The sequence below is a fragment of the Desmodus rotundus genome, chromosome 1 (genome assembly GCF_022682495.2).
Source record: "Desmodus rotundus isolate HL8 chromosome 1, HLdesRot8A.1, whole genome shotgun sequence".
Classification (NCBI taxonomy): domain Eukaryota; kingdom Metazoa; phylum Chordata; class Mammalia; order Chiroptera; family Phyllostomidae; genus Desmodus; species Desmodus rotundus.
The window spans coordinates 124,711,284-124,783,372 of NC_071387.1; the positions used below are offsets into that span (position 1 = coordinate 124,711,284).

The window sequence follows — 72,089 nt, forward strand, 5'->3', positions numbered from 1 at the left end:
AATGGGAAAGGACCATCAGATATCTGCACCATCAGGCAATGCCATTTGATGAAGAAATATTGATACATGTAAGAGCAATGCTGATAAAAAATAGCTAGGGAACAGAAAACTGCCATGAGCTGCAGTAGCTTTCAACATAAAATGTATCATTTGTGAAGAAATGTAATGGAAACTTTGAGGCAAAAGACTTAATTATTGGATCTATGATGTCTGGTGTTCAAATTTTCCATCATCAATGCAACAGTAAAATACCAAGTCAAGGAAATTTGTCAGATATGATGATACTACAATTATAGTGTTAAAGAAAAGACCTTGTCTTTTAAAGATATGCTGAAACATCTCAAAATGAAATAACTGTATTTATGAAGTCCAGGCTTTGCTTCATAACAGCTGGGTAGAGGTGGGATGCAGTGAGTAACTATTACACATAAACCGTGATTGTCCAATTATGATCATTGCAGAGTCTAGGTGATATGTACATCAGACTTATTATACCATGCTATTTCTGTGAATATTTGAATATTTCCATAATGAATAGTAAAATATACAACAGATTAAAAAGACAAACCAAGGCCTCTGAATTAACAGCTTGCAATGCCAAGCCCTATTGTAATGGGGTCCAGAACTTGGGGTATCCAGGAATATAGGATAACCCCACCCCCACAAGTCTGGCCGGGGGATGGGACACGTGGAGCAGGGCCATTGAGAGTTATTTTGCACAGCAGAAACAGCAGACTAGTCTTCATATCTATATGCAAAAATTTTGCATATCAACAAGCAAGCTAGGGAGATGGGAGTGACTCTGACCTGAGATGTAATTGGGAGGCAGCTCCCTGTGGTTACAGCACCTGCATGAGAGCTTGGGCATGGTTCACTCCAGGCCACGGAGCCACACCTGCCCGGACTAACCATGGCAGCCAAGAAAGGCTGAAAAATGTGGGAGTACTGGCAGGTGTAGCCGATTATGGGAGGAGTCAGAAATGGGGTCATGGAGGAAGTTCCAGGCTGGGATTTAAACAAAAAGGCAGGCCACCATGAGGCAATGGGGACAGTGCAGAACTATGTGGAACAGCAGACAATGCGGGGACAATGTGAGACCATGAAGAAAGAAAATGGGTGAAAGGATGCTCGCTGTTGGGCCATGAAGAGGGGCGGTGTGGTTTTGGATTTAGAACTGGAGATCCCGGGGGCGACACAGCTGATGGTGCTGGGAACTGGGGGAGACCTGCCTGAGCACGGATTACTGGGAGGAACCAGGAGTCTAGGTGAGCTACAACGTCTATTTCTTTTTCCTGAGATATAGTACCCCTGACGTGGCCTGGCTGGGCAAAGCTGGGGAAGGCAAGGCTCTGTGTGTGTGTGTGTGTGTGTGTGTGTGTTTTAAGGGACTTTGATATTTTTAATGGTGACATTCCACCATTACTCTAAACCTGTATAACTTTTGAATAAATAGTTCCTTTCCTTGTTACCAAACTCTGGCATTGCAAGCCACAATTCCTAAGGGCAGCAGGCAAAGAACCATAGCACAGAAAGACCCTGGGGGAGGAGGCTTGTTTCAGTAACATTATCTGGGCTCCCCCACAGGTTCATTCAGTGCCACTGTGACTTGCAAATCACAGTGAATCAGCAAAGGTAAGTGTGCACAGGCAAGTCCAGCCAGCCCTGTACACAGAGTTGTTTCTGATTAAACTTAATCAACTATAGTAATTTACATTTGATAGTTGGACATTTCTGGAACATTTCAAAGGAAAGTTTTTCTAATGGCATTTATAGCTTATTGCTCTGAGGTGCCATATGCCCTTCTCCTGTGCCCCAAGAGCAAAACTGGTTCTCAATTTGGGCATGTCTTTTATTTGTTTTATTTTTTTAATTTCAAATGGTCATATTCCTATTTTAAATTTAATTGGCTTGCATAACAAGTCTAATTTTCTAAACTTTCATGTACTTATCTAAATTTTCAAAGTAAATTAGATATAATTCATATTTCATCTTAATCATGTTTCTCTTTGAAAAATAAAATTTCATGGCTCTGTGGAACAATTTTTTTCTCAGGAATTTACAAAATAGCTAATGGGGAAGTGTTTTTTAAAACTTCATAAATTTGCAATAACCAGAATATTCCAAAATACTTTACAGATTAGGATTTGACCAATTTCGATCTCAGAAGTCTGAGGCAAGGCATAATTACAAGATGGTGCTTTGCCTTGTTCTAGTCATCATATGTTCTAAAAAAGAATAGACTGAAAAATAAGTTGAACATAAAAATCATTAATAATTAATGTGTTTAGTTAAGAGAAGTAAGTTAATGGTAGGAATTATTTAACTACAGCCAATCAAGCTGGCGTCTTCCATCAGGCAAACATACAGTTAAGTACCTTTTTAAAAAATTAGCTGATTTACTCATGTATATAAAAAGTGTCATCAAGGAAGAAATTTCCTCATATACCAAGGACGCCTTTAACAATTTCTATCATCTAAAGATCATCTGCATGCAAGTACAAATTGGTATAACCACTTCTCTACTAAAGCTGGAAACATAGATATCTTATTACCAATTAATTCTACTCCTAAGTATATACCCAACAGAAATGAATACATTTATGCACCAAAACACATGTACTAATGTTGACAGTAGCACTAAGCTGGAAAATACCCAGGTGGCCATTATCTGTAGGCTAGATGAATAAATTACGAAAAGTTCTCACAGCCTCAAGAACAGAACCCTCTGGTATAAATCATTAACCTCACTATTACTAATCTCACTGTTTTCAGTAAACAATCCTGTCAAAGTGGTACAGACTCTGCAAATTCTGACCCATGATACAAAGCAACACCCATAATGTTTCATGCTTTTGCCATGAAGTCAGTGCTGTTGATATACATTTCTTAACTTGTTAGGAGAGAGTCCAATTCTAGGCCTGCTGGAATTAACCCACGGAGTACACCAGTTTAGCTCATTTTAAGTCTATCCCATATTGCCTCCTGAAATGAATACTGTTGAGGAAATCTTAGGGTTGCCATATCATGTTCAGGAAATCCCTGGTAACTTATAAGTCTGTAAACCATGCATTGCAATACATTAAATCACTGACAACCTGGATAAATTTAGTACTCTTTGTTTCCAAATGATTGAGCAGAAAAGACCCTGAAGCAATAGGATATGGGGTTAGGTGAGGAAATGGGGAAAGTTCTGGACACAGAGGGAGGCACTGTCCATTGTGACCCTAACCCACAGATGTAGAGTGGACACTCTAGAAGCCTATAGAATGTAGGAGCTGCACATGGAGTCTCTACTACTGGGTTTTGTTTCACTCTCTATAAGCTTGTTCTACATATTGGTTCTTTACCCAAAATAAACTTTCAAAAAATAACACCTATTCTCTTAAATACATGTGTATGCAAATATGTATACATATATTCTTAATTATATGCACATTATACCATCCAGGTCACTCAAAACTATGCCATTCTTTTGATGGACTAATTTAACTTGTCCAAAAGAAATTTGAAGAAGTTTCTAATTTTCACAACTACCTGTTTAGATATTGGAAAGATACACAAAAATATTTGCTTCCTTTTGCTTATTATAACACTTATTTTGTCTTTTGGGGGGTCAAAATGAGTGTGTCTTCAGTATTTTTAGGATTATTAAAGTAATATATGTTAATTATTAAACACAGAGTACAAAAAATTAAAAAGTCATCCTAGTTTAAGAGGGCAAAATTCATTCATTGAAATTTGTTTTCTCCCCAAACCTCACTGAAACCAGAGTAAAGACATTTTTAAAGAACATAACCCACAAAGAAAGGGTGAAGAGGAGAGGAAGCAATACAACATTGAATACTGCAAACGAGATGGGGGTGTAGTAACTAATTTAGTGGATGGAAGAAAGCTAAATCCCCTGCTAATAGAGAAAATTGTGAAATGTCTTTGTGTGTGCCACAGAATCCTTGTACACTCAGGAACTGGCAACATTTGATACCTCTGGAACTGAAGAAGAATTGGGAAGGGGACTGTAACTAAAAAGACTGTGGGAAAACTGAGAAGCAGTAGATCAATAAGTAGATCCTCTAATCACTGTCGCTGGGCAACTTCCCTTCCTTCATCACAGCAAAAATTTGGGGATTTAATTTCTCAGGCTCTCTGGCTGGAGGGAAGTGGTGCACAGTTGACAGCATAGGTATCTATCCTTAATTTTAAACTGTGTTTCTACAGTCATTCCCAATTCTGAAATTAATAATGGCAGCTTTACTTCTACAATTCCATCAACCAGGTTTTTCCCCCAAGCAAAATACTAGAAGGCTCTTCTCTAGACAATCTGTCCAGCCCTAACAGAAAACTGATGAAAATTGTCATTACAAGTTGCCCTCACAATAGCCCACCAAAGTCACACTACAATAAAGCATAATATCAACAAACCTCACAAAGAGGGGACAGGATATCTTAATCATTAGCAGAAAACCAAAGATGACCAGACATCTAAGGAAAAGCTCTAACCTAGCATCTAGAATCCAAACAAACATACAGATAGAATGACTTTGAGACACTATAACAGAAGAAAACCTTTATCATTTTTTAGCATTTTTGAAAAGATGAAAGAAGATACTGCAATACAAACTGGGTTACTTATTTTAAAAATGTAGAATACAAAAAGCTCATGAAAATTAAAAGACATAATGGCAGAAATAAAAACCAAATAGAAGTATTAATAGGTCAAGAAGAAGAAACGTTTTTCAGAAAGTAGAACAAAAAAACAAGAAATGGAAAATATCTATGAAAAGATAAAAGAATTAGAAGAAGTATCAGATGCAGCATCCAAACAATAGGTTTCCCAAAAAAATATTTTAAAAAAAGAGAACAGAGAACGTGAAGGGAAAAAATGACCAATAAAATCATTCAACATGAATTGCCAGATACTGAGCATCCAGCACCAAGGATCAAAATGCTTATGCCAAGGCATAACTTGGTTTTTCAGAACACTAGTGACCTAAAGAAAATTCTACATGTTTCTCGTAGAGAAAGGGGTAATGGGGAAGAATGAATCACCTAGACAGTATGAGGAATCAGTTGGCTTTGGACTCCTCAATAGCAACCCTGAAAGCAAAAAGACCCTGAAGAAATGCCTCAAAACTCTAATGGATAATGATTTCCAAAATAGTATTCTATACCCAGCTAAAGTATCAATTAAGTATGGAGATTAGATAAAGAAATTTTCAGACTTAAAATATCTTTAAAAAATGTATATCCCTCACACCCTTTCACAAAAATATACTAGAGGATGTGTGCTAAAAAAGCAGGAAGAGTAAACAAGCCAGCAAACAAAAAACATTAGCATCAGGAAACAGAGGACTCAACCCAGGAGAGAGGCAAAGAGGCAAGAAAAATCCTCAATATAGCAGGGTCCAGCAGAAATAATGCCCCTTTTTTATTGCTAAATCATAAGCATGTAATTCTGTAACATAACAATATCACACTTAAGCATAGCACACTACATTTTAGGTGAAATATTCAAATTAAAACTATAAGTTATTACACTCATATTATTACCCTACCAACCACACTCAAGCAGGTATTACTTCTGCGGGACCCTGTAGGAAAGAGATCCCAGAGTGGCAGCTGTGCAAAGGGGATATATGCAGCCACCCAGGCTGGAGTAATGTCACCCAAGAGGTAGATGTACAAGGGTTCTATTCATATAATTCTATTTACCTGGTGACAGAGTGCCTGGGTAAGGCTGACACAGATTATCTGCATGTCTTGTCTTATGTGCTGGTGAAGTTCCTGCTCTCCCCTAAATGCCCGGTAGCCTGAAGCAAGCAAGTTCACTATTTTCATCTCCACAGAAATACTCTATCTTCAGATGAACCTAAGACTTAAAAAGTAGTCATGGTGACCTTAAAAGAATAAAACAGAAAACAGTCTACTCTCTCTGACCACATTTCTATTGGGCATTCAGTGCTAGATACCTTGAATAATAGTGTGAGCCCTGTTTGTTCAGGACTCAATTAGAACCTTGTAGACTGACTTTTCTGAGAAAAGACTCCTGGAAAATATAAAGATGCCTGAAGCCAATGAATCTGACTGTTCATTTTATCTTCTCTTGGGAGTCTTCACCTAAAGGTAATAGATTTGTGTGTGCAACTCAGGTTTTCCAGACCGAGCAATAAATTACTCAGATAAAATACACAGAAAGTATATCACCTTTTAAAGCAAAGGAATGAGTCAGGCAAAAGACAAATAGTGACTACCTGGAAAAAGGGAAGTGGGATGAGAGCAGATGCACTTGAGAGGAATATATTGGTAGCCGGGGTGGGCAAAGTCTTTCTGTAAATATATAAGTGTGTGTGTACTGTGTATATATGTATATGGTGTATATGTATATGTACATATGTGTGCATTATACACTTTTATGTTTATATTTTACAATAAAAAGCTAAAACAAGTGACAATAATCCAACCACATGGATATAATTCCTTTCACCATAGTCTTTTTATGTAAGATTCTGTGTGTTCTATATGATATTTAAATTGTTTTCATTTTATTTTTTATTTTTCCATTTTACAACGTATTTCAGACATCTTTCAAGTCAAACTATGTCTACCCCCTTTAATACAGTACATTAATGTTCCATAACTTATTTAAGCATCCTTAGTAAGCAACTTTCCATCTTAAAGTTTTTCTCCTCCTGAAATGGACCAAGTATATCTGTCCCTTTCCATCTGCTAAGAAATCCAGCAACCACCAAAAAGATGAGATTATAAAGCACTGAGAACTGGCTAGAAGGTGAGCGCTCTGGAGATGGCACTTTTTGCTGAGAGAGTTGACTATTAGTGTTTTTTTAATTGTGGTTTTATGTCCACACATTTTAGTATTCCATTTTTTTTATTTTTATTTTTGGTTAAAAGTGTTGAGGTTATATAATCCTAATTGCAAACAGTTACTAACTCTCTTAGAAGAAAATAAAAATCTATTACATTCTCTTTATTTTTAATTAATATTTGTGATATTAAAACCATAAGAAATGTCTAAATAAAACAGGTTAGGATCTCCCTGTCACCATCGCCACTTCTATAACTTTATATTTCTACTACCATCCCACTCACAGGTAATTAGTGACAACAGTTTGCTATACATCCTTCCACATATTTCGCTAAGATATTTTCTCTTAAAAGAAGAGAAGCTATTTGCAGTACAGCTTGTTCCACACAGCCTCTCTGGAGACTTCTCAGCATCAGAGATAATGAGAAGCTTGATGTCAGCTGACACGACTGCAGAAACAAAGGGACTGTGTAATAATCTTGTTCTTGGAAGTGCCAGTGATTCTTTCCACTTCCTTTATATATCCATCTACCCAAATCACTACGCAACTGTGCCGCGTTCTGTTAATAGATCCACGGGGCCCAATTCCATTGACAGAGACCATTTGAATGCATTCAGGAAGTATTTTCCAGGCAACTGAGATTCCAGAATCCTGGGAACCCAATTTCTTCCCAGCCTATTCAGAAGAGGTGGCGACTACCATCGACTCCCATGCCTAGGCTGGCTTCAAATCAAACAGTCTCTTCAGAAACACAGATACCTTTAACTGACCATCAGGGCCTGACACAAAGCACAGCATTCACAGGAAGACATCAATCTGTACTTTTTGCCAAAGCAGCACAATGCCCTTCTTGAGTACTTGTTACAGAGGGACTGAGAAAACACTTGAAGCCCAGAATCATGTGCATAACCCCAGTTCAAACCTCTTCCCACCCCATGCCTTCTCTTGTTACCAAAGCCCACCGCCTCCTCCTCCCTTCCTTCCTGTAGTTTAATAAAAGGGGTTAATGGCTTACAAGAAGTGGAGAATCAAAAACAGACCTAAAAATCCTGCCAAATGACAAAAGAATTAAGCTGGATCTAAGATTCTCAAACATCAATGAGGATCACACAGGCAGTGATTGCAAAAAAATCATACACAATTCTTCTCTTTATAGATCAAGTAGAAAGAAAATACCACAAGCTGATGTGGGTCAGGTCCTGACTTTTTAAGGTTACTTCCTGAATCCTAACTTATTCCATGTTTGGAAACTACATAGTGAGCAGAATTAGTCACAAAGCACTCCTACTGTGGAATTTGTTGAACAAAAACCTAAATGTTTTTAATGAAGTTATAAAATTGTATAAACTTATTTTCTAAAACTAAATGCAATTAACCATTTTAAAGACATTTACCCATTTTTTTAAAAAGACATACAAGAACATATGTCATTTTTTATTCATTTGTCACAGCTTTCATATGGTACCATTTTATTTCTATTACTACTATAATCAGATTGTGTTTTGCTAGTATTTTATCATGATTTCTATGAATGGATTATTAATTATTTCTATTGCTGCCTTAGATTTATTGAATGTCACCACAGTAATATCCTTTGGTGCCATGTGAAATATGAAGCTATTAACAAATAATCAAGTGAGAAATGAGTTAAAAAAAATCTTTTTCTGTAGTCGTTCCTCTATTTCAGGGTGTTATTTTCATTGATCAATAAATAGAACACAGCTTTGCCCTCATGCAATGAAAATGAATGCACTAGATTGTTTATTGGTGGCTGGCTATCCTTTTTCTATCAAATTGGAAAGTTGAAGTTTCCATTTCATTTATTCAGCATTTTTTTTTTCAAAATAGGTCTTCTGTAGAAAAAACACAAGACAGTTCTCGGGACCATAATAATCAGATCTATTTGAATTACATTCCAGTCCTCTGACAGGAGATGAAAGAAGCTTCTCTCTTCTACAACTCCAAGCTCTGTGAGGATAGGGATCATGTTTTAGTCACTACGAATACCTAGAAGAGTTCTTGGCGTATCATAAGCAGCTAATAATTGTGTGAAAAAATAAATAAAACTAAATAAATGAATTAATTAGCATTAAAGATATTACAAACTAACAATATAACCCTTATCAGAAATGGATAGGTTTGTTATAAGATATGGCTATCTGAATCAATGTAATATTGTATGACTCTAATGGATTTATTTATTCATTCCTTTGTTATAAAGAGAATAAATGTTTTTCCCCACAAGACTATAGTTGCCACTGCCTTGTCTATGGCATAGAATCATTTGTACAAGTAGGAAAATAGTCTCTATCTTTTCCTTTGGAAGTAACAGAAATGGTGAATGCAGAAAATGTTGGTAACCTGCCTCCATACTAAAGAGAAGTAGTAAGGGCAAAGGCAGACATTCTACCTGCCAGAATGCCTCAGAAACCAGGAGGAATAGAGAGCTCTTGACATATTTCATGGAAGAAACCAATTTCATTGGAATATCAAAGCCATTTGGACTAATGAGCATGATGTATATTTAGTTAGTCATATTAGTGGTAAGCCAGGCAAGTAAATGAATGATATGATGACATTATGCACAGAGTATCGGAAGGGAGTAGGAGCTCCTAGCCCAGAAATTTTAGGGTTTAGGATTACGGAAGTATCCCCAAAAATGTTGATAACGAGCTGGGCCCAGAAGCCTAAGAGCAAGGTGAAAGTCAGTGGCAGATTTAAGGTGGTAAAGGACACGTTAGAGTCTCTGAGGCCAGAGAAAGCCTTGGACACCTGGGAAAATGTGAGTTTCTCAGTCAACTGGACCAGAGTTTGTAAAACTGATGATGTTATTGATCAGGGTGAGGCATGGATGGCCTTGATCATCACACCAACAAGCATAGATTATCCAAAATGGATAAATGAGGGATTCTAAATTAGAACATGTTATGATCAATTTGCAACAAAGAGAAAAATTATGTTAAGAATATATTGGCAAGGGGCAAAATGTGGGCAGATAAATTAGTTTAGGAAGTTAATACAGTTATATAGATAATAAGTTCCGAGGACCTCAACAGATGTCCATTGCTAACAAAAATCCTTTAAAAACTTATCCTTTTATTTGCAACATTTCTCTCTATTCTTCTCTCCCTTTCTTAGGAGGGGTCAGTCGTATATTTGACCATGTGTTTATATATGTGACCGAATATATGCACCATGGGACTCCCACTTCGGGGGCTATCCACACCCCTCAAACTGCTAGCCAGCCAGTAACTGGAATGCACTGTCTATGCACAAAATCAAATTCTGCATCTAACTAAACCCGCTACAACTTCAAAACTCCATCCCAAACCGTATTGCAGGGCAGACCCAGTACATAATGAGAGAGCACTGTGAACTGTCTGATGTGAAAACATGAAATGGGGAGTCTGTTTAGCTTTTTCCATTAGTAGTAGATACTACTAATTTTATAATTGCTCCAAATTAGCATTTGAAATAAAATAACTCAATTTATTCAGGGTCAGAAAAATAAGAATTTATTTTGTTTAATCATTTAGTTGATCCTTGAACAAGTCTAGATATAAACTATACCAAAATCTATATAATACCATAGTCTATATGATAAGATGACCTGCATATCATTACTGTAGATGTGGCTTCATAGTACAGAAAGATATTTCATAAAATAAAATAAAGTAATAAAAAGCCAAATAGTGAACATTATAAAATACTTGTTTTATTTAGTATATAAATTTGTAGCATGCATAAAATAAAATCCTGTTCTTAAATTAAACAAACAGTAAGACTTAAAACTGGTTTCTGAAATGTTTTTGTTATGCCTTTAATTAAAAAACAAGTTTTTTACACTTAAAAAGTTTCTTCAAATTCTGTCCAGAGGGAGAAAGAGGGCTCCTACATTTTTCCATTTGGTATAATCTCAACGAAAAATGGATGTTTATTCTCAAATAGCATGTAGTTTAGTGGCATTTCCCATGAAGAAATACAAAACATAACTCTTAATAGAATTATTCAACAAGTTAATGGAGGTCAAACTGAACAATGGTCACTATGCCTGGAAGCAGAAATAATAACTGCTGCTGTGAAATAGGTTCTAGCTATTGTTTTTCTTCTCTTAAGGACGGAGGTTTATAATCATGTTTGATATTATTCTGTGTGTAAAATGTGTAACAGAAGGGAGCAATAGAGAATGAGGAAGAGCTAGAAAGTCACTGATTCTCCAGCATGCTACCCAAGTTAAAACACAGATGCTTTAGATTGCCTACATATAAAATAATAGTTATAAAGGGATTATTTTCTCAGATAATCAATGCCAAAAGAGGGAATTAATTTAGTATTTCCCTAAGTACTACATGAAGTTAGGAAAATGGGGGCAGGGGAGCAGGCAATATAAAGAGAAAAATTTTAAGGAGAGGAGAGGATGAAAAGGAGAGTAGGAAAAAAAACAGCATCTTATGCAATGAAAAAAAGGAAGAAAATAACTGAAAGGCAGAAAGTCCAATTTTAAGTACCATTTTCTTCCCAACAAAGCTCTACATGTTCTAAGTAGAAATGTTTGTTATTGCTTGTCTTTTCTAGGAAAATAAGAGTGAGACCATTGAATAAAACAAAACCATTTTGCCTTACCTGTATTCTATAAATTTTGTAAAAATATTTAAAAAGCTATTTAGAAAAATATATAAGCTATTTAAAATACATTAAAATATGCTTCTATACATAAAGTACACATAGCACGTTACACGAGAAAAACATGTCACACTGAAGCACTGTCGTAATTCATCCTTGGTACGTCTCATATTTTCAGGACTCTATAAATTAGGTTATCTTATAGAAACAAATAAAGGAACACTGGAAATTATTTCAAGCATGATTTTTAATGAATCAATTATTTGAGAGGTACTTTAGCAATCAATATAAAATAAATAATAATTCAAAATTATATTGAAGTGTTCTGAACTGGAATACATTCCAACAACTTGGCAACATTCTGCTTTTGCAATCTGCTTTTCATCTCTCTAAAAAATAAATTGCTTTGGCATAAACAATATTTCAGTAACTGACAGAGTTGGCAGCTCGGCTGAAGACAGCAGGGATATTAGCAACCATGACTGATAGCAAAATTGGGGGTTGCAAGAGAGGAAAAAGTATACATTCAAATTTAAGGGATAGCTGTTGTATTTCAGATTCTTTTCAAAAATGAGGGATGACATTTTGAGGCCACCATTGATTAAAAAGATATATCTGCAAGGGAGCCTTTCACCTCTGAAGTCTTCAGAGAAAGGACTTGGAGAAGCAGTGGCCTGACCCTTCCTGCTGGGGGCAATCATCGTGCCTGTGGCCAAATTCCTCTAAACTGGGTTCAGCCACTGGGTGGCATGGCTACTTAGTGAATGAAGCTGAGGACTGAGTCCTATGGCATGAAATGCCAGTATGAAACCTCAAATCCACCAGAGCGGAGCTGGGAGAGCACGTTGATAATAACTGGATGAGTTTTCCTCACCAATTTCCTCTATGCTGTATTTACTGGGATAGCCTATTAAATATTGCCTTCCATTCACTTAATTCTATAACAAAACCTATTCTAAAAATAAAAATTTAAAAAAACCCATATTTCCAAGGCTGCTTTCTGAAAACATTTTTCTCAGGAATTTTTATTATGTGCCATGTCTTGAAAAAGAGGTAATCTACTTATTAAATGGAAGAGTGAAAAGCAATATATTTCCCCATCTCCCAAAGGAAAGTACTCCTTTCTAAAAGTTAGTCATTATCTACGATTTGACTTAAAAGGAAATGTTCGAATTCATTCTGTGTAGCAGAGACTACTTCTTGTCCCTGAATACCCAGTCTCCCCTCCTTCTTCTTATTAGTTACCCCTGAGTTTAACTGAAAGTATGGCACCCACTCACACATTCCCAGCTTCCCTTACAGTTCGTGCAGCCTGTGACTACACTTTGTCTTTTGTGATGGAACGAAAGTGATGGGTACAACTTCTTGGAGCTTGCGTCCTTGTTCCCCTCTCCTCTCCCTGCTCTTCATTCTTCAAAATGAGCAGCCAGCTCAGGTAGGGAGACCATTAGCCTGGTTATCCAGGACACTCTCATTTGCTCCTCTTGCTCAGGGTATTATGGTCGCCCTAATCTCAGACCATTAGAAGGAAACTCTATTGAGGGTGGCCAAACTACAAAACAGAAAAAGCCACTACTATTTTAGCCTTTGTTAGAGCAGCCGAAAGGGCAGACAACATAAAAATTCAGAAATCCTTGTTAAATTTCAAAATAAGACAATTATTTCCTCCAAGATATCTAAGATCTAGTGAATTGTTGAAGATTGAAACAATTTTAATCCAAGAAGGATTTTTTTAAATGCTAGGAAAGATGAAAGCAAGCAAGCAAGCAAGCAAGCTAGTGGTTGAAGGTGGTCAAAAAAAAAAAAAAAAAACCCAAAAAGGTAGTTTGTTTTTTTTTTTCCTTGAGGAAATGCAAGAAGGCTTCTTAGATGAGGTGCATTTAACCTGAGCCTTTCATAATACATTTGAATAGTTTTTCAAAAGGCATCAAGAAGATTCTAGGTAAATAGATCAGTATTAGCAAAGATAGAAACCTTGAGATGTGAATGACATTTTCAAGAAATGAAACAACAGAGTATCAGGTGGGTAGGATGTGGGAAAAGCTGAAACAAGCATTGTAACTGGGATCCAGTTCTAAAGAAATGTGAATACTATTCTGAGAAATTTGGAGTTTATTCTTAAGCCACTGAAAGTTTCCCTGAACCTTCCCAGGAGATGGCAGAATGAAATCAAAAGATATCATAACCTCCATATTCAGAGGACATATGGACATTAACTGATTAGATATAGTTAATGAGGAGAAATAATGATATCTGGTGGAATATTTTCTTGTTTTTTAATGTTCACCCAAGGATATGATTTTTTGTTGTTGTTGTTGTTTTAATTGATTTTGAGAGAGAGAGAGAGAGAGAGAGAGAGAGAGAGAGAAACATTAATCAGTTGCCTCCTGTTCAGGCCCCAACTGATCAAACCCACAACCTAGGTATGTGCCCCGACTGAAGATTGAACCCTCAACCTTTTTGGTATATGGGACGATGCTCCAGTCAACTAAGCCACTTGGCCAGGGCCCTGGTGGAATATTTTCTAAATAATTGTTCTCCACCCATTTTCTTTCTTCTCCTACTTCATTAACATAAACACACCAAGATTCCCCAGGGGCTGGGAAAAAGAAAGAGTATTATCCATCAGAGCCAAGGCACTGATTGGTCCCTGAGAAATGGGCCTTGCACTGCAACCACCCCCAAAACTCCCAGGAAATTCTGTGGGATCTAAAAGTAAAAGGACCAGCAGACTCTGTGCTAAGTAGAAGAATGCAGGAAATCCTCAGATGACAAAAACACTGTGGTGTTGCAAAACTGACAAGTCCTTGGTCACCTGTAAGAGTTCATCAGGACTCAGCATGGGCAGGAGATCTGAATGACCCCCATAGGCCCAAAGCTGTAGAGCAGTAGCAGAAAAGGTGCACAAATAAGAGCCTTTCAAACAAAAACCTGGGACTCTGTCAGGTAACTTGCTTCTTCCAGTGACCAAGGACTAGACAGAAGATGCTATGACTGCAGATGTCAGCACTGACAGGTGGCACGATGGGTCACATGGATGCACCCCACCAACAGCAACACTCAAGGCACTATGGAAGCCTTCTCAAACTTAGGTTCAACTCAGCACAAAAGGTAGCGGAAACTCTAATCAGGACAATTTTCTGTCACTGAAGAGAAATAGTTGCTAAAAATAGAAATTAAGTTCAGTTGTAGAAAGTTAAATAACAAACAAGTGCTGGTGAGGATGTGGAGAAAAGGGAACCCTAGTGCACTGTTGGTGGGAATGCAGACTGGTGCAGCTACTGTGGAAAACAGTATGGAATTTCCTCAGAAAACTAAAAATGGAACTGCCTTTTGATCCAGCAATACCACTGCTGGTACTATACCCTAAGAATCCTGAATCACCAATTCAAAAGAATCTATACACCCCAATATTCATAGCAGCACAATTTACAATAGCCAAGTGCTAGAAACATCCTAAGTGTCCATCAGTAAATGAGTGGATCAAAAAACTGTGGTACATTTACACAGTGGAATTCTATGCAGCAGAAAGAAGGAGCTCCTACCCTTCGTGACAGCATGGATGGAACTGGAGAATTCTATGCTAAGTGAAATAAGCCAGGTGGTGAAAGAAAAATACCATATGATCTCACCTGTAAGTGGAACCTAATCAACAAAACAAACAAGTGAGCAAAATATAACCAGAGACATGGGAATAACAAACAAAATGGCAGTTACCAGAGGGGAAGGGGGAGAGGGATAAGGGGGAAAGAAGGGGAAGGGTCATAAATGAACATGTATAAAGAACCCATAGACAAAGACAAACGGAGGGTAGGATTGAGTGTGAGAGATGGGGTTGGGTAGGGCAGGGGAGAGTAATGGGGGGAAATGGGGACAACTGTAATTGAACAATAATTTTTAAAAAACTTTTGCTCATCTGTGTTTTAAGAATGATGGGCAGTATCAGATCAGCATATAACATCTCTCTAAAATGTCTCACCCAGAATACTTGAAAAGATGCTACTAGAACTGTGATAGGTAACACAGATGGAGAAGGAAATTACTTACCACAATTTTTAAAATTTCTGCCTCAACTGATGATGAGAATCATTTTATTAAGAAATTACTCTTGTTAATTTCTTTATTTCTTCATGAAGGACCATTGATTAAATTGTCTCATATATTTTCTATAAATCAAGTTAAATGAAAAAGTGAACTAAATTATTTAATAAATTAAAATATCAAAATTGAATTGCAAGTTATAGGGAAACTTAAAATTAAGTTTAAAGGAGAGCAAATTAAATGAAATACCAAATGTAATTCAAAATTAAAATTTATCCTTGCCAACTAAATGTCTACTTTTAATTAAATGTTTTCTGCAACAAATATTGCAACAAAGTTGTTTTATAATCTCAATATAAAATTTTAACACTAATAATTAAAGCTTATGAACTAGCATGGAATCGAACCATCATTTACAATATAATTTTACTGTATTGTAAAATATACTTCATGTGCCAAATCAGCTTAACAAGTAATTTTGAGGAAATTGAAGGGGAACATGGAAATGGGTTGGAAGGGGAGAAGAGGAAGAAAAAGGAAGGAGGAGGAAAGGGAAGAGGGGAAGAAGAGGAAAAATGAAAAAGAAAAAGGAGGAAAGAAAAACAGAATCTCTGCCATCTTAATGTGACTTTAGCAATAAAGACAATTTTGTCCAAATTCTGTATGCGCATTAACGTATGCTACCCAGTGAGCATGTCAGTGAGCATGACATACCTTATGTCAGTGAGCATGCCCAGTTTAGCAATGTCCTGGACCTCCAAACGAAATAAGAGAGAGGAAAGTCAGCAAAGAGGAAGATGAAAGGGAAACCCCACATAGAAACATCACAACTGTTGGATCCCTCAGGACCTGAAGGAGGTAGGAGTGGAAGCACATGCTTCAAACAGATCAATATGTAGAAAATGCAGTGGGGTGGTGGGGGGAGGGGAATGACCGGTAACCTCTGGGCACAGGTGTTCCTTGTGTTCCTAGTTATTGCCTCACAGTGGCCTATGAAACACTCTACCTATTCCCACCTGTTTTATCAATAGCAGAGTGATTGTGAGACTTGTTTTTATCTTTTAATCACTGAACATGTAATGTTTAAACTCTGGCTACTTAAAAAAATTAAAAGTAAAATTCATTGATCTCAAGTGTTTTCCATTTGCTGGCCCTCAATAAAAACTAGTGTGCAATTAAACAAATTGTTCTTTTTTTTAGAGGGCTGAAAAATGTTAAGTCCCTACTCTCAGTAATTACAGTATAATATAAAGTGAGCATATTTACATCAGAATTAAAATCTGGTTTGCAGTTACTTTGAAATTGTACACCTTTTCCCTCTTACTGGACCACGTGATTTACTTTCAGCAAGTTCATGAACATAATTTTAAATAAGAGGCATTGCCACACTCAGTAAGATATTTAATCTATTTTAATTAGGGCTATTTTGCAGAGCAAAGTTTAAGTTTATTAATTTCCCTATAAATAATATCAAAGACAGATATTTTACTGTGGTTATGTGAATTCATCATGCAACTACACCATAATTATTTGGGAAAAAAAGAACAGAAGATGTGATTCAAAATAAAAGACAAGGGTAAAAACACAGCACCTGATTCATTTGTGAGAAAATATTCAATGTCAGTGATTGGCCCCAGAAACTTAAAAAACTATAAATAAATTAATTAATTAATATATGTATATATAAGATATATATTTATAAAATCAGGTTCCTTTTTCCATTAAAATAATTTATGAGAGAAAAATATATATATTTGTGAGAGAACTCCATATAAAATCTGTGAATCCTGAGATGCCAAAATATTAGGATTAGATTGAACCACATGGAAGTGCAGTATTTGATCATTTCTGACCTGTACAAGGGAAACTTCATGTGATTTACCTAATAATTACCTTCTGAAACACAAAAGCAAAATATACATAACATACATACCCCATTCAATTAAAAATACGAATTCTATATTTCAAGTGTCCCTAATAATCCCATTTACCCAAAGGGCCTCTTCCTGAATTATCAGAGCTGTGTTAATGAATGAGAAAAGTAGTTTCATAAGAAGTCTTCCCCAGAACCATCCCTATTTTTAAGATAAGCTACCAGAGGGAAGAGGCTGAATACAGCCGTGATGACATGTGGTCAACAAGAGAGCTCATTACAACTATCAACTAGTGAAGTCCCAGCCCCCATAATGTCATGTCATAGCGGCAGTAATGGCGTAGCCATGATAATGCCCTAGGCTGTCCTGAGGTCCTAGCACCATGCATTACTCAGGTGTTTGTGGCGATGCTGGTGTAAATAAGCCTACTGGTGCTGCCAGTCCCGTAAAAGTCTAGCACACACAACTGCAGGAGTAGGCTACACCATCCAGCTTTGTGCGAGTGCACACCATGATGTTCGAGTAACGACACATCTCTGAGAACGGTCCCACAATTAAGTGGCACATGACTGTAGTTAAAATGTAAATAAAAAGGAACATCTGCATTCTCACGTATTTCTGGGGAATTCAACATGCTCGTAAGAAAAAGATGTTAGAATTTCTCCAGATCCTAATATAGAATTCCCCCCTAAAATGTGGTTCTGACCTCTCGGGATAAACTAAAGGAAAAAAAAGAAATTACATTTATTGGAGTCATCTTGATAAAAGAAGAAAGCTTCCTAGGGGGAAAAAAAACTCTTGGAAGAAACAAAGTAATAGAAAATGCAAACCAGACCATCCGGATCCTCCTTCCCCAGAACCTTATAGGATCAGTCTTTTCTCGCTCATCTGTAACAGCAAAGCTCCAAAGGGGAGATCGCTATTGGAAAGGAGGAGATCTTGTAACATTATACAACTGACGCCCCTAAAAATGTCCTGCTTCATCTATCTTCCCAATAAGTCCAGCAACATTTGGAGAAACACATCAAGCACCAGGGCTCTATGGGGCCTCTTCTTCCTGGCTTTGTGGTGTTGGGCAGCTTAAAGAGGTGTGAGGACTTCCTCGAATTTCCAAGTATTAGGATCTATGGATCTTTATGCTGATATCTTTCAGTTGACTGAGTTGTTGTCAGTCTTGTGATAAGCATTTAAAAGCTCAGAGTGTTTTGCTTTCAAGAACATTGGAACAATTAGTATGATAACTAAAACCTTAAGAAATTATTTATTCTAAATCTCTTCTGAATTAGCAAATGCTCCTTAGAGCTGGGAGATATATCTCCTCTTCATATTAGCACTTTTGCTGAACCCCTTTTAAAATGCATTTGTACTTTCTTACCTTCTTAAGTTATTCAACCATTGGCCCACACGGTGAGGGACCCAGCACTGTGGATAAGCTTGAATTGGAATCAGACTATAAGAGCTGTGTAATCTTAGAACATTACTTATTATCTCAGAGTCTCAGGTTTCTATCTCTAAGCATCTATCTCTTTGTTGAGTGGCAAAAATGTGATAATGTATCCACAGCGAATCAATGCCAAGAACCTAGGTTCTCAATAAATGAGTTATTTTCATTCCTTCTTCTCCTCTAACCCAAACCCTGCCTATGCCTACTCTCCCCAACTAATCTGCAGCTGTGAAACAGACCTTAAGTGTTTGATATTTACAAAGGGCTTTTGCACCCACTCCCGCTTTATCCCCTTCCCCAGATTACTCTATTACCTCTGGCTTTCTAATTCATCATCCAGGCATCTCTAGTAGGAATGGCAATTATCTGGCCTCAACCTACTATCCTCTTCAACCCATTTACACCATATGAGGAATTTGGACCAGGAAAAAAGAAAACAGAAAGCCTGTCTCAGCCTAACAGAAACAGTTGGGAAATGTAGTTCCAGAGATAAGGGAGACTTTCAGAGCTCTTTGGTTTACCCAGATTCATTCCCTCTTCCTTTTCTGCTATACACAGAATCTACTTCACCCCAGGACTGGTTTACCTTAGTCGCAGGAAGGTTTTCAGAAGCAACGGGTTGCAGGCTTTCTTGGCACATGCAAAGGAGAGAGGGAGACTCTCTTTCAGTCTTGAAACAAAACTTGAGTTGCGTGTAATTAGGTTAAGTTAGGTCACATGGATACTCACTACTAATGGAAGTCACCTGTGAAATGCAGAGGCGGTGTAAGATCAGATTATTGGAAACAGATCGCAAGTAAAATGGAATTACCTTGATTGGATAAAACTAATTAATATCTATTTTTGGAGTCAAGATGAGTTACAAGCACTAACTGGGAAAGGGCAGACTCCTGGCCACCTGTGGGCTCTGCTAGACTAGAACAGGGGTGTCAAACTCATTTTCACCGGGGGCCACATCAGCCTCCCGGTTGCCTTCCAAGGGCCGAATGTAATTTTAGGACTGTATAAATGTAACTACTCCTTAACAGATAAGCGAGAGCTCGGCACTGTCATGGGGTAGAAACAAGGTGCCGGCCAGATAAAACAAGGTGGAGGGCCGGATTAGGCCCTGCGGCCTTGTGTTTGCCACCTGTGACTTGGATTATTGTTGATAACACAGCCAGTGTTTGTTAAGAAAGGAAAGAGTCCTCTAAGTTCCCAAAGCTTCACTTCATTAAATCAAAAGCAAGGAGGTCTGAGCATAAAGCTTGACTGGAAGCCATTGTGTAGAGAGGCAGGTAGTACACAAAGGGGGAAATACCTCCCTGTGTAAATGGTCCTTTTAGGATTGAGAGCAAGAGGACGGAGAGAGAAAGCAGGTAAAGGTTAAATTGTTTACTCAGCTTCCCATATATACCTCCACATCTTGGTCTGAAAATACACAATAATAATATCAGAAACAATCAGGAAATTTTAGCCCAAGCAGAGGACTTGTATCTTACTGCCTCAAGAATAATTTAGAAAAGTATCAAATGCCTTAGGAAAGACACCAAACGAGAACAGCAACAGCAAAATAAAAATTGCAGTGTAACGTAACGAAGCAGAGAGAGGCAACCAGAAGTGATATGTATCGAACACTGGCATTCAGGTGTTCCTTGTACTCCAAAGATAATGCAGAGGATAGCTGAGGGTGCGGGCTGTGAGTTCACCTGAGGACTGGCAGCACGGCAGGTGGGTAGGGGGAGGAGCCACCCAGTGAAGGACAAAGTAACCCTATAGTGGAAGACCACGGGGCAGATTGCCCAAACCAAAAATGAAATGAGACCCACAGCAGGCCCAAGAAATAGCAGTGCTGCCTTCCTCAACCCCACCCCTTCCCTGCAGTGAGCCAGTCCAGTCCGTCAGAGGTAGGAGTGGTGGGCAGTGGAGGTGACCAGTGCAGTTTCAAACACGTCATTTAAGTCAAGCAGTTTACCAAAAATACCAAGGGACTGTCACCTCCATGTTTACCCTGCTCCCCTGTCTTAGAAATCACTACGTGGCTGGCCGTGCCTACCTCTGCTGCTCCACCCCATCTGCCCTCCCTCATGCTCACTGAGCTCCCGGACACCGGTCTAAATTCCTTTTCCTGACTTACGCTGAATGAAATCTCTTCAAGGGGAATGAAATCCTCTTTAGGTGGCCGGCTTCTCCCATCATTCAGGGCTCCATTTCTTGTTTTGTTTTCTTTTTTGTAAAGATGTATTTCAAACCAAACCATCATGCATTATGGTAAAACCTTTGAAGTATTTCCATTAACCTTCAGGAAAAAGAACTCAAAGATGCCCTCTATCACCATTATTATTTTACTTTTTCTAAAAGTACTAGCCTATGCAATAGTCAAGAGAAATAAAACATAAATATTGGCAAAATATAGACATGATTATAATATGCATTTGACATAATGATATACATAGAAAGTACAAGAAAATTTTAAAAACTATTAGAAGTGATAGAAAATTAAGTATTGTGGTTGGCAAACGGAACAATAACATTCATATCCATAAGGAGTAACCATATAAAAAATGTAGTGGGAATTCTCCGAGAAGATTACAGATTAAATAAAAAACAATTTTTGTTTCTCCTGAACTTCACCAAAACCATAGATAGCAAAGGGAATTTTTCTTAAGGTCATAAACTCATAGGGGTGGGGAGCAACAGAGAGAAAATACCGGTAGCAGTATGAAAGCTGTAACACAAATGGACAAGTGATAACCCACTCAAGAAAGCCAAATCTCGAATCAATGGGGAAAACTGAGAATGTACCCAATCTATATAATCCTTAAATGGCACGACAGCATAAAATACAGAACAATCTACTTCTGGTCATATATCTGTTGGATGTCAGAACCTGCTGGGGTTTTTTTTTCAAACAGTTTATTGGTTGAGCATTACATACGGTAATGCTCACCAGACTGAAGTGTACAATTCAATGCTTTTTTAGTTACTCTCAGAGCTGTGCAGCCATCATCATAACCAAATTTTGGAACATTTTAATTATTGCAGATCTCAGTCTAAATGGCACCTCCTTACAGATGTCCTCCTGATTATTCCCAGTAGACCCAGACCCCATTATCTCCTGCTTCTTCAAGCGCTAGTAATGAATGGCAGTGGCTTTAGTTAGCTGGCGGCTTCCTGGTTTACTGTCGGCCCTTCCTACTAGACTGTAAGCTCCGTAAAGAAGGAATTTGTCTCTCTTGATTGTCTTTGTAGTCACAGGGTAGCACAGCACATGGCCTGGCACATAATATGTAATCACTAAAAACAGTTACTGGTGAATGAACCTGTAAGACATAACGACAGCAGAAAATGAGCCTGCGGCATGATGGGGACCTGCTGTCAAGAGCAATACTATATAGCACTAAAGAGGAACAGCAAGAGGAGGGCACTGAGCAGATAACCCAGTTGCCCACCTGGTGTGTGGAAGATGAACCAACCCTAAGAGACTGAGTAAACCCTTCCGGTTCTTGGACAGGTAGGACGAGTGGGACTAGAAGGCCTCAAGAAAATAGTACCACTAGTAGCAGTGGGCCCATCTCATTCAATTAATTGAAAAAAATACAATATGATTGTATATGCAGCTCATGCTATCGAATTGCTCATATTGTTTACACTAACACTAAAATATACAGAGTAAATGTTCCTTTAATGCATCAACTCCGTATCTGGTAGTATTAATCAGATTCTGTGTACAGGGTAGGAGCTAGCATTTCTATCCCCATTCTGCCACTTATTACCTATGTGACTTTGAGCAAGTTACTTAAATGCTTTGTGCTTTAATTTGTCCATTTGTAAAGGAGACATATTACTAGTTCCTCTACCTTAAGAGCTGCTGTGAGTATTAAGTGAAAATTATCAGAAAACTGTCATCAATGCCTTGTAAGAGTTACTAAGGAGCTGCAGAAGTAGTCGTTGGCATCACTGTAGTGGAGGCAGAGGTGGTGGTACTGGTATAAAAAGTACTAGGCAGTAGTAAAATGATAAAAGTGCAGCCAACCCATCATGCCCGTTTTATGAGGCAGGACAGTCAGATTTAGCTCAGTGTCAAGCAGTGTCAAATACAAAGTACCAAATTAATGTTGAATTGACTTGTGCTCACAATGTTTCCTATCACACTGCAAGGTGATTTGACACAATTGATTTCTCCTCAAGAACTGAGTGAATCATCAGGGTTGTAGTCCCTGTCATTGGCAAACTGATTCCAAGTAAGTCATCAACTTTGGCCCAGAGAGTGTCAGAAGGCAGCCGTATTCCCGTGCACATGGATGTATATGTGTCAGAAATGATACGCATTGGACTGTGACTCCACAGGAAGCACAGCAACTGGCCCCAAAGCCCTGGGAACCTGCCCCCTACTGCAGGGCAAGGAAAGCAGAACCCAGGTTGGAGCCCTCCTCTCCAGGAGCTGGGTGATCATGACAGCTGGGGGCAGAGGGGTGCCCACAGTACTGCCTCTCTGAGCAGGGGAGGGGCCCTAGGGACCTTAGCCCAGCCCCCAGATTCACCACCAGCACCAGGAAACCCTTGGCACCAACTAACTCCAGGTGTTGCAAGAACATGAGACCATTATTCTTTTAGGAAGCAAAGGGGAAAATAGTGGACATTCCTGAAAGAATAAGCCATAGTATTCATAAATCAAGGGAATCACTTCTTTTGAGGAGTAACCAGTTTTTGTTTATTAACAATACCATCAATTCTTCCTCTTCAAAGATGAATGAAACAAGCCTTCATTTAGCTTTTTGATTGACTTCACAATTGGCTCGTCCAGTGGTATCTACTGTCCATGTGTATCATCTACAGAAACTGTAAGGCAGAGTGAGAAGTGGTTTTACTCTATGATCTGCATCAAAATCAGCTTCAGAATCAGGCCAAGCCCCCGGGTCCAAAAAGCAAGGAGACCAGTTATTTAATTATCAAAAGAGAGTTCTCCAAAAGAAGAGATTTTCAGCATAAACAAGGGTGAGTTAAAAGAGAATGTATTATTTTTTAAAAATAGCCTAAAGTATTATATTTATGAAATAAAACACACATCTAGTGAGCATTCTGTCAACAGTAAATAGGACAAAGTTAAACATTCAAGGTAATCACAGAGCAGAATTATACAACTTACACCGTTAGGAAACAAGTAATGAAGGAGGTAATGGTAACTACCTCTTATAAGAGGCCTGATCCTTCCGAAATAAGCTCGGTGTCAAGCAGTGTCTAGTTCTTCCTAAAAAAAAATAAAGTTTCAGGCACGTGAAGGACAGGAAAAGTCCTCCAAGTCTCTCCTGTGGTTTGTGCTCACAGACATAATTAATTAAGATCATCAGGGCACACCCTCATCCAATATAACTGGTGTCCTTATTAAAAGAGGGAAATTCGGGCACAGACACATGAATAAGAATGAAATGTAGCAATGGAGGCAGAGTCTGCAGTTATGCAGCTTAGCTAAGGAATGCCAGGATGGGGGCAGTCCCAGAAGCTGAGAGAGAGGCATGCCATAAATTCCCTGGAGCCTTCAAGGGCACAGTCCGACCAACATTTTGATTTTGAATTTCTAGCCTCCGAAACTGTTAGAAAATACATTTCTATTATGTTAAGTCACCCACTTTGTGGTACACAGTTATGGCAGCCCAAGCAATCCAACCTACGTCTCATCCCTCTTTTCAGCCAAATCTTTTGGGGAGGATGGAACCCACCCCTAACTCAGAGAGACCAGCAAAGTCCGTCTTCCTGGCCATGCATTTGCTTCAGGGATAAACATGACATTTGACAAGAGCCAGTAAGACTTGAGATATTTGTTGAGCTTCTAGAAAAGAAAAAAACTCCTTCTTCCTTTTCCAGAGTTGCTGCCCAAACTTCCTTCTGTTGGCTGTGAACAAGGACGCCTTCACCTGGGACACTGCTGGCAGCCGTCTGGAACCTCCCTCACTTGGTGTCAGGATCAAGGAAACAAGCAGAGGTATTGACAAAAAGAAAATTTTTCTGCCTTGGATCAAACCAAACTTTATTTGCAAGTTTCAGTTACAGGAACCAATACACTCCCTTTATTAGTGAAGTCAGTGAGTTAACCATTTAAATGTTTATCTGATCTCACTAGCCTCTTAAACACCGTCACCTAACCCATTTTAACAAAGGTGGATTTAGGATTCCTCTCAGCTTCACTAAATTTTAGAAAGTCTGCTTCCAGACTACAGGCTCCTGACACCCCTTTACTTTAAAGCACTACTTTAGAAAACTTTCTGTTGTAAAATCTTTCTCTGCCCCTTGGAGATTCTTCCCCTGCCCCTTTGAGTAAATCTTTTTAAAAGTTTTACAACCCAGGAATGTCTTTCTCAAGGACCTGGGAACCCTTCCTTTGAAATGTAATCATCAAAGGAGACAGCATCTCTATCTTCCAGTCTCCACGGAGGGGTAGGAGCTTAACTTCAATAAGCACCAATTAGCAAGCACAGATTGCCTAATCACATTGACGAGTATCCCCCCTGACATCTTCCAGTAATTTCCACTGGCTCACGTCGGCACTTCAAACACTCCTGCCTTTTGTTCCGGGAGGGTTGCATTCAGTCTGTCTATCCTATTGCAATTGTCTTGAATAAAGTCGTTCTTGCCAGTGTGATTTTTCTTTTATATCTCAGGTCTCCTCTACGTTCTTCCTTTTACAAAACCAGACAGTACACGAAACATTCAAACCTTTCACAACGGAGTGTTTTGCCAGTGTCCCCTCCACATGACATTTTTTTGAGAAGCATACAATACTGGCTTATTCAGATGAGATGAGCAGCTTCAGTCCTTCCCCAGAATGAATCATGCCAAGTACTTTCCCACGGCACCTTGGGTTTTTTCCTAGTTCATTTTATGCTCCCAGTTTCCCTCCCCTGGCTTTCTCCCACACCTGTTTCTCTTAGTCCTGAAGCTTCTCTCCCACAGCCAGGTTTTCCTTCCAAGCCAGACCACCTGCAGGTCTTTTCCTTGATTATAGGAAGATAATTAGCTACATCCTCTCACAACTGAGTGGGCAGACTGCTTCGGACAGGAAATGTCTTTTCGTGAAGGCAACCTAATTTAATTGTTAGAAAAGCATGCCAAGGAGGCCAGACACTTTGGTCTACTTCATTCTGAAGTATTTCTCTTGAGTAGACACAAGGCTGTAGATGAAATTCTCAACTAAAAATAAATCATTTCCCCCCTTTTGTTTTGGTTTTACAATACTAACATTTAACCAAGTAAAAAATTACAATTTAGTCTTTGACATTAGTAAGCCCTATCACTGAGCAAGAATGTAGCAAAGAGACAAAATAATTAGCCTTTAACTCTCTGGTTTCCCCAGACCACATCTTCCCACCTGATTAACTGAGCTGTCCGTTTCTGTTTAGACTCCCCTTAATTATTCCAGCCTCTCATCCAGAGTTTTTGAACTTCCTCGAAAGAATCATCAGGAAAAAGGAATATGAGGCCGGCCCTCCTCCTCAGATCTAAGGAGGCTCACGCTGGGACTGTGGACAGAATCAGATGCTTTCTCTACTTCTGTCCTTGGAGGGACACTACAGCTACTCAGCAACGGGGGCTTCTGGTGTCTCTTACCTCTTTGTTCTATTGGCTTGGCCAAAAAGTCCATTTAGTTTTTTCCATAAAATAAAAGATACATTTTCTCAGTTTCACCAAGAACTTTATTGATTCGGGTATTTTGAGTATGTTGGCTATCTCCGTGTTATAGCACTGACTGTCCTCGGTGTCTCAAGTTGATCACCATCAACTTCAGCTGGTCTGCTGGACTGTGGATAGAGCATCATCCAGCGAGAAATCTCCAGCACGAAACTCCACAAACCACTTTTGACATGTTCAATCAGTCATAGCACCTTCTCCATACACCACACAAATCTTTTTCTTTTGCGTTTCAGTTGTGTTTTTAACCTTTCTTGAAACAATAAACATAATATGCCAAAACATGTATTTTCTTCCATCTTCAGTATTAAAATGACTACACAAAAATTCACCAATATGTATAAGCGTTTCTGTTAAATGCACACTGATATGACAGCTGTCACAATACAATTTAACTTCGAATGAAGTTAAAGACAACTAAGCTCTGTTAGAGCTGTCATATGGAAAAAAACAAATGAACTTTTTGGCCAACCCAATGCATAGTGGAGAGCTCGCCCCGCTGCTAGCACTAATGAGGGAGCAACTCACTAGTGGGTTTTATGAATGACAGTGACAGGATCAGATCATTGACAATGAGCAGATTTGGCTGGACTGTGAAGTCTGTGAGGAGGGGACAAGAAGAGACTCAGAAAATCAGTTACCAGATGCTTTTCAGTCCAGAAATGGAATGAAGATTGTAGTAATGGCAATCACTGCTCATAAGGATATTTTAATTGGAAAAATCACTAGGATTTGGTGATGATCAATTGGATGTAAATGGCAGGGGGTAGGGAATTGGAGATTTCACGAATGACACCAGGTTTCATGTGGGAGCAACAGGGTCAAAAATAATTGCTGACATTCATTGACATGTTCTATTTGTCTAGCACTGTTCTCGACCCTCTACTTATAGTCTCATTAATAAAACAAAAATTTAAGGTACATATTACTGCTCTTACTCACATCACACAGATTAGCGATCTGAAGCATACAAGATAAGTGGTTTGCTATAATTCACAAGGTTTGATTTACCAGGGTTGCAACCATGGTTCGATCCAGCCACACTGCCACGGCATCCATGTTTCTCAATGACATTCACTGAGGAGGGCGTTTCAGAAAGAAAATGTTTAGTTGAGCTTCGAACAGGATGAGTTTCAAGTGCTTTGGAGACATCCTAGGAGAGATGTTACATAAATGATCGGAATATATAGGACTCAAGTTCAAGAGTAAGGACTAGATGGAAAGTAGATATTTGGGTCATTAGCATTTGATAGTAACTGAAACCAAGAGGTAGATGAGTTTGATTGCCCTGGGAGAGTAAAGTAGTGGAGGAACAAAGCTCCAAGACAGAGGCCGAAGGAATACCAGTGTTGGAAGGGTAGGGAGATGAAGAGGAGTTGGCAAAGGAGCTTTCTCAGAGGTAGGCAGGCCAGCAGGAGAGTAGTGTCATGAAAAGCAAGAAGATGTGGTCAACAATGACAAATACAGAGGAAGGAAAGTGAGAATTTAAAAGTGGCTTTTTGTTTTGATGTGAGAGAAGTAAACATGTGTAAAGGCTGGTGAGAATGAAGCCAAAACGGAAGGACGGGGAAAGATAAAGAACAGGGGAGGTGAAAAATAGGCCATACCCAGGATGGTGTGGACCAGAGCAGCTGGGCTGGTCCAGGCCACAGAGGAGGAAAATCCCAGGTAGGAAGGAGTGAAAGATGGAAGGAGGATTGGAGGGGGAAGTCAAAGGGAGATTTATGGGTTTGGCAGAAAACATTTTGGCCTAATGGATTTGATATCTTCTGATAAGAAGGAAAGTTTATTGGTCTTATCACATGCCAGTGCTCCCTGGGTTTCCTACACCAGCGGTTCTCTAATTTTTTTGTTATTAAAAACCCCAAATGTCTTGTAGTGATGTGAGTTACATCTGTCTGTATATTTACTGTATAAGAGATTAAAAGTGAGACATTTTAAAATGCTAATTAGCACTCTACTTAAAATAATGGTAAAGCTGTTACATATTAACATGAGAACATATTTTATGAAAAAAAATGTGTATTTTCCAGATGAAAAACTAATTTAGTGACAAGAGTGACATTGTTTTACATTTCCTTTGCAATTCACTTTAATACTGGGCTTAATACAAGATAACTAGATTCTCCCACCTGCTTCTGTCTTCATTCTGTTGAAACATGCTGTGTAAAGGCTAGTAAACATTTTACTAGCCATGCCAGCCCATTGTGGATATTATCGTTTGCTCTAATCTAAAGTGGACAAGTGGTAGCATCTCAAAGGCTGGTTGCAATGAGGAACGTGAAATCGCATCAGTGCACTTTTCACATGCCGGTGTACTAACATCCATTGATCTGTCTTCATCCAGTCCTATTAGATTACGTGCCAGGAATAGATTTAACTAAATAGTTATACTTGCATCAACACTGTCCAATTAGATTACGAAATTGAAGACATTGGAAAAAGACGTGAACAAGATATCAGTCAATAGTGGAGCAGAAATTAGAGATTTCAGAGCCAAAGTAAGTGGTTTGGAATGAGGGACAGAGGTAGAGCCTGAATGCATTACAAGAGGTGGGAAGTAAGCTGGGACAGTGTTTTGGGTTGAATCGTGTGCCTTCAAATGGTATGTTGAACCTCCCTATTCTTGGGGCCTGTGAATGTGACCTTATTTGGAAATAGGTTGTTTTCAAAAAGAATCAAGATGCATAGATGCATAGGGTGTCTTACTAATACAATAAAGCTGGTACCCTTAAAAGAGGACGATGTTATATGAAGGAAATGGCACACATGGAGAATGACATGTGACAGCAGGTAGATAGTGGCGTAATGTAGCTATAAGCCAAGGAATACCAAGAACTGGCAGCTGTCACCTAAGCTAGAAAGAGGTGGGGAAGGATTTTACCTGGAGGGAGTATGACCCTGCTAACACCTTAATACCTAACTTCTGGCCTCCAGAACTGTGAGAGAATACGTTTCTGCTGTTTTTAAGCTATCCAATTTGTGTTGCTTTATTTTGGCAGCCCTAGGAAACTAATACAGATGGAGTAGTAGAATGTATGATGTTCCTAATGACTCACTCTTCCTTTCCACAGGAGGAATTCTACATCACCACCTGTCACCATGTGAATTGCAGTAACTATAACAGGAATGAACATACCTCATTGCTGTACTGGAATTCTTCTTGATCACATGACCTGATTTGGCCAATAGAATGTGAATGGAAGTGACCTATGCCACACTGAAGCAAGAGCACTAAGAACAATTGATGTTTCTCTCACACGTCGGTGTTTCTCTCCCTCTCTTTCTCCCTCCCTTCCCCTCTCTCTAAAAATAGATAAATAAAATCTTTAAAAAATAATAATTCTATCTGTGAAAGTCTTTTCATTATGTTCTAGTACTCCACTGCTTCCTGAAGGCAAATTACCTGTTTCTTTACTGTACAAAATTTCAGTAATACAAACCTCACTCACAGTTTCATTAAAGTTATCAGTTACATATGTACTGATGCAATATTCTGACTTTATTTCTTTTATGAACGGAGCCGTGACATTGTTACCTGCGTTAGCTCTGGGTGAGGGATGTCGCCCATGGAGGAGAAAACAGAAAGTATGAGGAGGACCACAGGAGAACTAAGGTGACCCACAGCCATATGATTATGGCCAAATTTCCTAACTTCTTAAAACCTAGTTTCTCAAATTTGTAACAGGGAATTAATATTGCTTACTATCTGAGGACAGGCACTCAGACATTCAAATAAATTGAGGCAGATTTTTAATATTATATCTCAAGTCCAATTCTAATGAACCAAGACAATAAATAGTTTTGAAGGTGGAAGAGACTGAATATCTGTGTCCTTCCAATATTCATATGCTGTAACCTATTTCCTAATGTGATAGTGTCTGGAAACACAGCCTTTGAGAAGTGATTGTATCATGAGAGTAGAGGTCTCATGAATGGGATTAGTGCCCTATGAAAAAGAAACCCCAGTGAGCTCCCTCACCCTGGCTGCCATTTAAAGTTACAGCAAAAAAGACAGCCATCTATGAACCAGGAAGCAGTCTCACTGAACACTGGATTTGCCAGCACTCTAGTCTGGGCCTTCTAATCGGCAATTTCTGTTGTTAAAGCTACTGGCATGTGATATTTCTGTTATAGCAGCTTGAAGGGGCCTGACACATGAATAAACCTTAAGTACTCAGGAGAAATTGGGTCTTAGAATACTATATATGACTTTTATTAATTCAACAAATACTTATGACAACACACTATGTATGTGCTAGGCAGCCTTCTGGGTCTTAGAGATACAGCAGTTAACAAGGAAAAAATATCCCACTCTTGAGTAGCTCACGCTCCTAAATGATATGCTATTTGTTTCTATGTCTATTTTGTCATGAGGATTTGAGTACAGGCTTTAGTTGTTGTTCATTGATACTGCTACTTTTTTAAAAGTACATATATACCGTCTTTTTAAATGTAATTCTGAGGCTCCCATATTGCCTAATTTTGCAACAGCATAATAACCGTAATTGGTATCAATACCCATTTAGAATAACGTTAGCAGCACTGCTTCCACAGTCCCTGAATGGATGTAATCAACAAAGGAAAATGTTTACTAAATATTAGTCTGGAGACATAGATGATGCTTCACCATCCGTATAATGACAGACTTAACAGACAATTTGAAAGAACTGTCACTCTCTTTATTCAAATGATACAATAGTGCAATTAAAACAAGACATTTGTCTTTAAATGTGCCTTCTCTATCACCTCTAATGCACTGGGTCATTAGCTCCGACACTGCGAATAGGTTCTCACTACCCCATTCAATTTAATTAGTGTACCAGATAGTATGTAAGAGCACACTTTGTACTGCTGCTAATAGTAGATAATGTCTCTTAAAGAGAGAGAGCAATTGCCTTATTCTTTGATTGCCACAGAGAAGAAATATATATATATATTTATATATTATATTAATATATATGCACTTTTAATATATATGTATATGAAGTCATTGAAAGATGTCAAAACACAGCTCTCTTATGAAGAGCAAAGGTCATCATCATCTTTGCAGAAATTAAGCATAACATCACAAAAAGCAAGTATGTCAAAGGAGTCTTACCCTTTTTTTTTCTAATCACAGGAAGCAGACCGACTATGGCATTTGCTGTCCTGAGGATTATTTCATACTCCTGGATAGAGTGTTCAAATCCAAATACTTAAGCAATATGCTATAACATTTTCTTATAATGTAGACTGATACTCTGTCAATTTACTCTCAAATATGAAACTGAATCAATATTGGAATCATATCCTTAACAGAAAATGATTGATCTCACAGTGATGGTGTAATGCTACACATTAAAGGATTTAAGTTAACTCCTCTGATGAATTTACTAATTCCTTAAATCTATCTTCAATCTGTATCCATAGGCAATTATTATGAAAATTACCAGGATGTTCTAGCAACAGACAAGTTTCATATTCAAAAAACCTCCACGAAGTGCCAGCCATGGGTCAGACAGAATGCCAGACCCAGGCGCTGAGACTCCAGCCCGACTTCAAGTTACTAAAGAAAGACATAAGTGGAATTGTGAGCCACTGTGAAATGTTGGCTGTCTAAGAATTAGGCTTTGAAATCAACCAGGGTCTCATATTTAAACAATTTCCTGTAGCACCATATGAGTAAGGAACCAATAGTTAATGGATCAGATCAGAAATATGCAAATACCTCTTAAAACAGTAGAAAGGCTCCTAGCTTAGAAATGCATGGTTGATTTAAGGCACTGTGGCGAATCAAAATCTTCAGTAAATTAGACTGATAACATTAAATTAGTGGTACTATTAAATTAATATTCTTGAGCATTTGGGGAAGAGATTTATTTTCCATGTACCACCATCCACCATTCTGGAACAGGCTTTTAGGACTGTTTAACATGGATGAAGATATAAGCATATATATAAAGCCAGAATGCCTAGGGCAAAAGAATGGCACTGCCCCAAGACCAGCAATGGTGAGAAGTCAGAGTCAAATTGTTTTGTACGCTAAGAGACCAGGAGGTCTCAGAGTTCAAAACTCTGTCTTCTAACCAAAATGCAACATGTTTGTTTACTTTGGAAAAGAACTCAAAAGAGATAGCTTGGTGCTGGCAGGGACTGATTTTTATTTCCACAAAAGCTGCAGTAGAAAACTTGTACTTTCAGTAAGTCTGTAACAAGCACCAACCTATAGAATGAGAACCGGAGCCAATTCCACGTGGCCAGTGGTGTGAGGAGTCATGTGCAGAAATCCAAAGCTGGTTGGGCCACCTCGTAGCTTTTTACTCTGGCCAAGTCATCTGGCCGATCTGGCCGTGGGTCAGCTCTGCCTACAGGGGGAAAAAATGAATTGGCCAGGCAGTCACAAATATCTGCCTTACATGACAGCTAAATTTCTCACTTTAAATAAATAGTGTGATATTCTGGCTTTTAGATTAGTTTTATGAATTTCTCAGAAGGAAGTTGCAGCAAATGATATCTATCTATCCTGGGACCCTGATTAAATGACGTTCCTAGTTCTACAAAGCCAACTCTAGCCTAAGATAAATTTACCAATAAAATGCAACCTGGTAAGGCCCTGGTTTGAAACTGAACCCTCCTCCCTCCCTGACCACACCTGACTGGACCAGCAATTGATGTCCAAACCATAGCAGGCTATAGACAGTCTTAGCACAAGAAGTGGGTGATAAAATAGAGTCTGACAGATTATTTTTAGAAAAATTTGACGTAACTTCAAGAAGTCAACAGATATCAGGATGGATAAGAGTGAAGATAGGCAGAGAGAATGTAGTAAATAGAAGCCCAGAGGCAACAGAGACAATACAACAGCAGGAGTCATAAGTAAGTAGGATCCGTAAGGATGGTTAGTAGTAGTGGGCAGAGACAAAGGTGCAGATGCCCCATAACACTAGAGAGGGTGACCACAGCTGTTGTTGTAGCCTTCACAATACCCTGGTTCTCCCTGGGGTTTACCTGTGGTTGTAGAAACAAGTCCTTGCCTCTGGACCTCTCCTTCCTAGAAATCCCCACTAAGCAAGATAGCTAATAGTGTTTTATTTCTTATAATATGGAAAGCTAACATAATTTCTAAGAAACATTACAATACAGTCCTCCTTATTTGAACAACTTTTTGATTTTCACAAGGATGTTTTTAAAAGATAATGAAATACTGACCTGGCTGGTGTAGCTCAATGGATTGAGTGCTGGCCTGTGAACCAAAGAGTTGTTAGTTCAATTCCCAGTCAAGGCACATGCCTGGGTTGCAGGCCCAGTCCACAGTAGGGAGCCTGTGAGAGGCAACCACACATTGATGTTTCTCTCTCTCTCTTTCTCCCCCCCTTCCCTTCTCTCTAAAAATGAATAAATAAAATCTTTAAAGAGAAAGATAATAAAATACCAGTACCATGATGTTTTGGTTACTATGGCCCTGGCATAAAAACAGACACATAGATCAATGGAAAGGAGTAGAGAGCCCAGAAATAAACCAAGAGCTATATAGTCAATAAATATTTGACAAAGGAGGCAAGAACATACAATGGAGTAAAGACAGTATATTCAATAAATGGTGTTGGGAAAATTGGACAGATACTGGCAAAAAAAAAAAAAAAAACTAGACCACCTCCTTATAGTGTACACAAGAAAGCACTCAAAATGGATTAAAGACTGAAATGTAAGACTCAAAATGGTAAAAATCCTAGAAGAAAACATAGGCAGTAAAATCTTGGACATTTCTCATAGCAAAATTTTCCTGATATATCTGTTCAGACAAAGATAACAAAGGAAAAAAGAAACAGATGGGACATCAAACTAAGAACTTTTAGTACAGAAAAAAGAGCCATAAAAAATTAAGAGACAACTTACTCAATGAGGGAATATATTTGTCAACGATACATCTAATAAGGGTTAATATCCAAAATTTAAAAAGAAGTCATACTACTCAACACCAAGAGAACAAACAATTCCATTTTTTAAAAAAGGCAAAGGAACTGAATAGACATTTCTCCAAAGAGGACATACAGATGGCCAATAGACATATGAAAAGATGCTCAATGTCACTAATCATCAGAGAAATGCAAATTAAAACCACAATGAGATATCACCTCACACATGTCAGAATGGCTCTCATTAGTAAATGTACAAATGACTAGTATTGGTGTGAATATGAAGAAAAGGGAACCCTCATTGCACCATCAGTGGAAATACAGACTGGTGCAGCCACTGTGGAAAACAGTGTGGAGTCTCCTCAAAAAATTAAAAATGGAACTGCCTTATGAACTAGCAATTCTACTTCTGGGGATTTATCTGAAGAAACCCATAACACTAATTCAAAAGAATACATGCACCCCTATGTTCATTGCAGCATTATTTACAATAGCCAAGCTATGGAAGCAGCCCAAGTGCATATCAATAGATGAGTGGATAAAAAAAGCTGTGGCACTTATATAAATGGAATATTACTCAGCCATAATAAAAAAATTAAAATTACCATTTGTGACAGCATGGATGGACATAGAGGGTATTATGCTCAGTGAAATAAGTCAGTCAGAGAAAGACAAATACCATATGATTTAACTTACATGTAGAATCTAGGGAACAAAATAAATAAACAACCAAAACTGAAACACACTCAGAGACACAGAGAGAGAACTGGTGGTTGCCAGAGGAGAGGGGATTTTGGGGGACTGGGTTTTCAAAAGACAGGAGGGAGGCTGGGGGGATGGGTGAAAAAGGTGAAGGAATTAAGAAGTACAAACTGGTAGTTACAGAACAGTCATGAAGATGTAAATTACAGCACAGGGAATACAGTAAAACTATTGTAATAACTATGTATGGTGTCAGATGGGTGCAAGATTTATCCCAATCTTGCACCCAATCACTGGGTTATACACCTGAAATTAATATATTGTATGTCAAACTGTAAAGGAAATATAAAAAATATTTTTAAATACATAAAATGATGTGTCAATAAAATAATAAGTAAATAAATAATGATAAAATGGTTTACTGTTCATGTGCTAATGAACATAGAAACCCTTTTTTGAATGAAAACTTCTTTAATATTTTTCAACCAAACCAGTAAACATATTTTTACAAATATATGACCAAATAAATCAAAAAGTCTGGAGCTGACTATCTCTCATAAATAGAAATTTATTACTTGTCATATGTTCTGAAAACAAAGCAAAATAATCCAACTGAATCATTGTCTCATCCCTGAGATGGGGAAGACATGATGTATTTTGCCACCGTTGATTTAATACAGTTTGTGTTTTTTCTGAGGTTTAGTAATTTGATTCAAGTATAAACATTTTGATTCAAGTATAATCATTTAGCTCAATTTATTTCTGTCCTTATATAAAACTGTTCTATTTTCATTTCTGTCACCAATTGAATCTCTTGTCTCCAGCTGAAGACTGCATTTTCTTTGAAAAATTAAATAAAAATCTAATCTATGCTTAGTCCTGCACAAACCACTAGTCTCAACTCAAAATGTAGAAAGAGAAGTCTCTCCAATTTTTTTAAAGCTTGAATACCAGCTAAGCCAACAGGCTAACAGATACTAGCTTAAGAGACTACTAAATAGTAGCATAGACTACATATGAAAGTGTTTTTTATTTTCAAATTGGAGAAGCTCTGTGACAATACCGGTTATTTATGATAAAATAGAAAATTGCTATAAGGAGGAAATCACTGTGGGCTAGAGTTCAACTGTAAACACTTCTTGGTGAGTATGAATGTTGGGTTGGGTTTTGCCTGACGAGTAGAATCAGACTGATACAGCAGAGGGAAGACTGTCTCAGGCCATGGGGCACGGAGTCAGGCAAAAGCTTTATCCAGTTGCAGGGGTCGGGATAGAGGGAGCAGAGGAACGATACAAGCCAGGCAGTGGGGATCATGGGTGAGAGATTTAGAACATAAGGCACAACTGCTTGAAACTTTAAGAATTTTGGACCTTAAGAAGGAAATGGCCCTAATAAAAATGGTTTCAGGAAGAGGTTGTTAGTAGCAGGATTTACTAAGCAATATAGCAAGTTACCATAGTACAGACCGTTGGAATTTGGCAACGGTCAAATTAGACATAGTGAATGAGTGGGAATTAATGGATTAGGCAATAGATGTGAAAAGAATTGAAGATAACAATGAACCAACCTCAGTGTCATCAGAGGTTAAAACTGAGGGTGGAAAGAAGAGATGATGCATAGGGGTGAGGAAATTGTAATTTTGAAATAACTAGAGAGCTAATGTGGTGGAACTGGACATAAGGGAGGAGAACATTGTGTCCCTCATCTTGCCACCTGGTGGGTTATGATCACATAAATCTAGAACCAATCCAGTGTGCTGGCTGGCCACATACAAATATGCACGCGTTGTAGTAATCTAGCAAGGCACAAGCTCGCATCCATGCCACCGATCGGTTAGCTGCGTATGGCACAGGCGGAGGGTGGGAGAGAATGCTTGTGTCAAAGTGGTTCTATACCCTGATAATAAAACTTACCAAACAGAAAACAGTGGGTGTGTGCATCCCATAAACGAGACTCAAATGACAATACTGCATTTCTAAAGACACTAGAATCTTTTGCTCAAAACAAGGTACTGTTAACTCCCCCTCAGAGAAACGGTGACAAGCATTTACCACTGTTTGGGTCAGTTAGTTCCTCTGAGCCAAACTACCCCATCAATCCACAGTGCTCTCCCCAGATTCTCCCATCTTCTCTGTGATCTGCTTGGCTCCATGCCCTGACAAAAAGACCCTTAGTCTTTGAAACTCGGGCCACTGTGTTCATCTGTGTGATCTTATCCCAGTCTCTGGATCCAGTACTATATTGAATTCAGATGGAATTTAAAGAGCTCTAAGCTAATAATTTGAGGCTCAGTGCTTTATCTCAGCTGTACTACCCATATTCTTTTGACGTGATATGCAGAGGATTCTTAAGTAAGAGAACACTTGTGTTCTTATAGGAGACACAGCCACCCAAACCAGGTCACTTGGTCTGAAACACTGTCTTCTCCTTCCTTGCTGAAATTCTTTAGAGTCCTAAATTCTGCCCTTACCACAAAGCCTCATATCTGGGTCCCCAGTGATTGGTGTGGTATTTGTGGTAAACTTGTACTGTTGACTCCCAAATAAGTATCCCTACAGACATATGGAATATAAGTTCGCTTTTGAATATACTAATTCTAATACTAATTCACACAGGATTGTCCTGGTCTCACTTTCAACTTCATCATCTAAATTAAACTTTATTTAGTCCAGTATCAAAACTCCTTACATCAGAAAACAGTATCATTTTTATGTAAGCTATAGTTGCATCACAGAATAACTATGTTAATAACTATATTTCAAAAGAACTAAAAGTGTAAACATGTGCCCTTAAATATCTGAAGAACTGTTTTCTTTTTAACAATTTACTATTTCATACCTTATGACTTATTTTTTGACTAATCCTAAAAAAATCTTTTTTGTTAAGTACATCAAATCTGAACATTTCACCATGAAAAAGATCGTTCCACAAAATCTATTAATATTATTGGAAGTTTGGTGCCTTGAATATTATGACCACTTTCCTTAAGGGAAGATATTTTTTGATTAATAAAAACAATATCAAGTAAAGAAAATCTACCCATCAAAAGTTAATAAATATGGCTCAATGTTTTGTTTCAAATTCTATATCAAAACCAGAGCAGGTACATTTTTTATGTATAGGGGTAAGCTATACTCAAATTTAAGTGCTAAGTCACAATTTGGAGAAAGTCAATCTTTTTAAAAAATATTTTCTACTGTCATTCAATTACAGTTGCCCCCATTTTCCTCTGTTACTCTCCCCTGCGCTGCCCACCATGCCCACATTCCATCCTCCCCCCATTGTCCTTGTCCTTGGGTCCTTCTGTACATGTTCCTTGACTCCTTCTGGAGAAAGTCAATTCTAAGGCTAGCTTTGATTTTCTTTTTGTTTTGTTCTGATTGTATGTTTGTGTAGTGCATGATACAGTTTTAACATTGCCTAGGTGGCCTGGGCTTCCTCTTCCTTTGCCAAGTAGCCCGAAAGGAAAATCAGGGAAAGCGACTTTGCCGTCTCGCTCAAGGAAGGTGACTACTCACCTCTAGACCTTTTTATGTAATAGTCTTCACTGATTGAATAAATGAGGGCAGCCCTCAACCCTTTCTCATGTGGGGCCCAACCAACTGACCAGGACATTGTCCTCCAAAGCCACCGTGCCCATCCTCCCCCACGGAGCCCACACCGATGTGAGGGATGAGCAGCTCTCTCCTGAGGCATCTGACAAGCATCACGAAGCAAATCGAGGAGAGAAGATTGGGGATCGGAGCTCTGTTCCTAGCCCATTTTCTCGGGGCAACTGAAGGAGGACCCAAGAGGTTAGTATTTAGGCCTGGGGAGGTTGCCCCAATGTAGATACTCCCTCCCTTACTCATTCCCTGATCTTCCCACCTCTCCCACACCATCTTTTCTCAGCCTAGCTCTAAGCAAGTGTCTCCTGGCCAGGGTTCCAACTCTGTCCTCCAGAAAATCCCACCCTCCACCATTTAAGCAACACCAGCTCCTATTCCTAATTGTTTCTTGCCAATTCTTATGGCTTCAACTTTAGCTGGAAGTTGATGTAGGTTTCATTCTGCCTAAGGCTGTCGTTGGCTTCAGAAGGGTGGGTGAGCTCTAGTTCTATAAAGTGTGGAGGGAAACAGTGTATAGCCTGATTTTGTCTGACTCTCCCCAAGTGAAGTGAGAAACTAAATATATAAACAAAAGACCAATGGCCAGACCATATATAAAAACAGAACTCTGACCAGCCATCTGCAGCAACCCTAAACCACTATCTACACAAACTAGCCCAGGAAGCTAGCCTGCTATTGTCAGACTTGTAGAAAGTCAGACCACTGTCTCCAGCAACTGACCCAGGAAGCCAAACAATAACCCCATAACAATCAACCCCAGACAGCCAGAACTCAATCAATAACTGATGGATTCCTTTATTTTTTGTCCTTGCTTCCAACATGGGGCTGACCAGAGAAAGCTAACTATGTACCCCTAACCAATAGATACCTTGCACTGCCCCATTTCCAGTTTGCCCACCTAGAGTGTGCCCAGGCCAACAGCCTCCATTCAGGGCACATCTGAAGCCTTCCTCTTTTTCTCATTATAAACTCTTCCCAGTCCTCTTCCTGCCTTTGAGTCTCTGCCAAAAGGAAAAGTGATGATAGCTGACTCCCTTGCAAGCTCTGAATAAATAGCCTTTGCTTGTGCTCATTTGACTGGTCTTCATTTATTTCCACAGAAGCCTGGTGCTAAGTTTCTCCCTGACTAAGGGAAAGCACTTCTCATCACAGTAGGAATTAATAACTTATTGGTTAATTAATTTATTATCCTAGGAAGGTTCAATTTACTAGTCTCTCATGAAGGAAACATGTTCATCATATTAAAATGACTTTAAAGCAACTTTTTGGGAATCTTGAGAAATATCCAACATCATTTTGCTGAAGGAACATTTGACTCCTCCTTGTTCCTGCTTTCATTACCAGGAGCCCACGCACTAGCCGAGAATGGCTCTGTCTGAGTCAATCAAAACCGATGGCTCCATCTCCCAACAGATTGTTGAGGGTCTTAATTCTATCTCACTACATCTCATTTATTTTCCCCCAATCTGAAAGCAAAAGACTTTTTTGAAAAGCCATACACACCAATTTAATAAAGGAGCTATAATTTAAGATACATCTTTCAAAAGAGCAGGAGAAGCAGAAACACAACAAGCCTTCACCTAGAAGAGATTCTCACACAAAGAGACTGTTGAACCAATTATTTCCATTGTTATGGACTGAGGGGAGTGGGCACAGAATTCAAAGGTTTCAAGCATTTCTTTAACTTGTTGAAATCATTTGGCAACCCAGGAAATAAGAGCTCAAAAGATTTACCAGGGATTGCTTGGTACATTTATAAATTTAAACAGAAAGCTGTAAATCTGTAATTTATTTAAATTATGTGTGGAAGTAGGAGCCCCAGATTAAGAATAAATTTACTACCACAGTGATAAAGTGTCTGAAATGAGTTAGAAGAGCCTACAAATTATGTTTGTGCATTAGGAATTAAGAAACCTTCCAAATAGCAAACACACAAAAAGTATCCCAAAAGAGGAGATAGGGTTACAGGCTTGACCCAGTAGCAACAATGCAGTCATCCAAAAGGGGAGCCACAGGTTAGATTTGCTCCACTATGTCATAGCGCTTAATGGAACTATGCTATGAGTGGCAAGCTAATACTGAATAGGTTTTTTCCCTCAAAAGTCCCAGAGAGTCTATAAGAATTGTCAATAGTATACCAGGAAGAGGGAGACCTTCTTGCCACTTCCCCATGGCCTGGTGCGGCGAGGACTCTGCATATTGTGAGTGCAGCCAGGGCAAGAGAGAAAGCAGCCAGGGGCACAGCCCTCCCTGCTCATGACAGCAGCACAACCACAGCAGCCAGTTTCCCCAAGAACATGCATCAAGCATTTCCAGAGTGGTGGAGAGCTCTCTGTTCACAAGTAACTGGAGACAGCATCCTTGGCCAGAGCATCATCACCTTCCTCGTCAATGCTGAACACACGTGAAAGGGATGGGCAGGGCTTCCCAGACAGCGGAGGCCAAGAGGAGGACTGGTCAAACACTTGCACTACTTAAAGAAATACATGAGGAAGAACCACAGAAATAAATACAAAAACTTCCAGGGGACTAGAGTCCCCACATAAAAGATAGAGATGAGAACCAGAGCAACAGTACTCATTACCATTCACATGAGCACCATTCTTCAAGGATGGTGTGTGGTTTGGGAAAATACTAGTTGCAAATATATCATTTTATTTTCAGGGATGCTATTTGGGAAATTTTAAAATGAAGTGTTTCCTATTTCTCTCCCTCCATTCACCCCAACTTGATTCATGATCTGGCAGCATCTTGACCACTGTGACTGCAAACGGAGGTCCTTCTAGACTAGAAGAGGAAATAAAGGAAAACCTCTATGGCAGAAGAAAATTGAAAGAAGGCAAGGAGAAAGCAGCAGCCAGACAGGTGTCCTACTTCCAGCTCCAGGTGAAAACCCTGGGAGAGAGACAGTGTGGGGAACCCAAGGTTATTGACACTGGTTGGCCTCTCGGAGGTAGCCTGGAAACCCTGCAAGCTTCTAGGAGTAGCCTGCCACATCCAGTATGCACAGGCTTGAGTTGGGCCTGACAGATGGAGGTGGCTAGGTAGACGAGCCTGAGTTTCTGCTCAAGGCTTTCCTCCACCCTCACATGGCTTCAGGAGCTCCCGGACTCTACATGACTGGTAGAGTGAATGCAGAGATGCAGATGTGCTAAGAGAACTGCTGGGTTGGCAGAGGCAGGGAGCCTGGAAAGGCTGTAACATGTGGGGATTCCTTTTTTTCTTTTTTATTATTTCATTGATTATGCTATTACAGTTTCCCAATTTTTCCCCCTTTACCCCCCATCCACCCAGCACCCCCACCCCTTTGTTCATGTCCATGGGTCATGCATATAAGTTCTTTGGCTTCTCCATTTCCTATACTTGCTCTTAATATCCCCCTGCCTATTCCATTACTACCTATTTGTACTTCTTAATCCCTTCACCTTTTCCCCCATTCCCCCAGACCCCGCCCCCTCACAACTGGCAACCATCCCAATGTTCTCCATATCTGTGATTCTTTCTGTTTGCTTGGTTTGTTTTTTAGATTCAATTGTTGATACTTATGTATTCATTGCCATTTTAATGTTCATCATTTTGATCATTTTCTTTTTCTTAAATAAGTCCCTTTACCATTTCATATAATAATGGTTTGGTGGTGATGAACTCCTTTAGTTTTGCCTTATCTGGGAAGCACTTTATCTGCCCTTCGATTTTAAATAATAGCTTGCTGGGTAGAGCAATCTAGGCTGTAAGTCCTTGCACTTCATCACTTTGAATACTTCTTGTCAATCCCTTGTAGCCTGCAAAGTTTCTTTTGAGAAATTAGCTGACAGTCTTATGGAAACTCTTTTGTAGGTAATTATCTGCTTTCACTTGCTACTTTAAGATTCTCTCTTTAACATTTGGCATTTTAATTATGATGTGTCTTGGTGTGATCCCCTTTGCGTCCATCTTGTTTGGGACTCTCTGTGCCTCCGGGGCTTGTATGCCCATTTCCTTCACTCATTAGAGAAGTTTTCTCTTGTTATTTTTTCAAATAGGTTTCCAATTTCTTGCTCTTTCTCTTTTCCTTCTGACACCCCTATGACATGAATGTTGGAATACTTGAAATTGTCCCACAGGCTCCTTATACTATCCTTGATTTTTTTTAAATTCTTTTTTCTTCTTGTACTGATTAGATACCTTTCTCTTCCGTATGTTCTAAATCATTGATTTGATTCTCTGCTTCATCCACTCTGCTGGTGATTCCCTGTAAATTGTTCTTCATTTCAATTAATGACTCCTTCATATCTGATTGGATCATTTTTATGCTGTTGAAGTACCCATTGATTTGCTTGAGCATCCTTATAGCCAGCGTTTTGAACTCTGCATCTGATAGATTGCTTATCTCCATTTTGTTTAGTTCTTTTTCTGGAGTTTTAATCTGTTCTTTCATTTGGGCCATATTACTATCTCCTCGTTTTTGACAGCCTTTCTTTGTTTGCTTCTATGTATTAGAAAGAGCTGCTTTGACTCTGTGTCTTGGTAGTGTGGCCTAATGTAGTAGGAGTCCTGTAGGGTCCAGTGGCACAGCCTCCCCTATCACCCAAGCTGGGTACTCAAGGTGCACCTTCCGTGTAAGCTGAGCACTCTCTCCTGTTGTGGTTTAGTCTTGATTGCTGTCAGCAGGTCAGTGGGAGGGATTTACCCAGGACAGACAGCTGGTAGGACTGGCTGTGACCACTGGCCAACAACCACATTCCCTCCATGGCTTGCAGAGGTGGTTGGGTGGTGGTGCTCCAGTGTGGTCTTAACTGTCTGCTGGGCACACGGGCTCTGGGGATTTCCCAGGTGTAGGCCAAGGTCAGCCACCAGCTGTGTTTTGTCTGGAGCTCCTTGGTATAAGCTATAAAGTGATCTGCAGATGGCTACTGCTAGTGTCGGGCCTGATGCTGCTCAGCAAGAGAGGGCTGGGCTCAGCTGTTGCTTGTTTGAGCAGATTTAGGAAGGTCTGAAGCTTGCACCTAGCCCAACCATTCATTTGGAAAAGCCATTATTACCAACTTGGGTGGGCCCATAAATTGGATAGGGCAGAGCCTTAGGTAGTCAACAGGGTAGGGCTAACCTTGTAAGCCAGGTTGATAAAGACTCAGATATCATGGTTCTGTGTGTGGGAGGGCTCAAAAAAGGAATAAGTGACACTGCCTGCAGTTCCTTCCCAGAGGAAGCTGTCCCCTGGCTCTTGCCCCGATGCCACACACTTCAGTTCCTCTCCATATGCCACTGGTACCCTTCAAAGGGCTGCCCTGGTGTGGTGCTGGAGCCCAGAGGGAGTGAGTCTGAGTAAGTCTGTGTGCAGGGCCCTCCAAGAGGATGCCTGAGAATCCTGCAGTTTCTTCTGCCCACCCAACCCCCACTGGTTTTAACAGCCAGAAGTAAGGAAGATTTATCTTCCTGGCAATGGAACCCTGGGCTGGGTGGTCTGGTGTGGGGCTGGGACCCCTTGGTCCTGAGGTATCCCTCAATTTTATATCCACCGCATGTGGGTTTGGGACCAGCCAGTTCTGCATCTCTGTGTCTCCACCCCTCCTATTTGTCCAGATGAATGTAGTTTCTTCAATTCCTTAGTTGTCAGACTTCCATACAGCTCAATTTTCTGACAGTTCTGAGTGATGTGTTCTGTGGATTAGCTGTAATTTTGCTGTGGTTGTGTGAGGAGGCGAGCTGCATTCATCTATGCCTCCATCTTAACTGTATGTCAGGTTTCTTGATCAAAAGAAAATGCCCAGAGTCATAGACTTCAGGGATCAGTGATAGCACGTTTCCATGAGCGCAGGTGGGGTCACCTGCGCATCAGTGCAAACCAGACCAATCAGAACAGAGAGGATGCAGGGGTTGCCCTGAAGGCAATGCGGCCCCTGTCGCACAGTGCAGACTCCTGCTCCAACAGCACAAGATGACATGAGGCCTTCCTCCTAGGTATAGCAAGATGCCATCTGAGAAGCTGAGGAGGGAGAGAAAGCATGAGAACTGAGCATCTACCTGAAGGAAGATGTCATACCAAAGACATCACTAAGGACAGAATCACCTTGAAACTTCAGAATTGCCCTCTTTCACCACCCCCACCTCACCCTGTACACACTCCCTAGGAGATAAGCCTCACTGGGAAATGATACCAGTTGCAGAAAAGACAAAGTTTCACTTTATTTTCACGTTCAGATTGACCCCATACATTTCTATTCTAAATTTCCCTTAAAATATTATGTGTGTGCATGAATATATATATATGTATATATATGTCTATATATAATCCATATACATATGTATGTCTGAAATACTATAGTTTATGGGAGAAAACACAATTGACAGGAAGGAGAGAGAGAAAGTTCAGAAGGCAAATGGATGGAGACTGGTTTGGAAATTCCCTGATTGGTTTGAGGACGGCCAGAGGACTTGGTAGGAAGTTGAAGGAAGAAACATACGCAACACCGAGGAGAGAGCCACACTGAGCACCCTGAGGTAGGTGAACACGGTGGAGCGTGTGAAAGAGAGGACTGAGGTGTGAGTGAAGAATAGAGAGGTGACGCAGGAGTTGTGGCATTAATTGCGACCAATCTTTAACTGATGGAAATATTGACATCTTCAAAATGTGTTTCCAAAGTTGTGATGAATCTATGCCTATACCTGCAAATGACAACAAGAAAAATGGTGAGGTATTTTTTCCATATCTGTATACTAAGCTTTAAAATTCTATATTATTTCAGAATCATATTTTATTGAGTCCTGTGGAGTTTGAGGTACATGAGTTGTATAAAAATATGGAATCATGACAGAAAGATCATTCTTGCTCTAACTTATTACAGATGTTGTATGGAGTTATTTACAATAAAGGAAGTACTTATTTCCAGTAAGAGGCCAGAATTTTTTAAATGCCATTTTTTTTTCACAGTACTGCACTGGCTTGGATGTAGGAGAGATGAAATTACAAAGAGTTTGTCTCTGGAGGAACACCAGAGATCAGGATGAGCTCTCCAAAATATCCCTGAAAAATATTATGCATAAGCCCCAAAGGTGTAGACACTATTGTCTACATTATTCTTAAGTATTAATGTTCCCAAACTTCCTAGTTTAAATCTATGTTGAGTCCATTGCCTGCTGAACAGCAGGTCTGAGCATCCTCAATGAGCGGCGGGCATGACCCTGGAATGGCACTTGCCAAAGGAGCTCCCCAAGAGACAGTGAAGTGAGTCCAGCAGATGCCCCTGGATTGGAGACAAACTTCAATCATGGGAGAGGCCTGGAGGTTCTGAGTACAACTCAGGGTGGGCTGGGTTTGCATTTCACCTCAAGGAGGGAGAAGTTGGAAATAAAAATTAGGGATCTGCCTTGCTAAAGACACTTAAATCAGAACAAATTAGAAACCATCTAAGAGTAAGAAGCACTCTCCCAGACAGAATCCATGGAATCACTGAAATTCTGAAGAAGACACCCAAGGGCTCCCATGCTTCAGCAGAAGCAGAACGTGGCCCCAGAAAAAGTGATAATGACCTGCAGGCTGGGCTCCAGTGCCTGACAGAGGCAGCAGGACTCAGGGGAAGAAGAGGTACCCGACAAAGGGGGTCAGTGTCCAGCAAAGGCTGCAAGATCCAGAGGACCTCATGTGACCACTGTCTGGGCTTGTTCATGAACACAACAGGAAGGCCACAAAGACCTTCAGATGTAATTACTAGTGGGAGGGACAGGGCTCTGTGGGAGACAGAGCTTCGGAATCGGCAGAGGGACACAAAAGCCACACAGCACCAGTTATTACTATTAACATCTCCCCATAAGTAAGAGGAAGTGAGTGTAGCAGGGACACAAATTACATAGATGCCCAAGGCACGTTTCCATAATCCTCCTCCAAGTTGCTGGGACTCATAACCTGGGGTGCAGGACCCCCTAGACAATCCGGAGAAGTATTTAGGGGATACATACTTTCAAGTTTTATAAATAAGCCTATGCTTTTGCAAAATTATATGTATGTGTCTCTCTGAATATTTTTTATGAGAAGAATGTTCATAATTTTTTATCTGATTCTCAAAGGGCTATGTGACCTCCAAAAATTACGAACCTGAAATCTTTCTTGCTATATCTCAAACACACATTTCATTTCTCAGGATACAGTGGAGTTTGGAAAGGCCCCTTTTCATCAACTCTGAGAGCTTTGGGGTTGCTCTCAAAGCTCCATGGTCAAGGGTGTCTTTGATCTTCAGAATCCTTGCCCCTGCAATGTCAGAAACTTCCATTTAAGTGGCAGGGCATGGTTTTCTCCTCCACCCCCCAGGAGCAAACGACTGTGTTCAGTCTGCCCAAAAGAACCTCAATGGATCCCAGATGGCAACACATGCAAGTCATAAAAGTAGAGCTCATTTTGCACATCATTCATTATAGTTTTATAAGAATCCCCCCCAAAATGGCAGAAACCAGAATTAAAGGAAGACTGTATATAAAACCTGGACCTGTGTATTTAGCCACAATCCAGTATCTGAATGGAGAGGTAAGATACTGAACTTGCTCTGGTGGGTTTTCTTTATGGGCAAGGACACAAAATATGATTTAGTATTATGTTCACAATAGCTTCAACTGATAGCAAAGAAACACCCCATTCTCTTACTGAGATCTGAGGCATTTCATATGTGCCTTGGAACTAAAAAGAAAAGAAGAAGAAGCATAAGATCATGGATACGAATACACAGCAGATGATTAACAGACTTTTTCCCCTCCTTTTAGTAACCGCATTCTAGTTCTTTTCAGCACTATTAAGTTGGGATATTTTAATGATAAATCCAATCAAACACTCACGACTTACCAGTATGTAGCCTTAATCCAACACTGCTGACCTTGTAGACATTTCAGCTCTGTTGCAAAAATTGCCAGAAGAACAAATTATAAATATAGGCTGTTACTACAGTATGCAAAATCCACTGCAAAAGCAGTTAGTTCTGAGATAAATTGCCTAAGGACTCCACCAGATCCCCAAGGTCTTTCCATTGTATTCACTAGTCAAGACTCTAACATGAGCACTAAATCAAAATTCTACTTTCCAGGGACTTCTCTCCTCAGAATTTTAAACAGCATCTTAAAAATGCATTCGTCATGCACACTAAAACCTGAAACAGGATTGGCCACTTCAAAAATTATTACCCTGTGATCTATGGTATTGAGATAATTCAACAAATTTTGGTGACATGTAAGGACACATTTATACCAAAAAGGAAATTTTTAAAGGACTTTTCTTCTTCTTTTTAATGATAATAATTAACTATTCTGGAGACACTTAACCACTAATGGTGGGATAATCTCAAGACATAACTACGCATTTTTAGAAATTTAAGCCAACATTAATCAATCCATCTAACGTCTACTAAAGGGAGAAGAAATGCCCTCTGAAGACCACCATTTCTTACGAGGCTATAAGTTTAAGACAGCAGTATAATTGGAAAGAAATTTATTAAAGGGCTGGAAATTATCCTCAAATTAAAACATTTATAGCCTAAAGCTGTAATTAGGGCAAAGGTAAAGCAAGAGACTCACAAAGCAACCCTGGCTGCTTCTGACTGTTCCTTGGATGTGTCTTTGCTAATTCATTATCTTGTTTCCACTGTTAATTATGGCGGCTGCCCAAGGTTTGATAATGACCCTTTTAATTCTTTTTCTTCCTTCTACTTTATTCATTAACTTCCATGATTTTAACAATTATTCCTGACTACAATAGAGATTTCGCTAATATTAATTTGTGGCTACTGAATGATAAGCACTGTGCAAGGTACTTTGAGAGTTAAGTGCAAACATTATGTGGCTTGTCCGGGTCCCCGGATTATTCCTTTCCACCAAACAGTTCCACATGACTTTCTTAGCTCCATCAGAAACCTATTCAAAATGTGGCGCACTAGGAAGACTACTGGGAGTCAAGGGGCATCTATCATCACTGAGCTATGTGACCCTGGGCAAGTCACAAGATCCCTCTCAGTCTCAGCAAAATAAAGATGAACCAAACCAAATGTTGCTAACTGGGTGTCCATTGGACAAATCCAGTCTTCTTTTGTTTAGTCTGTATGATGATTTTTAAATCTGGAAGGTTATGTAAAAATCTGGATCTCTGTCTTCTCTGTAAAAAGTAGAACTAAGCCTGATTTCTTTGACAGCAGTAACTGGCTGCAGCCAAGCAGCAGCTGCCCCACTAGATTTTCCCCTATAATTCCCAGTAGTCCTTACTGTCACAAGTGTTCCCCTTTACCCATCTACTTCATGTGACTTGCCTCTCAATCAGATGGCCAACTTCAGTACTAAAATGCACTTCTAAATGCAGTTCACTATTTACTTTATTTCAGGCTTTCTCCCCACCCTAGTCCAGGACCATAGGCATACACTTGAAATATACCTTAAATTTGTCAGTGTTATATAAACTCATATCTCTTATTGTGGGCTACTTACCCCTTCTAATTTCCATTTCACCATTTTTGTCCTATCTAAATCTCCAAGACCAAATTCTTGTTTTCACCTCCTTCAATACTTTACTTCTAATTATATAAACTCCTTCTCAGAAATTATAATGTTCATCCTCTTATACCTAGGTCATTATATCCAAGGTGAATATTCCTGCTTAGACTCTACCTTTGTAATTCATAGAATGAAAATAAGAATATATAGCCCTGGCTGGTGTGGCTCAGGTGATCGAGTGCTGGCCTGGGAACAAAAGGGTCACTGGTTTGATTCCCAGTCAGGACACATGCTTGGGTTGCAGAGCAGGGCCCCAGTAGGGGGCATGCGAGAGGCAACCATGCATTGATATTCTCTCCCTCTCTTTCTCCCTCCGTTCCCCTCTCTAAAAATAAATAAACAAAATCTTTTTAAATAAGAAAATATATATTCCTTATAAAGCCATAAAGCTTCTAACAACTTACAGCATCTCCTAAAGAAGCAATCTTGGGTTTCATGATATTTTGTAGTGGACTACAAGCAACAGCCGTTCTCTCCTTCCTTAGTTACAAAACTCAGATTTTACTTAGGATGATAAAGCAACCACTTAAATGACTACATTTCTCAGGCACACTCGCAGCTATGTATGACCATGTGACAAAGCTCTGGTCAATGATACAAGCAAAAATCTAGTGTGGGAATTCTGGAAAAACTGCTTAAAGGAAACCAAGTTGGTTAGGAGAAAGCATCTTATCCCCTTTTGCCTCATTTCCTTCTTCCTGACTACAAAACAGATGTGGTGACTGGAGCTCCAGAAGTCATTTTGGACCAAGAGGCCATACCTTTGAGGAGGGACACCATGACCTCAGATGATAAGAAAAAAAGATAGAAGCCCAGGCTCCTGATCATTGGAAAGCACAATACTAGTGTTCAATGTGTTATATTAACATACTAACACACTAATGTTTTATAAATTCTCTTGTAAAAAATTCTAAGTCTGCTCTTCCCTATTAGCATCAGAGTCTAATCCGACTGACAAAGGTGAACTGTACTCTCCAGATGGCCCACCCTCCTAGTAATCCCCTACATTTTCTCTCCGTCGATGTGGGCTTTCCAAATTAAGAGCATCAAGCCCTTGTACCCCTCTTACCTCAGAACTCTGCCCCTCATATTGCACCCTCCTCTCCTAGCTATTTTCTTAGCACTGGTGCTGAAAGGTTTTACATAATGGATCAGAATAAAAAAGCAGAAGGAGAACCTCAGTAGAAAAGAATTGGAAGCAATCACAGAAAGAGAGAGTCAAAAATGAAGAGAACTTCAATTGTTTCTTAATTTGCTGTGGAAGAGTTATGTTTTGTTTTGCTTTAACCCATGAGGTATCTATATCCCCTCAGCAGAGAATGAGCTATAAAAAAGAAGAGTTTGGGAGAAAGGTCCAATTAAAAGGGTATAATTAGGGTTAAAGCAACACTGTTTACCACAAGGTAGAATGGGAACTTTCCCCACAGGGCAAGTGCAGTACCGCTAAAAGACATAGGCTGGCCCTGAGTTTGAAACACAGATTGGGCTTCAGCACAACACCCAGAACCAACCTTCATTCCCACACAGTGCATAGACAATAGGACAAGATTGCAGGCCTTTGTTCATTGGGTGACTGGACTCTTAAGAGTGCACTGATCTCAAAGTGCATTGTTTAAACCCCACTTCTCTGGGCACCTTTAGTTTCTCAGAAAACCACAAGATGCCTGGTAGTAAGAACCATGGGGCTGCTTTGCCTCTAATTATTTCTTTGCTTTCCCTGCCATTCTGATCCTATTATAGTAAAATCTATCACAAAAATCTCTTTCATCATCTCTTTCCTTTATGAGCAGTTACCCTATTACCTTCCAGCCAAGTAGAATGTCACAAAGGTCACTATCAAGGAAAGTATAATGAGAGAACAATGTCCACAATAGAAAAAGAAAAACTAATGAGCCACTGACCTTAATACATTTATGTATTCAGGGGTCAGTTATGTGAAATCCCTTAAAGCCTCCCCTCTTTGAGTTATTAAAGAGATACTTTATTTGTTGAGTCATTAAGCTTTCTTAAAACACTCAAGGGGAAAAACAGAGTCATTATATCTTAGAATTTCATCCACAGTATAAAAGAGCATCAGGATTAAATTTGAAATATCAGGATGTCCCCACAGGTTATAAACCCAGCATAGGAAGTATAAAGAATGATGGAGAAGTCCAAGCCCCGGGCCATAGGTGATATCAAGAAGGCTGTCAGCAAGTAGCCAAGCCCTACTGTTAGATTGAGATTCTCAGTCACTCTTTCTCTTAGATTTAAACTACAGAAAGTCCAATACAAACTTGTTTAAGCAAAGTAAAGAGTAACCTGACTCAGAGTTGGTTTAAGACATAACTGCTGGAAAGGACTCAAGTGATGTTCTCCATCTGTCACTTCTACTTGGCTCTGCTCTCCTTTGCATGTTAGCTTCATTTCTTAACACAGTCTCCCTCGACAGTCCATAAGTGGCTGCAGCAGCTCCAGACTTTAGAACTTACAGCTTCTTAGACTTTACACTGTAAAAACTAAAGCATGTGTTTCCTGGCAGAGTCTGAAAACTGCTCTTATTTTCGTTCTCTAGGCCCTACTTGAGTAACATGCCTCACCTTGAACCAATGACAAGGGCTAGTGAAACATGGATGATTTAAAACTGGTTCATGTATTTCATCCTGGCAAGCAAGATTTTTGGGATGTGGTTGCCAAAGAAAGCAAATTGGTTAAGAAATAGCCATAAATACTTACTATACGAGTGTATTAGATCCTCATTATGGAAAAGTGTGTATATGGACAAGAAACAAAGACACAGGTGCCGAGAAAAGCAGGAGAGAGAAAATGTTTTATCGAAATTCTTAACAAGGGTGAATCCTAGTTATGACAAGAGGAGCACAGGTCAGTAGCGAATAACAGCAAGAAGAGATTTGGGAAAACTGTAACTCCCAGATGCTGAGGTCGAGATTGCCTTGGTTTCTGGTAATGTATGGTCGTGCCGATCCGCCTATGGCAAGAGAAGCACCTAGAGACAAGACCTGCCATTCTGCTGCTGACTAATGGAGTGGGATTGAGCTGGAGCCTGAGTAAGAAAGATGAGTTTTGTCCAGTTTACTTAAACCTTCAGTCCTTTTATTTTCTTGGCAATGATGAGGATGAGTATGAGTATGCCCAGCTGCTCAGCTTCCTTGACCCATGGCTCAGTCCTTCTGCAGAAATCAATGGTTACATCTAAGGTCTTAAAATTGTCAAAACTATGCAGACTTTGCCCAAACTGCAAAACAGACACTAAACAAATGAGGCCAACTGAGTAGGAGGAGAACAACTGAATGCCTCAATATGGATTCTAAACTTTCTATGATCAACTCCTATCAAAAGAAGCAATTCAAAAATCTGACAATGAAGAGCACTCAGTGAAAGGCCTTGTGTGGCAGCTGGGGACTGTCTGAGAGGGGATGACAGCCTGACACCTCTCTTGGAGAGCATCATGATAGGTCTGGTTACTTGAAGCCATCAGCTTCCAGAAGCAAGGCTCCAAGCAGCTACCACCAGGCAAGAAGCAAACACAGACCTATGAGAGCCGGCAGTGTGCTCAGCCCCCAAAGTAGCCACTGAGCGGGTGGGAAAGGGCAGTGCTGTGTTCTCATCCTGATTCCCTCATGAAGTTCAGGTGCAAGCATGTGCCTACTGCCAGTGCAGCTTCAGAGAGACCTGTCAGAGGGTCTCTATTTCCAGGGCTGTTTCTAACTACATTTTCTGTCCTTGTTGGATGAGCTTCTCCAGCTTTCCCTGAGTCCTTGTTCCCACAGGTCACTGCTGACTGCACTTCTTCCCACAGTCCTACGTAGAAGGTCTGAATTCCATTCTAACAAACTTCTTTTTAACTTGATATTCTCATTCTACTAGATTTGATTTCATATCCCTACGTTTGTTTGAAAAATAAAGTCGTCTTATTCTGAGTCTGAGTATGTGCCATTGTTGAATGCATTATATTCCTTGTCCAAATATTAATTTCCTGCCAGGCTTAAAGCTGGTTTCTGTTTCCAAAATTCCTTTGCAAATTCAAATGATTTAGTACATACAGTGATTAAAACACCAAAGTACATATTGACATTTAATTTGAATGTGTTTATGTGTTATGACACTGAATAGGTGGCATATTCAGTCAAGACAGAAACAGAAAATTGAATTTTTCTTGCACATGCACAATGATGGGAGGCATGCCAGTGACTTTCCTTACTCCTCACCTGAGGCCACGCAGCTACCTTCCGTGTTTTCTGCCCTGTTCTGAGTTCTAGAAGCAGCCCTTTTCTGAAACAGGGCAATGTGATGAGCCGCTCAGTTAAGAACCGAGGGATCTGCGTTAAGTTACCCTTGCTGTCAGTCCTGCCCACTCCCACCCCCACCCCTACCCCATTCAAGTAAGCAGGCTGCTGACAAGCATAAACAGGCTTGATCAGAGAGTCCTGTTAAGGACCCACGTACTGCATCCCAGGTGGATGATGTGCCCTACACCTTGCCTCCTCTAAACTAGAAGTCCTGCTCTTTTCTTGCCAGTCACTTTCTTCGGTTCCCAAGGCCTCAATTTTCCAACCAACAACCAGACCTCCTTGATATGCTCCAAATGCATCTTCCTGGACATTTCATTACTTTGTTCTACCTGACTGCCAATGTACAGTATTCTTTTTACCTCTTCTAGACCATCCTGAGGCCTCTGACTTGCTAAGAAACCCCCTGTACCCACTTGCCAATTTCGATGTTATAGGAAATTGTATTTATTCACCTCATTAGACCTTTCTTGCAGCCCTAACCCTTGAGGCCTCTTCTACCTATTGCCATGAACACAGCCTTTCCTCGCCACTTTCCTATATACAGTTCTGGTTTGCGCATAGCAGGTACTCCGCGATAGTATTTGTTTGTTTTGTTCTTATATCCTCAAATAATTACAACTGGGAAAATGGGCACCTTACAATAAGCCTGGATCCGTGCAGTATTTCTAAATACCTGCAGCCAAGTGCGTATTACTTTCCCTTCCAAACCATAAAACAACATGTTAGTTTATTTCATGTTCGAACACTCATTTCCCCATCTCACAGTTCAGCATTCTGAAGGCTTGCCACTGAAAAAGCCCTTAATTCAGAGAATAAATACATAGTTCAGTGAAGGTTGCTGGAATATGACCTGCTTTCCTATAGACCATAAATGTCTTTGAACTCTAATGTTTTACCTTAAAAATAAAAATTTAGCTTTTATCACATTATACATATGTATATATGTTGTATGTATGTGATACTTGTATTTCTCTATATAATATAGATAAAAGGCACTGAATTTTAAAATATTGGATTACTTACAGTCAAGTAGGAGCTGCAGTCAGTTCAAGAACATGGATTCAGGTTACGCTGTGGTTTCATACACTTTTGTACACACCCAGGTTCCCCCACCAGGCACTCACGCCTTAGTCTGAAAATGCATGCAAGCCAAGGTTAGTCTTCTTTCATAATAAAATCTCACTGAATGTAAAGATGACCGAGAAAGTTTGTCTCCTTCAGCCTCTTTAAAAACTTATGTTATTTTCTCTTCTTCTATGACCCCCAAAATAGGACAGCTATGATTCCCTAAGAATGTGAAAAGCTATTTTTTCTTCCAAATGGAAAATGGGAATTCACAGCTACCTCAAATAAGATAAAAATACATGACACGATTTTTATTCCTAACTTTACTGAAAATACATTAAATCCATGTACTGACTTTGAGACCTGCATTCATTTCTATAAGTAGTAATTATCAATATAAACTTTTTTTAACTATTTCATTTCTAGCCCCAACCTTTCAGGGGAAAAATATATTAAGCATAACATACTTGAAATAGAAGTTACTTCACCTCAATAAAATAAAAAGAAAAAAGTCACCTTTATCAATTCAGTTAAAACACTTTTTAGTGCTCATTAATAGGAAAAAAATGTTATGTCAATTAAGAACTTCAATAGATTATATAGTCCAAAAATGTTACTCTAATGAGAATCTGATAAACTTTTACACAGAAGACATAAAATATGCCAATTGACCTGAGAGCTCAGTCCTTTAAAAATGTAAAGGTGGGTTTTTACATACAGTAAAATTTTACAAAACAGTAGTATCTATTACCATGTCTTAGGGTGGGGAAAAAAGGGAATAACAGTGATAAGAATGGCAGATTTCACAAACTGGAAGATCACAGCCCTGGAAGTGACCTTGGGCACTTTTGGCCTTGCCACGTCCTGGAGTACTGGACACAGCTTCCTTGGGAGGAGTTAGAAGAGAGACATGACGGCCTCTTTGAAATACAGTGATGAAAGGGCCCTGAAAGACTCCTGAGCTCTTGAAACCATCTCCGGGACAGCAGCTCGACCCTGCTCCCTACTTCAGTGAAGGCTGCTGGCGTATGAATTAGGGCGAAGCACTGGGGCTATCTGCAAGTTCATGTTAAAATCTGATTTCCCAAACTTAGGAATACAGTCAATTCAGAATTAAATTATGATAGTGCTTTAAAGGTGCCCTACAAAGGAGCTCAGTGCATTAAGAAAGCACCAACTGGCTTTGCTCCTGTAAGTGGTCTGATGGAGGAAATGCAGAGAAGATTCCATCATCCTCTACATTGGTAAGGACCCAGAAGTGTCTGCGGAATACATTATCTCACCAATAGGTATAACATCAGACAATGCTATCAAAAGTTATGTATGGAAATTGCATCTCAGGTCAGTATGCATTCATCCATATTATACCACCTCCCGTTTAATTTTAAATTGTAATAAATCTAGTTAATGCCATCTTTACTATGATGATATTCCTTTCCCACCCCAGACCACTGCATGTTTTTCTTGAATAAAAGTACATACCCTAGAAACAAATAAACAAACCAACAAGCCTAAAAAGCAGGCGATGGGGGGATATGTATAAAACAGTCACCTTGTATAAAACACGTTCGGCAGACACTCACACCTGCCTTAGGTACTTCTGTGTGCGGCTCCACGTCCTCTTACTTCCTCAGTTTTCAATTTCCATCAACTGTAACATCAACTTAACAATACCTTTGGGGGAACAAATACTAGATAGCAACCCCTCTGTTCTTCAGTGTGAACATCAGTTTAAGTACATGTGATCTTCCGATGCAAAAGTCGAAAGATCCTTCAGCAGCACTTCTGGCACCTACAGTTCCCGTATCACCACGATGCCGCGCTGTTCACAAGCCATACTTTTCTTATTTAGCAACTTCAGGATTGATGATATAATTTTGAGTGTTTAATCTGTACTTCCCCTTTAATTGAATTACTTACTAAGAGTTCAATAGCTTCTCTTGCATGTCACCTGGAAGTCGGTGATGGCGGCCAATAATCAGTGAGAGTACTTCGTGATACATGAATCGTTCCTGCAGGCCTGTCCTAGCTTGAAGGAAACGAAAAAAGGAAGCTTTACCCAAGACTAGTGATTTCCATTACGTAATTGTACTGCCCAGAATTTAACAATCATCTGCACTCACACTCTCATTCAGTGGTGCAGTGTGATACGTTAGTTCCAACGGTATTTACATGACACATGGTGCTACCAGCACCCATAATAAAACCAACTACACACACATGAAGTGTGTCCTAGTTTTGATCCTCCTATGGTTGGCTGCCTGGCTTCTTTTCCTATTAATCAAACGAAAGGTCTCAATCTCAGAACTGCTCTAAAATAGACCTAAAGGGAACTCATTGGAGCTACATGCAAGGTGTCAGTGCTTTGTTGATGGACTTGTGGCTATCGAGATCCTCTGGAGAAGACCGATTAGCTTCTATCTGGCAAGGTTTTCCTTTGCTTGGAAGTGTGGTAGACAGTTATAGGTACACACAGTTAACGTTACTAGCCTGTTGATCTTAACATGGGGAGATTATCCCGGACCATCTGGGTAACCCAATGTAATCACATGAGCCCTTTAAAACAAAGAGGGTTCTGTGGCTGGTGGCAGAAGAGGAAGGCAAAGGGGAGATGTGAGACATGCAAAGCAGGGGAAGGAGTCAGAGTACCATTCTTGGCTCACAGATGGGGGGGTGCCACATGGGAAAGAATGCAGGGGGCCCTCAAGGCAGAGAGCAAACCCTGGCTGGTGGCCAGGAAGGAAATGAGAATCTTAGTCCTACAGATGCAAAAACCTGATTCTGCCAACAATCATAATAAGCTTGGAAATGGATTCTTCCTCAGAGCCTCCAGAGAAGAACCCAGCTGGGCTAACACCTTGGCCTTGTGTGACCCTGACAGAGAACCCAGTTGAACCCACAAAGACTTCAATCTACAGACTATGGATGCAGTTTCAGGCCAGTAAATTTGTGGCAAACTGTTATGGCAGCAGTAGGGGACTAGGCAGACAGCATGTGAAGCAACAGGAGAGGAGGGGAAGTCTTGTCCATGCAGCCTGGAGAGAAAGAGCATTCCAGGTGATCATGGGTCCTGGCCAGGTCAACCCCACCAGAGCTGAAGAAGTCAAAACTCCTTAAGCCCCAGACCAAAATGGTTTCGTATCAGGAAATGGTTTTGGCGAACTCAGCAAATGCACGATTTAACATATCATATGTCACGCTGCTGGGGCGTTTCCCACTTTCTCAAGGATTTATATCAATTTATTTTATTGGTATCTCCTTTCACCCAATCTCACCCCAACACAATTCTCACCTTTCACAGAAGGGCAGACATTTGCCCTTATACTTTAGCATAGATTAAATGACCCCTATTAGGTGGGAAGACATTTTATTAGAAACTGAAGGTGATCAAAGATGAATAAGATACAATCCTTTCTTTCAAGGAGATTCGAGCAATGCAGTGGAGAACCCAAAACAAGAACACATTCACTTACTGAGCTGTCACAGAGCCTGAGAAGAAACCTGGAAACGAAACGGGAAGATAAACAGCTTGCAGGTTCAGAGTGTCAGTGCAGGCAAAGGGACTGAAAAGCTCTGCCCTGGCCCCAGGGCAGATACTATGCATTTGTTTAATTTGTTAGTTCACCTTAAAAGCAGACCTGTAGATGCAGCAATGGTAGGGAGGTATGATGAATAAGGTTAGTAAGTGAAAACAAAGGTGAGAAAAATACTAAGTGTTACAATTTCTTCTGCATGTATCTTAGTCCCATCAAGAGGCATTTGATCTGTGTTTTCTTGATACCATTAGTTCTATAGCTAAGCCAGTGTCCTAGGAGCTGGGGTTTGTTTTGCTTCCCTGTGTTATTATTGGTGTAAATTTATTCCTGTCAACACAGATTCACAGAAGTGGAACTCCAGAACACAAATATTACAGGCACGCTTCAAGGACCAAAGTTAAGAACTCAAAACATTTAAATTGCTTTAACACTTGCTAAAGCAATATTTCAGTTTCACTTATATGTAAAGATAAATAGCCAAAGTCCTGCTAGAAAAATTATTTTAGTAATAATTCTAATTTTTCCTCCTGGCTTTTCTTAAAAATTCTGAAATTATTTATACCTATGTATCACTGCTTCCAATACCCACTAATGATGGTAGTAATTCTGTCCACACGGGGACATTGCAGAAAAGAGGGCTAATGTTCACTCCCTGTCTTGAAGCAGTTGAAATGCTAAACCAGTGTCATGCAAAAGTACGTGCATGCTTCGCAGACATCTCTCCACTCAGACTTATTTTTATAGCAAACACAGCCCTCAGCATTCATTGTAGGCGTAAGAAATATGAGGTTCATGAGCTAGGACTTGGGCTATAAAGCCAACAGAGTATGAGATGAGTCCTGCCCACGAGAAGCATTCAAGTTGGTCCCCAGGAGCAAACCAGACTGGGCATGACTCACGGACTACCCTCCACTCCCACAGCTCCTCACCTGAACCCGGCCCTACATCATCTCTTACCTCGAGATTTGCAGTAGTCTTCTAACTGGCCTCCCATCTACTATCCAAACACCTTCCAAATAATTTCCCTACTCAGCAAGCCTTAAACAAAATGCTTTGTTTAGGAGTACACTGCACCCCTGTTTAACATCTTCCAATGGTATAGGAAACAATGAATAAAATTCAAACTCAGTAATTTTTCAGGAAACCCATGTCCTGGCCTCTGTCTGCCTCTCCTCTGGGTGTCCCCTTGCCATACCCTTTCAGTGCAGGACCCAAGCACACTGAGCCGTTTACCATTATGCACCACACCTGACCGCACTTCCTACCTGGAATGTTTTCCCCTTTGAGCCTCTTCCCAGTCTCCCCTCCCCTGATCCAAGTCTTCCTGGTTCATGACAAATGTCTGCTCATCATCTACAACTGAAGTGTCTCCCGCCAGGACCTTTTCTGCTCCCATCCACCCTTACCGCACCCTCCACAGCTAGAAAAGCCCGCCCCCTCCTGTACTTGCCTCTGTGCTCTCTGTGGACTTCCAGCAGACTCCTCATAAGGAGTTAGGAAACATCTTTCTTCTCATGTCTGCAACTCTGTGTCAAGCTGCCATGAGGCAGAGGCCACATCTTTGCATTTCCCCAAAGTGCCTCAAGCACATTAAAGCATTGCTGAAATAGAGAACCCACTCGCGAAACCATGGCAAAGACAGCAGCAGTAGGCAAAGAGCACTAAGGGATGTGTATCTTGCTTTAAGAACCTCGGAAGTTCTGAGAAGACACCTGGTGTGGGGAAAGCATTTTACTGTCAAACAGACCTGGATTCACATCCAGACTCTTCCACCTCCTAGTGTGACCGTGGATGTGTCAGTTCATGCCCCCAGGCTAAACCGGGACAGTATCGATCTTGCAGAGTGTTTCTGTAAGGATTAGGTGAGTATGTGATGATCTAACACTGTAGTTGCTAAGAAAATGCCATTCCTGTCCCTTTTCTCTAAGAGTGATTTTCTCTAAGGAGAGTGATTATATGTGCTAAATGATTCAAGTACAACTTCTTAAAGGGGGTGAGACTTAATCTTGACCTTTAAACAAGAAGAATTTGGACAGATAGATTTTGATAGAAAGCACCATTCATGTAGAGAAATAGCTTGAGCAAAAGCAGTTGACCTGCTTAAAACTCATCCCAGATGGACCTAAGGTCCGACCTTCAGATGCTATATATTCCCACAACTCAGCTTCTTGTAGCAATGTGAGAGGAACCATTCACAAACATAATCCAGCTTCGAAACCCAAGAATATTATAAATTAGAGAGAACACATACAATAACCTTAACTTATTTAGAAAAAAACTGATTCTGTAGTGGAGGAATGTTCCCAGAAATGATGTCGAAGGGCACTGGGCTGTTGGCTCATTTGCACGGAAGTAAGCGTTGTACAGACAGACAGCAGAGCTGCCGCGACAGCGTCTACCAGCATTGAGACAAACACAGGATCGGCAATAATTTCCCTGTGTGGACGGTTCGAGTGTTAACAGAGCAGTCTAAAGCAATCTCATTTACTTTTATGGTTAAGTGTTCAAGAAGCATCTTTTTTTCCTCTCTTTTTTTTTAAACATAGAATCTTTTAATGGCTGAAGGGAGGCCAGTATCGCCCAAAAAACAATTTAAAATGATGTGTAGTTACACTTTCCAAGTCCGCTTGCTCAATTATTCCACCTATATCAATAGCTCTTAGTGGCATTCGATGTATAATGGTCTCAATCCAATCACCCACTTCAGCAGGACAGCAACAGCTATCCAAACGGAATAGAGTCCAAGTTTGAAGTTGATTACAGACCCAGGCCTCTGTCCTGACCGAATCCAGCATTAGCTTGCTGTCGCCGAGAAAGGGAGCTGTCGGCAGGCTGGCCTGCTATCGCTCCAATGCCAGTTCATTTTGTTTTAAATCCACAGCTAGGTTTGTGCTATCAGAAAACCAAAGCAATTGATTTCTTTCTACCTCTGTTGAGATAAGGGGAACAATGTGTAATTTGGTTTAGGTTTAAAAAAAAGTCTAGATTGTAGGCAAAGGTTTAAAGAAAGGGATAAAGACACAAGTGGCAATTTTCACAGTACCTCCAATATATTAGGAATTTCATAAATTTAAAGAGAATTACAAAGAATTGAAAGTTAAAAATCCAAAGATCAGAAAGTGAAAGGAATGAAGTGCTGAAACTCTGTTTTGATACCATTCATGTTGGTTTTCTCATGTGTGGCCAAATGCAACACTTTGAACTGGGCTCCTTGCCCCCAGAGTCTGATCTACACACAATATCCACAGTGATGCCTTTTAAATGTTGTTAGATCCTATCACTTCTCTGCTCAAACTTCTCTAATGGCTTCCAGCCGTACTCAGAACAAATCTCCAGTCTTCCCCAAGGCCTGGCAGCCTCTCCTGAACTTCCTGGCGACGCCCCCATCACCCTCCAGGTCTCCCCCCAGCCAGACACACTCGGAACTTAGAAAACACGGAGCAGCTCACGCTGTGGGCTGTGCGCGTGCCTTCCCCACTCCACCCCTGTGCGGGCTTTGTCCCCCTTCAGTCTGCTCACGTGTCAGCTACTCAGACAGGCCTTCCCCAACCACACCTAACAGAGAAACCCCATCACTGTTACCCCTTGCCTTGCTTTTTTTCTTCTTAGCAGCTCTCATGAACTCACATTAGATTATCTGAATAGCTGCTTATCAATTTATCTGTCTTGCCCCTTAGACTGGTAGCTGCAACATGGGGGATGCTGTACCCCAAAGCCTGGAACACAGCATGCCCCATACGAGATAATAAATGTTGTGGGAGGGAGGAAGAGAGGAAGACTCCCTAGTCTTACTACTCAAATATCTGTTTGAGCTTTTGCTCCGCAAATAACTGGACCTGGAACTCTTTGGTCAGCGATTACGCATGTCCCTGATCCATCTGCCAGAGACCATGACACCATGGAAACAGCGGGGGTGTTGGAACCAAAGAGACCGGAACTGAAATCCCACCTCCATCACCGAGTAGCTTTTTGACTGTAGACAAGTTTTTCCACCTCTCTATGGAATTTTACAGTTGATAAAACTTAAAAACACCTGTAAGGATTGGGCTAGACCCTGGGGATACCTCAGAAAAATTACTGAGAGATTTAAGTCATTAAAACTAACTTGGCAAAAGAAATGCATAACTAATAAATATTAGCTCCCTGAGCCCTACATCCCCCACCCCATCTTCCCAGCAGCCTTACATGGTGTTACGCCCACAAACGAACCTAGGGAAAGAGTGAATAGCTGCTGTGAGTCTGTGAAAATCAATGAAGAGCAAAGGAAATAACTCAGGTATAAGTACTTTGAAAATGGTAACATGGTATACAAATAAACTGTAGGAATTTTTACTACCTGTGCAAATTTACTTTAGAACCAGGTTTCTGTGTCTTAAACTTCTAATCAAGTAAATTAGCTTGAGGAGAGTCCCAGTACAGAGGGCTCAGGGATAAAGAAGAAACCAAGTGAAGATGAAACAGGGACGGAGAGGAGGGCGAGCTGCAAGATGTATGGTTACGTGTGAGAAAGCACGGGGGAGCACCAGGTCTCTGAATGACAGGGTGTGGCTGGCCAGAGGCTTCAGTCAGTGTGCCATCGGGATCACTGTGACTACAGTTCCCACCTCTGTGGGCAAAGAAATGAAATGGGCAACACCACAAACGGGCACCAGGCTCTGCCACAGCCATCTCTCCTGCTGCGGTGGGGCCATTGTCAAGTGCACATAGGAATGGGACGGATGATACAGTGAAAATCATCCCACCCGTTGACAGAGGTGAGTAAAATATAAGCAACAGGAGGATTCGCTTCATGTTTATCATCACCCTACGGGACTCTGCCTGCGTCACCTCTGTCAAACACACAGTGCTGCTGGGAAGGGACTCTCTGAGTCCCTACTACATGTTGGGTATTGTGCTAGAGGCCATCGCATACATTATCTCATTTTTATCTTCACAATAATCCACGGAGTCTTATTATCTCTATTGTCTAAAACAAAATAATAGAAACCTGAAATTCAAGAAGCTATTGACAGTATTGAAGCTAGAAAATAGCTTAGCTCCAGCTCTGTAAAAAAACAAAAACAAAAAAACAAGTCATGTCTCCCATTTGTATAATAACACTTTATAATTTCCAAAGTGTTTTCATGAGCATTCCCCTAACTTGACATTCCCACGCACCTTGACAGGCAAATAATGCAGTATTATTATACTTACAAAGAACAGAAAAGGCTGAGGCTCAGAATAATAGAGGGATTTGTCCAAAACTGCACAGTCACTAAGTGATAGAACTAGGACTTGGACCCACTTCGCTAATTCTGAGATGAGCGCTCTTTCCACTAAGAGATGATTTCCTGCTTTTCAGAAGAGGACTAGGTTTGTTTGCGTAAACTGTATGTATTGTTTATCTAAGCTGGGAAAGAACACAGTGCTCACTGAGAGTATCCTAAGTAGTAGTTCAAGCTCCATGAATTACCTGGGGTAACAAAATTGTTGACACTTCAAATCTCCATGGCTCAACACTATAAAAGCTTATGTCCCAGCCATCTACAAGTTCAAAACAGATACTCTTGGAACAGGGATGCAGATACTCTGAGCTCAGGTATGCAGCTCCATTCATCCCTGACTTGGATCTCAGAATCTTCTGCACTCAGGCAGAAGGGAAAGAGATGGGCACACAGCATTTCAGCTCCATTCCACTGGGAGGACTAGCGACAGGCCATTCCTGGATTTGAGTGGGCCAACTAGTCCATGGCTAGGCAGCCACTGCCAGGAACACTTGGTGGTACATGGCAGGGAGAGCATCAGTTGTCAGTGAACAGCCAGTCATCCCCACCACACCCGAACACCACCAAAGATGAAATGACAAGTGGCCTTGAGATAATACCCTCAGAAAGAGAGAGATCACCTCGGATAGTTTTACATAGGCATAAATGAGGGTCATATTCTCAATTACTTGCTGCTGCTGTTACATGTTCTTTTGAAGCACACCGATAACAAAAAATGCATGTACCCTTGATGCCTAGGATAATGGCTTCTTATCCATCAGAGTGTGGGATTACCTGGGATGCACCCTAAAAAAAAAGAGACTGAGATTTTTATAGAAGTGATTCTGATGCCGCAGGCCGATGGACCATACTGTGGAATACTGGCACAGGGCCACGGTTACCGACTGCTGATTACACAATGGCTGCTTAATGCTAGCCTGGACAGAAGAGAAATGCATCCACCTTGTGTCACCCCTTCCCAACACCCCCAGCACGCTGTCAGCTCCAGGAAGGAGCGGGAAATCTACGTGACTTCAGATTTTCCACATCAAGCAACACACACTCCCACAAAGGGTTTGTTTTATTCTCCAGGTTCTATTTTCTGGTCTCCTTGACAATGTGGAAAAAACTTGGCCTTTCACAGAGACTCAGCTTACTTCAAATGGCAGGAGTTGCTTCACAAGGACAAAGGAGACAAAGATGGATTGGGTGGATCTAATACCTGGAAAAATAATGTCTGTATTTAATACCTTCTATTTTAACTACAACACTGTGGCTCTCTCCAGAGCAGAAAGAAACTAGGGTATGCAGTACGGGCCACGTTCAAGCTATGAAACAGTTGTTGCTCATTAACCTTGTACAACGTGACATCCCATTCTTCCTTAACAGGGGTAACAAATCACTTCTCCTATCAGCTGGTTGCCCCTGAAGTCTTCCAACTATTTTAAGCCTAGTGCTGTGTCCCAGAAAACATTTTGAATGTTATCAGCGGTGATCCAGGAATTCAAGAACAGTCAGTTGAAAAAAGTAATTCAAAATACTTTACACTTTGGTTGTTTAGAAAAGACCTTTTTATTGGAAAAGCAGAAAAATATATTAAGACTTAGAATGCTTGGCTTCATCCTGATTGCCAGGTTTTACAATTGTTTATTGAGCTAGATAGGATGAAAGAGAGAGAGACATTCTGAGAGCACCCAAATGTGAGCTGGGACAGGTGACTGGGGACAAAAAGGAAACAAACATAAATGACTGGAGCTGCAGTTCCTATAAGGAAGTGGGAACTCGTGGTCTGGACACACCAAGATGCCCCAGCTATGTGTGGGGCTCCTCAGGCATGATGATAAGGCTGCAGTCTTGGACGCACTGAAGGGCAGCCCAGTAAAACACGCACACCCTCTTCAGACCCCTGGGAGACCCCCAATTCTCCCACACAATGAATCCAAATTATAGTTCATGAGCTTTAAGCTCCCCAATCTCCTGGCCACTCCACGGGCATTGAGAGTCGTTATCCTCCCACAGCCTTGTAGCTCTAATCAGACAGCACTTCCACCAGGCTGCTTTCCTACTAGTCATGTCACCAAGCCCCTCTCCTTTCACAGGTTATCTCCAGGCCTTCACCTACTAGGCATGAGAAGGTTGCCTGCCTGTGATGGTCACTGACTCCAGAGTCAATCCTGCCACCTCCATCTGCTCATCCATACAATAGCCAAGCTAGGCCATATCTCCCGCCACTTCGCTCCTAGTTTCCCAGTCCCCCTGACTCTGGCATGCTATTGTTCTCCTAGATAGGTTCCCATCTGTGCTCTTTGCCTGTAATTTCTCCCTACTCCAATCTGCCCTTCAAACTCTGCCCAGACTATTTAGCATATAAGCAACAATTAACATTCCAACCCTGTATAAACTGCGATGCTATTGATTACATTAATGGTCTCAATTCTTCACCTCCCATTGATTCCACATTCTGTTCCACATAAAACTGCAGTTGCTTTCCACACTGACTCTGGGCTTCGTCATGAGACTCGTTTGGCCAATAAGATGCTTGCTTATAAAGCACTTGCTCCACTGGCCTTGATTGCTCTCACTCTTCTACAATTACCATGAGAACTGCGTGGGCTGGCCTACTGAATGAAAGACATGTGAAGAACTCAGTGGGCCCAATCACCCCAGTGGGAGCAATCTAGGTCAGCCAAAAGCCCAAACCACACATAGCAATGAGCCTAGCTATGACAACTCAGGACAAATCAGCCAAGTCTAGCCTGTATCATCAACCCACAGACTAAATAAATGCTTTTTGTTTTAGGCCACTGGTGTGTGGGGTGGTTTGTTACAAGGCATGATTGTGGCTATAGATAACCAATGCAATAATACACACAACTACAGCTAATGATTTCAGAGGAGGATATCTAGCTCCATTGGTCAGAATTAAAGTTTCCCCACCATGTCACCATTTTCTCTCAAGGTCCTGAGTCCTCCGCCTTCCCGTCTGTGGAGTTTGGATGACCCTGGGCTATCAGACAGACTAGGTCAGGTCTGGACAGACCTTCTCATACAAACAAGTATGTCTCCCCACTGGATGAGAGGGGAAGACTCTGGTGATTAGAGATATTCAATGTCCAGCAATGAAAGAAGTTAGCTGGAATTGGTGAGCGGGTGTTAGCTTGAGTAACAGTTGAGGTTTTATAGTATAGACTCTCAGATTAGGGTAAATAAACACTAAAAGTGTGCATCTGAATCTTTCCCTTACACTGACCAGCAGCTTCCCAGAAGAATGGCTGGTTTTTCTCCAGGATTTTTTTTTGTCTTATGTCTATGTTTGGGGGCTCTGGGGGACAGAGTGGGGGCCATGGGAGAAGTCCTAAGGATACAAGTAAGGGATTGTATGAGGACTGTGAAGAAGGGAAAAAAACCAAATAGTACTTTGAAATATTATCCCATAAAATATTTATTTTTTCTCTCCAACTTGAATATAAATTCTTTGAGAATAGTTTCCCAATCCAGTCCCCATCTGAGGTGGCAGTAGAAGCAATGGAGAAAAAACTGGGTTTACACTCTATGATCAGGGAAAGTTACTTAATTTCTGCTTTCTCAGAGTAAATTAGGAGTCACTATGTTGTCCTATGTAACCAAAGAAGACAGGGTAGATAGATGATACATGGATAGAATAAATAGATTAATTAAATATTATCTCATTACCCTGAAAAATTATACCCCTGGCTACCCCAGACTATTATTCTCTATTATGTTATTACTCTTTATTTTCTTCATAGTACTCTATCGTAATTGAAAATTCTCATATATGTTTATTTATGCTTATTTTATATTCCTCTCAACTTAAATATAAGCACCATAAGGAAGGTTATCCATGAGAGGAGGACCCCATGAGGGCATGCTATTTTACTATTGTATCTCTGGGTTTTAGAAGTTGTGAGGTATATGGTGGGTACTCAGTAAATATAATAGGAAGGAAGGAGGGAAGGAGGGAAGGAAGGAAGGGAGGGAGGGAGGGAGGAAGGGGAAAAAGAAGGAAAAAAGAAGGAAGAGAGGGAGGGAAGGAGGGAAAGAAGAAAAGAAGGAAAAAAGAAGGAAGGAAGGGAGGGAGGGAAGGAAAGAGGGAGAAGATGAATGAACCCATGAATACTTTATCTTTAGGGTAATCTGACTTCTTGTTAAGATCCACTCCACCAAAGAAACTGAATTTCTTTGGGCACATTTAGGTTTATAGAAATAATTTCAATTCGCAGAAAGGTAATATTTTTATGCATTATAAAAAATTACTTGTTCATAGAAATATTTCATTTCAAAGATGTCTGTGTACTCTAATAATTCATTCTCTAAATAATTATGAGTTTGGTAATTCTGCATATAGGTAACATATGTAGATGCAATCAAGACCATAAAATGAGCCCTTTAACCCTTATGAGCATATTTCCTTGTCTGAATAATTAAAGACTTGAATAACATGACTTTTATGGTTGCTTTTTAAATCCTATGAGTTAGTGATAATGAGGAACACTACCACTTCTGGATGCAAGTCCTCCCCCAAGAAACCATAATCCCTACCAGGCATATTCTCCAAATTCAATAACTAGAAAATCACTAAGGTTGGGTCTTCAAAGTACTATGTTTGTATGTTTAAGGTTGCTATAGAAAGGTCAGCTGAAATTGCAAAATCCTGATTTAAAAATAACCCCCTGCCAACATTAATTTTGTACGTGAGAATCAGATGCCTTAGCCAGAGCCTGAAGAAGCATTCTATAGCCAGGGGCCTCAACCCCAACAAGGCACAGCCTTCCATGAGCTCCAGCTGTGGTTGTAGAGGTACAATGTGGTCCCTGGACTACAGAATAATCACATTACTCTGAATCTTTTTACAGGCTTCCTTGAAATGAAGCATGAATGAGGAAACAAGATGACATTAATAAAACCTCTTTCCTACCCTCCTCATTCATAGTAGATGCTTTAGTCAAGGTTCTTTTGTTTGCAAGTAACAGAAAACCTCTTAACATGATTACAGGGGAAAAGAACATTTTTTAAAATAAAGGGACGATGTTATCTTGTAGAATCTGGGGCAGGGATACAGCCAGGTCCCAGTAGGGGTAAAAATGCTGGAGAGCCAGCAAGAGCAAGGCCATCATCTTGTTGGTCTTTCTCTGAGACCCTCATCTCTGCTCTGCTCTTCCCATCAGCCTCAAGCTCCCCTCCTTATAGGCCTGATTTTTACCTTCTCCACGCCCACAGCCATTGCCCAGTCTCCAAGTTCACACCACCTCAGTTCAAGTCCCATGCAGAGGCTAAAACTAATCCCTCTCTCAACCCAATCAAACTCCTGGGAAAGAGATTCTGATTGCCCAGGTTTGGCCAAGTAATCTTTTCTGTTCAAATCAACTGTGACCAAGTGGGCAATCCTATAGTGCAAATATGACTTTAAGGGGATCCTCTGTGAGTCAAAGGGGGGAAGGCCACAGAAAAACCATGTCATTGTTAAGACATTCCAAAAAGGGCCTACCATAGCTTAACTTCAAATGGACTCTGTTAGGAGGGAGAGTTTAGACTATTCCCAAATGGTATCTTGAAAACATAGGCAGCTATAGTATGTTGCTAATACCTACACACCTTTATAACCTACAATTGTATAGATCAGAAATCCAACACGTGTCTCACTAAGCTAAAATCAAGGTGTGTTGACAGGGTTGTGCTTCTTTCTGGGGATCTAGGGGAGAATACATTTCTTTGCCTTTTCCATGTTCTCGAGGCCATGCACGTTCCTTGGCTCATAGCTCTTTCCTCCATCTTCAGAGCCCGTAATGCTGCATCTCGCTGGCCATTCTCCCATTATCACATTTCTTTCTCTGACCACAGGCTGAAAGATCCCCCAGTTTCAAGGGCCCATGTGATTAGACTGAACTCAGTTAGCTAACCCAGGACAATCTCCCATCTCAAGGACCTAGCGTAATCCAGTCTGTAAAATTCCTTTCACTATGTAAGGTAACCCATTCAGAGATTCCAGGGATGATGACATGGGAACATTTGAGGGTGCCACAGGAGGATCTTGGAATTAAAAGACACAGTTTTGTCTTACAGGATTTTTTTCTCATTTTCCAAATGCCATAATTATTTTCCAGCTTTTCATTCAGTGATCATTTTATAATAAAGATATAAACGATGTGCATATAAAAACATGAAGTTTTCAGCCTCATTTACAAAGGCCTTGTTAACATTCGATCAGGTTAATATTAGATATCAACAGTCCCTGATTAACAATTCTATTGAAAAAAAAAAAAAACATAGAAGTAACACAATGTGAACCTCTACTAATTCTCAAGCTCTTTCCCAGGCACTTTACATCTCCCATTTCACTTAATCATCACAATGACTTGCAAAGAGAATGGTGTTAGTTCCATTTTACAAGCAAGAAAAACAATGATAAATACATTGCCCAAAGTCAAACAGATAGTAAGAAATGGAGCCAAGATCCAAATTCAGAGCCCTGTCCAACTCCAGGGTTCCTATTTTTTCCTTTATAGCCAACAGCCACTAAAGAATAAAACCCCATCCTAGGTGGCCTTATAATGTTCTCTTCTCCCATAATCAGAAATACCAACTACTCCATGAACAATATCAATCATTAATAAGCAAATACTTTAGCAGGAGGAGGCATGGGGACACATGATTAGCTCTCGAGCAGAGCTCCTTGAGCAGAGGGCTGACAAGGTTCTGCGGATGGCCAGGATCTTGCAGACAGCTGCTTTTCATTACTTACCATAACATGGATTTTCTTTCTCATCCTCCCCAATTACTTACACAGAAGTAGATGTGGATATGAGGAAGAGGAAGAGAATTGTGCCTCAGCATCCTCATCTATAAAATGGACATAACCAAAGACCTTAACTAACCCCAAATGACAGTTGGAGGATTAAATTAGTTAATGTATGTAAAGCACTTAGTTCCTGTCACATAAGAAGCGTTATTATCCTTACCATGACCACCACCACCACCACCATCACCGTCGTCATCACTACCATCATCATCTTCACCTTCATTAAGAATTCATACTTAAATACGAACATGTCAAAATACAAGGGCCAGAAGGTCTCCATATACGGGCAAGAACTCCAGAGTATGAGCTAAACAAACTACTTCCTTGTGTTTCTGGTCTTCTTTGATCTCAAATGCAGGCATTGACTAAACAGTAAACACTCTCGTTGAATTTTTATTGTTTCATTACCAGTACAGGCCTTCAGTCCTTAATGCTATTTCTTTCCTTAGTAATCAAAAAAATTCAATTCCCAGCCTGTCCACATTTTAAATTTTTATATGTATAATTTCTCTTATATAAAATGTCATCAAATTTCACTTTTAGGAACATCTTAGAAATACAGTATAACATTCTTTGTAAGTAGGTAACTCAAAATAAGTAATGTCACTCTCTCATCCAAACTATTTTGTCAAAAACTCAATTAACTCAGTATTTTTACCCACAATGTTTCAACCCTCATTTTTCTTATCTCTTCTAGACACTCTTTAATGCTTTAACTTCCACTCCAAGTGTTCTCTTTGAAGTTTTTGTTTGTGCTTTTGTTTTATTTCCCTTCATTGTCTCCCACTGTCTCCAATCTTTCCTATTTATTTTTGGAGACTTAGGGCCAACTGTTCCCCTCTTCTAAGCTTGGGCTTCTGATCCCTCTCCTCGGGGAAGCTCACCCTGCTCCTTCCCTAGGCTTCCTGAGCTTCTCCTCTTCCTCCTGCTGTGTGCTCTCTTCTCTCATGCTGACTCCCCTAGGCTCCTTCTTGCTCCATATGCCACCTCCTTCTCACTTCTCCTTCAGCTGTCAACAGTAAAAGTTTGGCTAAAGCTGCTCATCAGCTTTCTTCTTGTCAGCACACAGTCATTTGCCTCAATAGAGTTGAAGCAATTTCAATCCCTCTTTTCACCAGTGTCTCATGGTTTTTATCCCGCAGTGCTGCTTCCCATTCTTCCTCAGCAAGGCTCCAACCTCAGCAGACTGTCTCAACCTGCTCTCCATTTCTAGTTCTTCATCTTTGTCCCTTCTGTGGGAGCTCCCAATAGCTTTTAATACCTAAAGTCTGCAACAGAATCCCATCTGCTTGGTTTATAATGTAATCCATTTCCTCATGGCTTACTACAGGAACAGAGTACTTCTTAGAACACATACCACTTGAACATAGAGGGCTGAAGTTTTAACTACACAGACATGCAGGACTGACTGACATCCAGAGCTAAGAGGGTACATGATGTAAGGAATAGTGCTTGGAGCTTCAAGCCAGAAACCTGCTTCTTAAGAATGATTCTACTACTCAGTCCTTGTTTGGATAAAATGATTTACTTAACCTCTCTGGGTCCATCTAATCTCCAAAATGTGGTTGCCAAACCCTATAATTTTTACTGCCTAACAAACTACCCTAAATCCAGCAGCATAAAACAACAACTATTTTACTATGCTCATGATATCTGGGGCTTCCATGAGGAGTCCCAACGGCTGGGGCTAGAACAGCAACGGATGAAAGACAGCTTCTTCATCCACATGGCTGGTGGCCTGGACCTGCTCACAGCATGGTGGCCTCAGGGAGGCTGAACTTCTTACAAGGGACTGCACACCCCAAAACGTGAAAATCCTGTTCAGGGAGGAAGAACCTGCATGGCACTTTATGACCTAATTTCAAAAGTCAGAGAATGTCCTTTCCACTGTGTTCTGCTGATTGAAGTAGTTACACGTTTGCTCGGATTCAAGGGAGAAGAATTAGACGTTGCCCTTTGA

The 72,089-nt window shown here is 40.2% G+C and overlaps 1 long non-coding RNA gene across 1 annotated transcript; it reads left to right on the forward strand.

Moving 5' to 3' along the window:
* Positions 1-979: 979 nt before the first annotated feature.
* On the forward strand, positions 980-29,769 carry LOC139440279 (uncharacterized). The gene is made up of 3 exons (XR_011650374.1): positions 980-1,265; positions 24,648-24,765; positions 29,543-29,769. It is a non-coding gene; the product is annotated as an uncharacterized lncRNA (long non-coding RNA).
* Positions 29,770-72,089: the final 42,320 nt, after the last annotated feature.